Genomic DNA, 72089 nt, shown 5'->3' with positions numbered 1-72089 from the left:
TCAGGTGACATTATCTGCTTCCATGGCTTCTGTTTGATGATCACTTCTGATACATGTCGTTCTTTTTTTTTTTTTTTTTATCTTTCTTGTTCTGGAGGCCTCGTATTTTCCCACCGTGTCTCCCTCATTCTCACCGTGAAAAAAACCCCAAAAAACCCTGAAACGATTGAATCTTTTTCTGCTGCTTTCCCTTCCATAAACTATTTTTTATTATTATTACAAACATGCTTATTCTCATTTTGTTTTCGTTTTTAATAATAATAATAAAAAACACTATAGAGTGTGTGTTTCAGTTCTGTGATGCTGGTCAATATCTTTTAGCTTTATGTTACCTAAAGAAGGGGGAGGTTGCCTTAAATGTACGAAAACACATATTTTGAAATAGAACAATAGATAAAGATATTTATTTTCACATTTCTCTGCCTTTAGGTCACATTTCTGATCATCGGGAGGTAGACACTGATTTTTCCAGTTGTTGCTTTGTTGTGGTCTTCGGTTAAAGGAATCAGTCAGTAAATAACACACACACACACACTTTATGTGAGAAGAATTCCCTTTTCCATATATTCTGCCTTTAATGTTGAATGAAATATTACTTTCTCATCAAAATACATGATCAGATTTGAATGTCCAAGAACTCCAAGACACTCTCTCCCGAAAAAATGTAAAATGCCATTCTTTACATGACACGGTGATATTATATATTGATGATATTGATGGACATGCCGTGTTACTATATTCAAACGCTTATCCCATCCAAAGAGCACCTCGAATCTTTCCATTACGGTGACAAGGAGTCCTCCCCCCCACACACACATGCAACATATGAGTTGGATGACACGTTTTCAGATGTTTCTTAGGAACTTGAGTTTGAACAAATGATCAAAGGTGGGGGGTTTTTTTCTGTTCGTGTCCCATTTTAAACTTTGCATTTTGCCGTTTTTTAAGAAGCGGCTTGAAATCAAACGTTTTTGAAAACCTTTTGCTTGTTACATGTTTACCCTAGAACGATTTAGCTCTCTAGTGATGAAATCTGTTGAAATGTAGCCTACCGCATATAAGGACATTAACTTACTGAGTATTCCATTGAAAATAATAAAATCACGTCTAATTCAAAAGAACGTGTTAATCGTTTCATAACGTTGTTTTCTTTCCTTTTTATCCCACATTAAAGTACTCTAGTCCATCTTTAATACTTTTTATCCTCTGACTAAATATATTCTTAACTCCTGGATCGTCTCTGGTTAAATATAAAGTATCTCCACGCATTTAGCATAATATTAAGGGACCAGGATGTAGTTTAAATGTCCGAGAGCTTAATTCAACCCGATTTTTATTTCAAGCAAATTAGCTCCTAAGGTTATAGTTGTTCGACGTCGCTTTTTTTCCCCCTCCAAGGCGGAAAATTGACATATTGCGATATTAAAGTGGATAAAAAGTCGTTCAGCTTCCAGCTACTTAAAAAAAAAAAAAAAAAAAAAACAGCCCAAATAACTGCGCTTTGACGACATGCAAGGAAATACACACATCAGCCAATATTCATTAGTCTCCCTGCAAATAAAGTTAGAATGAAGTAGAAATCTGTGCGTTATTAACCAACAAGCACTGCGAGACATTTTTCCTTCATTTGAAATGTCCAACAATCAGTTAGTCGTGCAAAGCTAGAATTAATCATCGGACCTCTGCTCCAGGGAGTTTAAATCTCCTGCAGCTCACTTGACTTTGTTTTCGGCTGCAGATTTGACACACCGAACAGCCCTTATGATATCCTACTCTTTCCACGAACAGAGCCAAGTCCCATTTTCCTTCTAAAACGGTGGTAAATTCTCCTCCCCGCCTTCTTGGCCCTCTCATTTTTTTTAACCAAACGGTCTGTTTTTGATTGAGGCATAAAGGTCAGCTTTGGAGTTCTTCTTTAAAAGCATCTCTGACTCCAGAATTGTAGCCAAAAGCTAACAATAAAGCCTTCGACTCCTCTTGAAATAACGGAGATTTTTTTTTTCTAAATCAAGCCTCTGAGCACACTTTTTTACTTCAGAGGGCTCAAGTGCTTTCACGTCTGTAATAACTTTGTATACAGGGCATGTATACACACTAAGCTACAACAAGGTGATAATAAAGCAGCCGCTAAGCGCGCATGGTGTGGCCAAAGCTGTGCAGAATTATCACGGCTCCGCCGCACATTTCATAAGAAAAGACATTTGACAGCATGTCAATAGGTTTTGATTTAATGTCACTGCGGTCATTTTAGCCAACAAAACCACACAATTTTAATCAAATTCCTGCACATGCTGGAGTAAAGCGGAGCAGCAGCCTCACCAAAGTGGCACAGTATGGGGTTTCACTGTCATCAGGGGGAAAAAAGGATCTGATTGATGAAGAGAAGTTGGTTTTTTTTTGCATTATGTCTTACTCTGCTGCAGTATAACCTCAACTGGGTTTATTTTTTTCCCCTTCAGTTTTCACTTGTGCTGCTTTTGATAAGCTGAGTGCCCTCAAAAGACGCACAATGCTCTTTAAACACAGCATCCTTTCACAGCAAAATGTTCAGTCTACATTTATTGATCATCAATTATCGGTTATTTGGCCAGTCAAACTCATCAGCTGAGTGTGTGCATGTGTGTGTGTCCCTCCTCTGAGTCCAGAACTGACAGGGCTGCTGGGATCCATCTCCAGCCCTCGACAGCTCGTGCAAGTGCTTTTCATCAGCCTTTTCATATTGAGCATCACAGATAACGTGAAACTCACACGTGAAGTCCACAGACTATGAACATCATCTTCTTCTTCATGATTTTGTGATATTTTAGTTCGCTGTGATGGTCCTCATGCTGTCTCTGAACCCCTTCTGTTCTGTCCAAGTTTTAAATCAGCTAAGCACAACAATGAAACTCTATCAGTAAATTGCACGACAGACATTGTACTGATAAATCTCCTGATGATAATAACACAAAGACGAAGACTTTTTGGCTCCAATAGATACTGCATTCTTTTTACAGAATTATTTTCATAACATGTCTGGAAGATGTTATTCTCTGCTGTCCAACATTTCCCTTCTGTTTCCTCTCAGAGGTTAAAAGCAGGCAGCCCGTTGAGAAAAAAAAAGGAACATTCGGACAAAATTGTAGATTTGAATGAGATCATTTTTCTTTACTTGTCTGTCTTTTGTCCTGTTGCAAGTAAATGACAAATAATCCCAGGTCTGCACGTGTGATCTGTTCAATGCGAAACAGATATTTAACATTTTGTCACATGTGAATCATGGAGAACTAACCTACAGTGGTAGGTTTGGGCACCACTGGTCAACATTTCACACCAAAAGACAAAAAGGGTATTACTTTTGGCTTGCAATATCTTTAATAACTGGACACTTTAAGACATTTGAGCTCTTGGATAGCTTTTACAAAGGTCTCGTTCTTCCATTAGCTTTTTCAAAAGGTGCAGGTGACAGATGATGTACAACTCCTCAGACATTGTTCAAACAATCAGCAAGCACAAAGCTCCTATAAACATCTGCCTAGCACTTCCAATTAAAGCACTTAAAGCAAATGATGGGCACAAAGCAAGAAAAAGCCATTTGGAGATAACAAAGCATGGTGAGGCAACCTGTCTGAAATGTCAGTTTGAATCGATTATTTAGGACTTTTAAAATATCATCATAAAGCATCCCGACTTGAATGTTATCATCATATCTACAGTATATCAAGCATTATGAAAAATGATATCATCTCTTTTAAAAACAATATTAAATCAATGGCAGTTAACAGTTGAGGTCTGAAAGGTGTTGTGGTCTGTAAGAATAAAACTTTCCCAAATAACACCGGCTATATAAGGCAGCTCACAACCCCTGTTTTACTGAAAAAAAAAAACCCATCAGGGATTGAGAAGGAACACTGGGAGGAATATGAACTTTAGAGGACTCATCAGAAGAAAACATGTCCGGCATCTTCAAGACAGAATTTAGAACAAGAATGTCAATAAACAGCTGAGCAAGTTATATGGATCGGTAAAGTCAAACTAAAGTTTCAGAACAAAGTTCGTGGAAATATGTTTGTATTAAGAGAAGGGGCCTATCCTATTTAATAAGAACAGGGGTAGGTCGATCATGTTGTGTGTTTGTGCTGCAGTCACAAGATATATTTCTCTGGTAGAGCAAAAAAATAAATAAAAAGACTGAAGTAAATACCAGCTACATCTATAAGCAAACAAGATGAAGACATGAAAGATGCCCCCGTAACAGGATAATGATCCTAAACTAAATTCATGATGATCAACATGAATTATGCATTTTTTCGCGCCATCCAGCATGACTTTAAAAGTGATTTATTATAGTTGGACGTCTGGTTTGTGTTTCCGGCATTTTTTGTGTTTACCAGAGGTGACGGGACTCAGCAGCAAACTTTGATGTGACATCTCTGTTTTTTAACTGAACTGTGCTCTTTTCCTAAGCTTAACCTAGTAGTTTGGAATGCGTAAAACTGTGTTTCAACTGCAATTGAATCCCAAGAAAATACCTGTCCATCCAAGTGACGTTAGTTTGAAACATCAGTGGTTTGAATAGGAGTCAAACTCTGTTCTTTGGACTGACAGTCATGTATACAGCTCAGTCATCCCACACCTCCACCGGTGACACAAGGGTCGATTTTGTGACTATTTCACAGAATACGGTGACAATGTGTTCCTCTAGGGAGTTTTTTTAGTGATCAGTAGCGCAAGAAAAAAACAAAACAACAACACATAAAAATGAGTATCTTTAAAAACAAGATTTTTCCCTCCTCGGTTCCCAAAAAAAGAGGGAAAAAAAGTACAGGATTTTTTACAGGACTGACTGCTGATCTGCTCTTAAATGTAAGGGGAAGGCAGCTCAGTCAAATGCAACAGCAATGTCCTAGACATACGAAAAAAATTCTCTCTATTCTCCAGCATAAACTTAAAGCTATGTCCTACCAGCTCAAGGTCTGGTCCAAAATTGGCAACGTAGGTGTTTGGCTTTGTACCTTTGGAGTGTTGCTTTATGCAGCAAATCCTCCTTAACACCTTCTGATGCCTTCATTCCTCAGTATAGTGGTTTAACTGGACATTTAAGTGCAAACAAATAAAAAGTACTGTTAGCAAGATTAGCACTAGCTCTGTCTTGGCCAGATCCACCATTGAGAACCAAGGGGGAAATTGGTGCATATTCTGACGTTTCACAGAGGAGATAGCATTGCATGATCTAAAACCTAAAAATACCTGGTTTTACAGTCCAAATGAACGAAAAAATCATCACACTTTTCCTAAAAGTTTGGTTTCAGTGCCCAGCAAGTTGATGATAGAGGCGCTAACTAAGAAAAATACCAGTGACCGTATGCACCAGACCATAGTTTTTTATTTTGCTTTGACACTATTAAAAATTCACATTTAATACATTAAGAGGGGCAAGCTCAAGATTCCGCCTTGACCCTCAGTCCCATGACCTAAACATTATTTTAAAACAGACATCAAAGAGAAATGCATGCAAGACGGCCCAAGAATATAACAGGACTACAGACCTTTTGCAGGAAGACTAGGAGAAAATCTCCCAAACAAACACTGAAGACTCTTAGCTGCATTGAAAAAGTGTGACAGTTTCCAAAGGGATGCTACTACTGACCGTTCTGATCACCCCCAAAACTTTGCTTCATACCTTTTTGATGTTTTATGATTTTGAAACTTTGAAAGTTCACTCTTTGTCTTGGATTTTCACCTTGATTTGAAACTTGACATTTTTTATGTTTTCTGAATGTGTGGAAATCTTCTTGAACAAAACCATGAAAGGCAAAAACAAGGAGATAATCTTGCGTAACTTTTCACAGAAATGTGACATTTTTTGGTTTATCCCAAATGTTTGACCAGGGGGCCCAAGCTTTTGGATGAGACGCTGCATATACGTCCACTGATGTTTAGATAGTTCACATGTAACGGTCAGTTGTAAAAACACAAATCTTACAATAGAGATTTGTGTGCGATTCATAACTGTTAGTTGATGATTTAAAGGTACAGCAATGGGTATTCATTTGTGTGGATTGAAATCGAATAGATAAACAAAGCATTAACTCTTCCAAATATACAAAGTAAAAGCTAATATGTATGTAATTTTAGAGCAAAAAATGATAGGTTGGCTCTTCAAGTTATGTCTTTAACCTCCCTGTCTTAAATACGCTTGAATCTGTAGGTATGTGTAGACGAGTACTTTTCTCTGCGTCTGTCTGCTGTTAGTCATGCAGAGGCCTCCTGTCCTGCCTCCAGCTCCAGCAGACACAGAGGCACTTTCTCAGGGCTGCGGCTCAACTCTGCTGTTCCGTGATAATGATAAGGCCTTAAATCCCTCAGTAGATTTGACCTCTGTCCCCCCCATCCCTTCTCTATTTTTAAACTGTCTTCTACATTTGAGAGTTGCGATCTGGCTGGTGCTTCGAGGATTAGGTGTATGTTTGAGCAGAGGTGACTTCAGGAGCCCCCCTCTGTTTAGTTTGGCAACCCACAGCTTGCCCAAGCACCACACAGCTGCTGGCAAAACTCTGCTTGATCTACCACATATCCAAAATCATTATATGGTGTTTGTTATGGAGGGAGAAAAGTGAGGAGAACAGAAAAGAGACAGAAAAAAAGGGAGATTTACTTTTGTTTGAGGAGGACTTTGAGGGTTTGGTCACTCAGACATCTTACAGACGTCCATTCCAACTTGACAGAAATACTCAACTATCATCAACAGCCTATTGATCTATATCAGGTTACACTGCATCCCATTTTTAACTCATATGTGTTTAGAAAATAATCACAAACACGCAGCTTGCAAATTAATATGGAAATACCTTCATGAGATCTTTCTATAGGATATTTGGGTAACTGCCAGTATGGAAATACTGTTAAAAACAAGTTGGAACATTGTTCAGACAAGTTTATTCAGTGGAAATATCCTCATGTGCAAGATACGAAAAAATCATTTGGGTAGAATTAGACACCAGTGAAGGTATTCAAATGTTTAGGTAAAAATGGCGAGTACAGATACTTCTTTACGAGCATCTGTAAAGAGCAAAAGTATTTTAAAAAAAGAAAAAGAAATCATGCTCAACAAATTTTGCTTTTGGAAACTTCAGTTCAATTTTAAAGTTATTCTCATTTTAACAGGATGTGCTCTTTCCAAATACTATATCAATTAGATTATACATTACCAAGGATTGTGTAAGGACAATTTTTTTCTTGTTGTTGGTAAGAACTCATTCTGACCAATTTATGATAACCAATAATGGAATTCAAATAAATGCACTGAAGAAAGAAAAAGGAATTAATCTTTTCAAATTTAGCATAAAAGGAAGAAAGTATACCCTACAATCCCTCAAAATGATGATAAATTCATATTTTAGTTTAAACATGACATGGAGGTGGTGTTCAGTTTCAAATTTGTTTGTTCTAAATAATAAAAAAAACACTGACATGAAAGGTTCTTTGAATAAACGACAATCTCAAACAAACAGAATCACTTTTCCTCAAACTATCTGAAGCCATCACATGTATTTCAACACTCCAGCAGTCCATCATTCTTCCACAGACAAACTCGTCCTCCACCTGACAGTTAATGGGTTTGGCCCACTGATTAATTGTGATGAATGGGACCTCATTCATAACCCATTGTGCAGTTGGCCCTGTGTGCTGTCAGTGCTGTCTGATGCAAAGGAAGCAGCAGAGAGCGAAGAATCTGTTTGTACAGGAGAAGGAGGAAAACTACTGCCCCCTGTTGTCTTCAGGAGCTCATTGAAAACTTCATATTCTTCGCAGTAAGGACTATTTGGCCCCAGGATGACAAAAGGTAAAATTTACCTTGTGATTGTGATAAGTTCAGAACTGACACACAAAAGAATAGACACACACGAGCCACGATTAGATAGAGGATATTTATCTCCTGTGTCAATTTTTGTGGTGGTATGAAAAACACATGAAAAATGTAGCTGCAAGCAGCGATCAGGGGGTTTAAGCCCATATGGGAATGTTAATAATTTAAGGCTGTCAGGGGTCAAGAGCTACATGGGAATGTTGGGAATGTTGAGAGCACAGTTTCTGGCAATCACGGTCATAATGACATGAAAATATATCCCTGAAGGAAAAAAAAAAATGCTTTTATCATTATCATTTATCCAACACTTAATCTGTGTTGTTGTTGTTGTGAATGATTTGTTACGACCTTCATGTTTTAGGAGTAAACTCTGTATGTGATGTATGCTTCAGCAGCAAGACTTTGCATGCATGACATGTTTGTCCAGGAGTGTATAAATCCACTGTGAGTTATTAAAAGACACACCCAAAGTCACAGAGCTGCACCAGGATACTTGAGCTTCTAGATTTAGACACTTTGTAATCATTAAGGTCAAATTTTTCAAATCATGTAAAAGCAGAAAGTTAGTGTCCTCGATGAGCTTCATTCCAAAAAGTGACGTAATTTCTTCCAATCATTTCTACTAAATGCTTCTCGTGACCTTTTCTTAGAAAATACAGATCTTCTTTTGTGACACACTTCTCCTTCTCGTGGGATTTGATGTGCAATATATCAGGTAGAAGCTTGTTTTTCTTTAATTCTTTAACTTTACATGAGCTGCTGCCTCTCATTCATCCTACAGAACCTCAACCTGTCACTGTGGACTGTTTCATTTCAAAGTGGATATAAGAGTTACAGAGAATGTAGACTCAGTGATGTCTGTATTATTCCTTTGAAGCAGCTATAATGAGATTGTTTTACGTTAGCAGTTAATTATTGTCTGGCTAAATGTAAAAGATGTCACTTGTATAAGGTAATGTACCTTAGAGTATGCCCTGCAATGTTCCATTCAGCGTCTTTCAGCTTGTTTTTTTTAAATGTTTTTCTGTAGGTTCCACTGTTTTACTGTTCTATTCTGTCTCACTGCTGGAATCAGTGTTCTGTTCTTTGCTGTCTAGTACTCAAAACTATATTAATACATGAAAAGCAACACATTTTAAGTCCCAACTCATCACAGACTGAAGCTTTGTTGGTGTGATTGTCTCAAAGGCCAGTCACCAGAGAAAAGGGCCAGGGACATGTACTGTACCAGTCAAAAGGTTGGCCACAAATACTACACTTATTCAAAATGAATGGGTGGGGTGTGTCCAAAGTTTTGACTTACTCAGTGTATTCATTCAGTACTAAGACTTTGTGAGGACTTCCTGGTAGGCAGGCATTATCATCCATTCTGTTCACTGATATCCAAAAAGTAAGCCAGGTCACACAGTCGTAATCATGGATTTAAGATGTTTTTACAGGTAAAATGTAATCAGTTATAAATGTTTGGATGGTCCAACTTTGACCCAAAATGTGATGTTACCCAATTTCTAACAGTTTGGAATCAGCCTTCTGATTGAAAGCCATACCTAAAAGAGTTGCCTGAACCTAACCCACATGAAAACATGAAGTGTAAATTGAAAGTAAAACAACAGCTTGTCAAGGGTTGCTCATGAAAAAAAAAAAAGTCTGATACAGGTCTTAAACTTGGGTTTTCTTTAGGGGAAAAGGGCTGTGGCTGCCATCAGCTTCTTTACCTTCAAATGTGAATGTTGTCTGTATACCTATAAGTGATAAGGACCAACTGAGCCTCCCAAACGTTTTCTCCCTGTATATGTGGGCTTTCTCCAGGTAAAGCAGCTTCCTCCCACTGTCCAAAAATGCGTATGTTAGGTTAAATGGTGAATTGACCCTGGGAGTGAATGCGAGTGAGTATGATTGCTCATCTTGTTTGTCTCTCCAGACAACCAGTCCATGGTGTACCCTGCCTCTCGCTCAATGGCAGCTTGGATAAGATCATGCCCCCCCTCTGACCCTGAATTGGATTAAGCTTGTATGGAAAATAGATGGATGGGCCTCCCAGTAGGCTGAGAAGCATATGTCCTCGTCATATCTATCAAAGAGATAAAAGTTATAATTTTGATTTAAAATCTTTTAATTTAAAATCTTTTAATCAAATGTACATTGTCTGCAATTGGTGCCTATACATATACTAATCTGTCAGACTCATTAGTGAGAACTAACCTATTCTTCCACAATGACACATACAGTCCGACTAGAATCTTTGATAATTCAGTTTCACACAAACACAAATACACTAAAACCCAGCAACCCAGTGGAGGGTTTTTACACCAACATGTGTTTTCAGAAGTCAGCACACCCTACGACCCTGCTATATATTAATGTTGAGTGTTTTAAAAGGCAATATCTATTTACACAAAGGACAAAGTTAGGTGACACTGTAATTAAGCGACACAGTCAGTCTAGGTAGGAGAAGATGGGGTTCAGTGGAGAGATCAATATGTTTACCTTTAAAGGGAGACTTTTACCATTCTTCTACCATATCAAACTGATTGTCAACATATATTTTTATGATCATTAACCAATCTAAAACAATAACCCAGCCAAAGTTCCTCTATCCTTAAGTACTTATTTAATTGGAACCGTAATCTCTCCCATCACAGTACCAAGATTTGTTTGTGTGTGTGTGTGTGTGTGTGTGTCAGCTCTTCTCCATGGTATTGTCACATAATCACAACTATATTTACCTATTTCTTTAAGAGTGATTTCTAACAGTTTGTTGATCAAATACAGTATCTCCTGCTGCTGGTATGACCTGCTGCTTGTTGTTTTTCAGACTGAAGGACTTATTGGTTCAATCATAGCAGTTACAAGACAAAGAGCAGAAAAAAACAGCTGCCAATCTTTCTGAACAGATTTTGACTCTCCTTTCTTTCTTCTTGTGCTTCTCACTCTCTCAGGTGCACCATACTCTCTGGCTCTCTCTTGCACACACACAAACACACACTCACCATGCAGCTAGACGAGATCTGAGGCCGCGTATGTGATTTACACTGGCGGGGTCAAAGAGAATGCATTAGGACCTTTTGCAGGAGAGGCGCAGGGAACAGCCAGAGTTCTAAAGTGGTCAGATGGATACTGACACATGGCCCTTCATAACAATCAGTAGAAGAGTTAGATGCACTGGCCCTGACCTCCTCCTCACCACACTGTGATCTATACACAGCAGCCCCCAGCTCCTACTTCACCCTGCCAAACACACCAACTCCCAGCTCCTGCCTGCAGCAACCTGCCTTAAATGTTAGGTTCTTTCTCTCTGCTTTTTCTTCATGCAGAGTTTTTAATGCTCTTGTGAGCTCAAAATATTTCATCTGTATAATTTGTAATGAATATATGTCACCTCATGATATACTACAACCAGCCACATCTACACATATCTTATGTGTGCTTTGCCCTGGCCAGGAAGCAGAGGCCAAGTAACTCCCTTTTTAATGTGTCATCTAAAGGTTTTTATGCCTGTCGTAACAACTCTTTATCTTTATTTGAGCAGATTAAACAGTGAAAGTATTCCCTGGTGTGTTTAACACACACTCTTTCTGTAGTAGAATAAAGTAGACCAAATAGTCCTTGGCATAAGCATTAAAAAGTCCTTTAAACATCAAATATTCAGTCAGATGTAAAAGTTTTGTTAGTCTGATGTGATGTGATTTGTGAACAAAAATTCTGTGAACATGTGTGTGCTTGTGGATTGATTTAACTATTTGGTTTAGTTCTACCAGTTAATTGCCTGCTCATTATCTTCAACCAAGGTACAAACATTCAAACATTCACACTTACTTTTGATCAATGTAGGAAATCTGAGAAATCACTTAATTCATATTCATCCCTGTCGTTGTGCCCACATAAGGTTTGTGTAAAAGTAGCATTGGAGAAATACTTGAGAGATAACTGTAAACATAAGCTGGTTTAAATCTAATTCAGGCCACCAATGGCACCATACACTTACCATACGAAAGAAAGAAAATGCCTTTATTTCCATTATGTTGAGCTTTTTTTTGTTTCCAGTTTGTGCCCTAAATTTTGATGGAAACTTGGGTACAGAGGAACAGGAAATATAAAAGTTTAAAAACGGATACATAAGAAGCTTCTCTTATATAAAAGATAGCTCTCTTTCTCCAGGCCTCTCTTTCAATGTTTACATCCCTTTTTATAACTCTAGGATGACAGACACAGACCTACTACAGTCCAGATACTCCACATACTACACACACTTAAATACACACACTGTTACACACTTATGTCTGGACAGTGTCAGGCAACACTTTAAAGTGCAGGATCCCCCTTTTTACAAGCCATATTAGGCTCACATCAAAGAGTTCCCTGCCCTTTAGACCAGAGTTTTCTGGTCAAATGAACATCTCTGCTTCACAATGTGGTGACAAAGCACCAAAATACAGTACATCATCTCTGACCTGAGTTCAGAATACCTGCATGCAGATGTCACAACATGGACTCAAACAAAGCTTTTGAGGACTTAGAGTGATTGACATGTATGCAAAAAAAAAAAGAAAAAAAAAAGAAAACACTTTTCGGATGGATAGCTTGGTAGGTTTTTGAAGCCAACTTTAATGGCCTGAGAGAAGACACACAAGACATCAGATTAGCAAACTCAACTAAACCAACCAAAGCTGCAAAATCTATTCAATCTAATTTCACATAGGATTCTTTAATATATATGTTTTTTAAGTGGGTCACATGAGGCCCCTTCTGAGTCTTATGTATAGTAGACAGTGGTCAGGGTACTCTGCTTGAATAATCAGTGGGTCTCCTGATGGCTGAGCTAAAGGATGCTACTTCTCCCCATATCGCCACATGGACTTTGTTGCGATGACCCACTCTGTGCTACCATGTGATGCAGAACTGTTGTAGTGTAAATGCCCACAACAAGGCATTTGCTCAAACCCCTCTTTTCAGAGGGATTTTATCTTTGACTCGCCCGTAAGGAAAGCCTCCAGTTCTCAAGCACTGAAAGGATCGAATTATGGGCTAAATTACAATAAGACTGAGTTATTATGTTCATGTAGACACCTTACTCTGACAAGAAATTGGGTCTAATCAAGTTACTCGCAATCGGATTAAGACCCCGAGATAACTCGGTTGAAAGTCACTCTAAACCTGCTTGTAGATGGCGAAGCACGTGGTGAATTAGACATTGCGTTCTGCGCATGCTCGAGATTTTTTCCCGGGGTCGAGAATCTGAAGACGGAAGAGATGATATTACTGTTGTTGCCGTCAGAAAGAAACACAACGCGATGGAGAAAGCTCCGTTGTGCTTCGCGTTTGTGCAACAAGCAGCTCATCACAGACCAAATGTAGAAGGAAGTAGCTTCATCTTGCTCTTTGTTCGCCATTTTCTCGCATGCCTGAGTTTGTTGTTGAAGGGGTCAACAGGAAGTGGCTCTATTAGCAATAGTTGAAATGGGTACAGCGCCACCTATCGCGCCACCTATCGTATCGAGTATGACATGCTTTGTGCCTCTGATCCGATTCATTCACCGCCATATGTCCAAGCATAATAACCCTTGCTCAACTCATTCTTATTGTAATTTAGGCAATTATCTGATCCTTTCAGTGCCATGTAACCGCACTGACTACTGATCACTTATAAGGAGTTCACACGACGCTACTTAAAAATAAATATAAAAGTCCCTTTAAATCATCAATGGTGGTGTCCAGTCTGTTTAGAAGTACATAATGGACTCTTTTATTCATATTAAAGCTGAAACAAAGTTTCACTGTTCGCTTTAATATCGTACTCTATCTTTATCAAATCAAATCAAATTTATTTATATAGCACATTTCATGTACAAACAATTCAAAGTACTTTACATAAAATAAAAGCATTGCAGCAGGGAGTGGAAGAAGCATTAAAAATACATAAAAGAATATAAAGAGAAACAAATAAAATAATTTAAATGAATTTAAAAACAAGCAACAGTCTAGATAAGTTAAAAGATATCGTGCAGATTTCATGCATAGACACATGAGAAAAGAAATGTTTTTAACCTGGATTTAAAATTTGGATTTATCTTTATGTTACTGTGCTCTTTTTTTCTACGCATTCATCATGTCAAAAATCAGTTCAAGCTTTTCTCTTCTCCTTCTGTTGATAATCTTCCACTGAAAAGCACTTCAAAGCATCGAGTAGCACCCTGCTCAGACGATGTTGCCGTAGCGCTTTTAACGCCTGGATTCTCATGACCTGCACGGTCCTGGTGAAACACTGGATGTGTCATTGGAGAGAATGACACTGTCAGAGCACTGAGAAGTTCTGTACATCAGGGCCGTCCAACCGTAGTCATGGTAGCAACCAAATAAATAAGGAAGGTCAACAAGCAGAAGCACTTTGACAAAGAGAAACTATCAGTCTTTTTGACAATAGCTGAGTCCTTTGATAAACAGTGCAGCACCCACGGCTTCTCGCAAATACTGTTCGCTTTGTTCATAAAACATTTCTACACTCTTCAGTATTGTGTCATTGTGTCATTACAGAGAAGTGTACACAAGATAGTTTTCATGATTTTTAACTGTTGGAAATGGGAACTGTGGCCCCTGTGCCAGAATTGATAGTTTTTCTCCCTGCATTTGTGCAGCTGCTGCTGTTATCTACCCAGCGCAGTTCCATTAGAACTCTGAACTTTTTGCAATTTTGTTTTCCTTTAGCTTTGGAATTCAGTTACTTTGTATTCAGTTACTTGTGTTATTATTTTATGTTAGAATCTTGAATCTTGAAATAGCTTCAGTCATGACTGAAAGGTCAAAACATTGGACCATATTGAGCCTGTTGTGAACTGCAGTGCGACTACTTCTGAGTAGTCCATCACTACGACATGGCCTGAAATGACGGTAAACTTTACCCACGGTAGAAAAAGTCAGACTGCATACTTCCCTTCACTTTTCACTCGCCACTCCTTCGCCCTGCCAAACAGACATGTAGGTCGTCTATTCATCCACATTTGTTTACTCTTTGTTTCAGACCCAGCGTGTTTTTCCAATGAACTGCATTTTGAAGGGAAACTCCCTTCCTACAAGTTGACTTTGTGCAACCGTACCACCCGTCTTGATGCAAAAGTCCCATAATTCATCAGTTGCTCACTGTCAAAGGGCTGCTGTCTTCTGAGGGGCTTCACCCACCAACTCCTCCCCTCCTCCACCTTTTGATTTATGCAATTGCTCCTCCTAGTTCCAACAGAGGACAAACCTACATTAATCTGAGCTATAATTCTTGTGGATTTGAATTTCAGAGAAAAAGCATGTTATCAAGCTGAAGATTTTTGCTGTTAGATATAGATTTAAAGCTGCAGTCTGCAGGATTTGTTGTTGTCATACGTAAAGTCCTACTTTTTGGCATTTTAAGAGTTTACATGATCTATCAGAACGCTTGAAGTTGAAAACGGTGACCTCCGTAGTCGCAAAATGCAAGAAATGCTTATTTTTTAACCGAAAAATAAAAAGTTATTCAACTTCCTGTCCCGCCCCATCAAAACACATGAGAACTCGTGCACGTAGACAGATAATCTGTTCAATTGATTCAAAGTTAATGGCTCACAATTGTGGCCTGAACTGTATCGTTGCTGTCGAGCAGCAGTCAGTCCAACAGAAACCACTTGTATGTAGAGATGTACAGTCAGCTATGACAGTTATGACCAACGAAGGGCACGGACATTTTCTGAGAAAGAAGTTAACATCAGCATCAGCACAAGCCCTTGAATTTCAACACCTTGACCTTCAAAGAGTGGCGTGCACTAAACCCAGCAAAAATGTTTTATATGTTTCTGGCAGGCATCAAGAAACCCTCCCCATTTCTTCATCGAGATGGTTGGTCCTGACTTGGATTTTCTGCTTTCTTTCTTTCTTTCTTTCTTTTTTTTTCTTCTGCTTGTATGCAGAATTAGTCACTCAAGGCGTTTTCACTGCAGAGTAAACCGGGCAGAAACTTCCATTCATCAAGCAGGTATGTGTGTGTTGTGTTTGCTCACAGGAGGGATGCAGAAGAAAAAAAGTCTGGTGAGTTATTTTAACAGCATTTGGGCTTCCCTCCAAGCACTCATGCAATCCTCAGGCTGTCCTATCTCCCACATTGAGGCCTGGGGCAGCCAGAGGATGGCAGAGTCACTGCAGGATTAACACAAAGTCCTCTAATGGAGCCCGGGGTAGACAGGCCGCTTCACACAGCAACAAAATTTAAAGATCGCCACTTAAGCTTTAGGTACTTAGGTTAGATACTCAGATAGTCTGGCTACTGGTGTTCAGCAGTGTGGTCACCGTTTGTATTCTGATGGCTAAATTGGGATTTTCAATGAAATTTGGCAACAGGAGTTGGCAAGTGGCTGCCATAACTTCCTAAAGTGAAGATAGAAATACTGTAGTTGTCTGTAATTATCTCATAAATGTGAATGATTTTCTAACCTGATTAGCTGCATAACTCAGAAGCTTGTTTCCTACTAATTACTAATTCACAATTTACCCGAACTCCCAGTTTAATATTGAATTTGCATCGGGTTGGTTTGCCAGCTGTTCAAGGAGCTGCTGCTATGTTTTTTTTTTCAACTGAAACATTCATCTCTCACATGTATGCAATAAATTTGAAAGTGCCCCTCAGCCAACTTCCTAAAACTGCTCGTAACCTATGAGGAAACCATCCTCCACTCTTGTTTGAATGGTGATCCATATCTTCTTTGCAGAACAAAGACGTAAAAAGAGATAGGCCACGTAGACTAGATCCTCCTAGATTCATTCACCCAAACTATCTCCAAGTCATTGGGCATTAACAAGGATCTAATGGGCTAATTGCCATTAGTAATGGTTGTTATCAGTGGGACTAAAGCAGCCTATCGCCCAGTGCGAAGCTTGTGTATGTGTGTGTGTGTGTGTTCCTCGCCCCGAGGACAAGCTCTTGGGTAATCCTGTGTTGACCAGAGGGCTTCGTGGTCCATTACAGGTCATGGCTTGAGACGAAGGGTAAACAAATTCCTAACTAACGAGGGATGAGGAGGGAGGAGGCCAGCCTTCACTCCTCCCCACACACCCTTTCCAGACATAACAAATTACTAATGCTCCAGTGTCAAACTTTGGGTCACCTTGTTTCTTTTGTCTTCCTCTTTCATTTTCTATATCGCATTGTTGGTTTAGTGACCACCTCACATACATTAAGGCAAGGCAAGGCAAGTTTATTTGTACAGCACAATTCAACTACAAGGCGATTCAAAGTGCTTTACAGAGACATTAAAACAGTATAAATAAAAAGCATGATTTAAATTTTAAACAAAAAAGAAAGAAATAAGAAGAATAGATAAAATCAGATAAAATCAGTAGTTAAAATGTGAATAAGTTCTGAGCTTTATTCAAATGCAGCTGAAAATAGGTGTGTCTTCAGCCTGTACTTAAACACACTGAGTGTTTCAGCTGATCTGAGGCTTTCTGGGAGTTTGTTCCAGACATGTGGAGCATAGAAGCTGAATGCAGCTTCTCCATGTCTGGTTCTGACTCTGGGAACTGATAAAAGACCGGATCCAGATGACCTGAGGGGTCTGGAAGGTTCATACTGGGTCAGGAGGTCACTGATGTATTCTGGTCCTGGACCATTCAGAGCTTTATAGACCAGCATCAGAACTTTAAAGTCTATCCTCTGATGGACAGGCAGCCAGTGTAAAGACCTCAGAGCTGGACTGATGTGGTCCAATTTTTTTTTCTTTTTTTTTTTAAGCACTGGACCCCAAACCTTTGAGGAACCAATTTACAGTTAAATAATGCTGAAATGTGTAGAAATGAATGTGTTTAAATAAAAACTAGGGCTGGGACTTTAGTGCGTTAATTTCGATTAATTAACTACACACATATTAGCGCGTTAAAAAAAATAACGCATTTTAATCGCACACTATAATTTTTATTTTATTTTATTTATTTTTTAAATACAGACGGATGGAAGTGTCGACAAGAGCGTGGTTGTGTGCAGATTATGCAACAAGGAATTTGCGTATCACCGCAGCGTATCAAGCCTCAAATATCACCTCAATGCTAAACATGTAACAGCTAGCGTGGAAGCTAACGGGGGCCCAACGCAGCTTAACATCCAAGATTCTATATACTGTGTTTTCATGCATGCTACATTCAGATTTCAAATAGGGATATGTTCTGTGTTTGTTGAAATATTGTTGAAAATGTTAATTTTCTAAAGGATAAAGTATATGCGATTAAAATGCGATTAATTTCGATTAATTAATTTCAAAGCCTGTAGTTAACTCGATTAAAAATTTTAATCGAGTCACAGCCCTAATAAAAACACATAAATGGTACAGTGGGTATGTTTTTTCATAGCTTTGACAATCATCCAGAAGTTATTAATTAAACATCTTCCTGCTTGTGTTTGGATTTTTTTCATCCCGACAAAAATCCACAAGTAGTTTTACAACTGTAACATAACTGTTCTATTCATATTTCCTCAACCAAAATGAGTAGCAAGCACAAAGTGTTGACATGTTGCTTTTCAACAAGATTCTGAGATTTTAATTCGTAGCTCCCAGCATTCTTAAGAATACTAAATGACAGCACAAATGTTTGAATATTTGACAAAACATGTCACATCTCACTGGCTGCATTTCCAGTCTTCTCCCAGGTGACGTGTAATGGGTAGCAAGCACTCAGTAGTAGCACAAAAAAAGGACTTTCTCACACAGTTCCAGACTCATGCACGGACCTGCAGGTGCTTACTGTGCTGTTTCAGACCGCATTTACACAGGATCACAGAGTAAATTTAACTATTTGAGGAGCAAATGCCACCTGAAAGATCTCTAAACTGGGATAAAGTCATATCAGAGCGGTTTCTGTCTGTGACGTTTTGATCCGTGCCACTAAAGAGTTAAACTCTGATCTCTTGTTTCCTTCAAACTAAGCATCATTTAACTTGTTTAAACATTCAATTAAGTTAAAGACACACATTTAAACTAAACTGTAATTTCAGGTGTTTCCAGAAACACTGAGATTACCCTGTGATGAAATCACCACTTGAAATTAAATGAAACAAAGAATATAGAGGGGTTTGAAAGATACACACAACAAGAGGTTTTCATTACCCATAATTCTCTTCTCAGGCTCAAACATGTCTTTAACTGCCAGGTGGCCATGAAACAAATTCTCTGAATTTTCAGTCCAGGGCCAAATCTAATGATTGTTTTTCATGTCATTTAAAATTGTCATCAACTAAAACAAATATTAATTAACCTGAAGCTCTCACATACTGTCTGTCTTGTTTATGTTTATATGAATGTCATGGGAGACTAAGAATTTGGAAGCTGGTACTAAAAATAAGTTCAAATTTACAATTATTCAGTCTGCCAAAGGCTTGTTGATTAATAAACTGACAAACTAACTTTTCCAGTCATATCAGAAAAGGGATGTAGACTATCGTCATCTTCCCCTCCAGTGGACTCTTCATCCTCTCTTTATCACATCATGAAATTCATGGAAAAACGAGTTCCTGTTCCATATCCTAATGCATTAAATGGAAGTGGAGGTGTCGCAAATCAGGAAATATTCTGCACTCTCAAATGCAAACTGGAGCATCAGCAGGTGAACTCTGCAAAAACCTTTTAGAGTAAATTCCAAACACTTTTAAGCGTGTTCTCCGCACGAGTTGACACTTCCTCTCATTCTGAGCTCTGAGTCAGGTTTACACAAGCAGCTGCTGACAGTGGATTGCTCCCTCCATGTTAACATGCAGATCAGATAAGAACAACATATCCGCCCTCGCTAATTCTCTGGAAAACACTCATTCAAAATCCATCCTTTCAGACACTGACAGCAGTGGGAAACTGTGGCGTTCACATCTTCCTGCTCATCTTCACCTCACCGATGTGTCATCACAACACAGCAGATGCTTCTGTTGTAATAATGATTGATGATGCAGTTTTTGAGAGCTGAGTTTCCAGATATTCAGCAAATAATCTGTCAATTCCAACTGACTGACACATTCTTTCTGTTTTTGCTGATTCTTCATCTAACTGACTAAATTATCTTTCATAAAGGTAGAAGGAAATCAAAATATAGATCAAACCTACTCTTTAAGAGGTAGTGAGAATTTTCCTCCCTTTAGAGTCACTAAGTGGCTTGTTAGCAATCGTACATGTGACAGTTTTTAAAGTTGCGACCTGTGGCTGTTATTTGTTTTGAACAAAGTCTTGTTAAAAACTGTTACAAATCAGGGTTAACCAGATCACCTGTGATATCAAATTATTTTTAAGCCCCTTAATGTTTCAGTGTAGCTTACAAAATTAGGAGCCACACAGCAACTTTATCCACTCGACTGTGAAAAAAGAAATATCTCACAGACCATTAAACACAGATCCGATCTTCATGTTTGACATACTAGCCTCGGGGCCATAAATACTCATTTCAACATAACTTTGTTTTTTTTCATTACTGCACAATATGGACCCTCAAACGGTTTCTCACACACATTTCGACATCTTGTCTGTCACTCTTAAACAACGACACATAACTCGAGCTTTGGTCATTAAGTTTTCAGACAGTGCAGCCACCGGACGCCCTGGAGCGTCTCCTCCTGACGCCACTCCTGTCACACCAACATGTCACCTGTGTCAGTTTCTTTTTAACACCTCAGGGAAGATATGGGCGTAAAAGCAGCAGTCCAGCTGACAGATAGTCTCCTCTGACCTGACATTCACTGTTAACCTTCCTGTAGATGCTGTGAGACATGAGCAAGATATTGAGACAACGTGAATACTTGTGAAATTTGTTAACATGTTGATTTTACAATAGCTGTGGGCAGTGATGTGGTGATGTGAAAGCCGTCACTCTTCAAAATAAACTTTGCTGAAACCTGATTGTTCAGTCAGCCAAGATGATTGGATATAAAGTATGTAACATATTGTGTTGTGCTGGTTGGATTTTAAAGACTGATTTAACATGACAAACATTTGATGAACATTTGCTGGTTTCAGATGACCAAAATGATTATTTTGTAGTCTCATTTCTGAATTGCTGTAAACTGGAAAGTCAGTTTCACTCTACAACGTGTTGTAGTTACTTTGGTCCACTGTGTAAAAGATATTCATTTCACAGGAAAGGCCCCCAAATTTTAAAAATGATTAGAATTTTAAGTCTCCAAAATCATTGTATAACTTAGTTTGCCTGAAAACAACAAAATCTTGTGGCATGCCTAAGTTTACATTGTGTGGCAAAGTTGCAAACTTGTTGATATTTCTAACATCAATCAAAGCACCTCTAAGGAGGGCATGGCAGCTGATATCAGATCAATCTGGACATAGATGTGTGTCCCAACATTTGCGGTTGAGTTTAGGTTTCAAGAAAGAAAAAAAAAAAAAAAAAAACACGATAAAGGTTAGGTATTAAAAAATATACTGTGAGGTTGATTTGGTTGGAGATTGCTATTACATCATGTAAACGCTGACCTATACAAAACAGTTGCTTTTGAGGAAAATAAGCCCTCTGTGACACTTTATTGCTTTAACTTGAATGTGTTTCATTATAGAACTGCTGACTTTTTACGCTCCTCAGACTGTAACTTTGCATTGTGCCTATCTTGCCTCTGGCCCAAGCTCGTCTTGTTTTTTTATGCACATCTGAAACAATGAAAATCAATGCCATAATTGAGGACAGGTATACATAATGGTGTCTTTCATTTCTTTAGTTTTTTTTTATTATCAGGCTTCACTGGCGTTGAAAGCACTCCCTAAAAAGGTCTGCCCTGAATGAAAAATAGTTGAATTTCCAATGTCACTTTATTAACTCCCCTTTTAAAATGTTCAGTTTTGATGACAGTTGCTATCTCATCTCTTTTTCGACCATTGTTCCAGCAATGTTATTGTACTGTGGACAAATGTTGACACTTTTCACACTTTCTGGAGTGAAACTGGGCTGGAATTGAGTATTTTGGAATTTGAACCGTGGGAAACAAGGGCAGATATCATGTCCTGAGGTAGAGCTTTACCAATATATGACAAATGAAAATCAAACGACTTAATGTACAAATCATAAAATCCTGTATTAGACAATTATGATCATATTATCATGATTTTATGTATTTACAAATCAAAATGTTTTATTATCATTGTTTTCTCTCATCTGTTGTGGTCAAATTAGTTGGATCTCAGTCACCAAAAAATGTTCACACCCATGTTTTTGCTCTTTCTTTCTCACAGCATAACAGTTTGTGTGGTCATAGATGTTTAAAGCTGTTTGTTGAAGTCAAACTGACCAGCGGTTGCAAGCATTTGCATGAGTATGCTACTTCATAAGTAAACATATCTGTAACTGAAGATCAACATAGCTGATTGGCATGTTTTTTAGATATTAGGAGAGTTTTATGGAAGTCATGCACAATGTGCTTTGAAGGATTACGCTGAGGGTGCCCTGAAGCAAATCTGGGAGTGAGAATGGGCTGGACTTTGATAAAAGAGATTGAAGTTGTCATCCTGAACTGTGGCTGAGAAACACTATGGCTTTGATTAAATGTTAATAAAGTAAAAACCTCCTCTCTCATTCCAGAAGTCACTTCAGTCTTGTGTTTGTTGTTTAAAATCCTACGAAGGTAGCTTTGTGTTCCCATGGGAACATTTCTGCTCTTGAAGATTAGTGATCTATGACATTTAATTTTTTGTAAAATACAAACTATTAAACTGGTAAAAATACACGTTAATCTAAGTAAATATCTAGTTACAGATTGATATTTCAATTCAAATCTTGTTTTCTATGAAGAACGCTTCTTGTATAAGTGATAAAAGTGGACATTTTCTTTTTTGGTAGGTTATGAAGGTGCAGGCGAGTTGAGCTTAGCCTTAGTGTGGGATTGTTGGTTTAGAACATGCAGGGTTTGTTGTATCTTTAATGACAAGCAAACACGGAACATCATCGCTGTTCAAACATGAGAGCAGGTTTCTCACTGTGCCGTGAAGAGAGAAAACATCATCTGCCAACACATACACATGCACACACACCAGATATCAACAAAGACCTTTGTGAAATTACTCTAAAAAGAAAGGCATTTTTTATCACGAGTCATTAATGATTAAAAGCCTCCTTCCTTGACATGCAGGTCATTAAATTGATCAATAACCTGCACATATAACCTCTCAGTAAGTGAACAAGTGGTCACTAATGATCACCACAGATTCTTCTCTGAATCGACACCAGAGGCGTTTGTCATGATGGCCTTCGGTCTGATAAGTGCACAGCTTTGGGACCAGGCCGCTGCGGTTCCTGTCGCAACACAACGGCAAGAGGTAACCATTCACCAAGAGTCAACAAGTCCCCCCCCCCCAACAAACAGAACACACGAAAACACACATATAAAACTACGAGCTGGAATGTCTCCAGCTGTCATCACATTAAGCCAACCTCTGATAGAAGAACATTGTACCGCGTGTTTACTTTTACACTGAATACATGTACCAAAACTAACTGAAAAACGCATATGTGACTCATAGATGAGTCAACATTTTAGATAGAATTGTTTTTTGTTTTTTTGGATGTGGGGACTTATCTCGACTTTTTCGTCGTAGCATTACAGTAAGAATTTGGGGCTGCATGGTGGTCCGCACAGTCGCCTCACAGCAAGAGGGTTCCAGGTTTGATTGCCAGCTGGAGCCATTTCTGTGTGGAGTTTGCATGTTCTCCCAGTGTATAAGTGGGTTCTCTCCGGGTACTCCGGCTTCCTCCCACCCCCCAAAAATATGCATGTTAGTTTAATTGGTGATGCGAAATTGTCCCTCGGTGTGAGTGTGAGCGTGGATGTTGAGTTACAAATATGTTTTCTTATGAAGTAGCATACTCATGCAAATGTGTGGATTGATTGTCTGGTTTGTCTCTGTGTGGCCCTGTGACGGACTGGCAACCTGTCCAGGGTGTACCCCGCCTCTCGATGACTATGATTAAATTAATTAAATGATTGATTAAAGCAATACAATGTAACTTCTCAAAAAGCCCATTATGGAGCTCCCCCTACAGGCTTGGAGGTAATGTATGGTTACACTGTCGTAAATACAACACCCTTTCACTTTCACGTTTCACGTTTGTTGACGAACCGGCGAGGAGTCAGAAGGTGCAAGCTATGTCGACCGAGAAGGTAAGAGTAATCAAATGTACCTGGGAGCGTGAGAGGGGTCTATTTGTTTTTGCGGTAGGTGTGCCAGAAAGCAAGTCGAAGTACTTCCGCTCAGCTCCCGGGCCGCTCCTCACATTTTCTTTTTGGTAGGTTATTAAGGTGCAGGTGAGTTGAGCTTAGCCTTAGCGTGGGATTGTTGGTTTAGAAAATGCAGGGTTTGTTGTATCTTTAATGATGAGCAAACACGGATCCCTTCCTTGATGTATCAGTTATTGAAAACTTGTCTATGGCTCAATGATCTGGAAGAAATCTTTACACTGTTTCAATGTTCTTCAATTTTTTTTAAATAAAACATGCACAGCAAATGAAAATAAAACACACATTTGTGTATTTTTGTTGGCACACAACAGTAAAGAGCATCAGATGTTTGTCCTGTGAGTCACCAGTGAAATGCCAAAGGGAGACATCCTCAGCCCTTTTGTAAAATGAATACCTGCACACAATGTTTCTCACAGACACACGGCATCACTGCATGTCAACATCTCTTTGGTAAAATCAGCTCTCAGACGTCCGTTACGTTCCCTAAAGAACCTGTGTTGTTATTGAGAGCTTAATGCACATTCAGATGAATACATGCACAGATAAAGTCATTGCATTTTGCCCTCCTGTGGTGTGTGTGTGTGTGTGTGTGTGCAAACAGAGTGTCATGGAAATCAAATGGTAAAGATACCACACATGTCTGTAAAGTTCCCCAGTTCTCTTTCTGCAGGTCCATCAGGGCCTGAAAAGGTTTAAACAAATCTGATAAATACCATCATTGAGGAAGGGAATGCTCCTTAACATGGTAACTTTAGAGTCTGCCTCTGCTCTGCCAATGTGGACCAGCTGTGCAGACTAATCTGTTACCTTACAGAGGATTTGGGGCGATCAAGTTTAATACAGCATTAATTGCAAACAGGGCAATTTCCCACAAGATTGGTCTGGTATATGATCAGGGGGACCCTAATTTGGAATAAAATTTTCTCTGTGTTAGTTATTCAGTGATCGCTGTTTTCTTTTGGTATGTTGAGTATTTAGAATTAAGCATACGGCTAAAGCTTTTTAAAATCTTGTCGTGTTTTTTATTAGAATATATCAGCAAGAAACAATAAGAGATACCATTGGAGACATTTGAGTTTTTATGATGGAAAACTGGCATGTTATCATCGTTTACTTAAATCTTTTGTACGTTTTAACTAAAATAATTGTCATATGAACGATTGATCAGCCGATCAAAAAATTAACTGTACGTTTAAAAACTGCAGGGTTATTTAATCATAAGTAAGCTACTGAACCGAGAGGATAAGTACAAAGTCATTTGCTGTCTTAAAATGGTGACCTAGAGCAATGTCTCCACCACCATTTTCACATACTCGTCTTTTTCTACTCAATCAACTCAAGTGGATTCATTTATTTAATCTTTTATTTTTAAATTTTTTTTTTTTTACCCCAAAGTACACATGATTTACTTAAGATGAGTGTTTTTAGTGGTTAAAATCAAGTTGTATATAAATCATGAAAGATGTACTATAATATGAAATATGTACTGATGAAATAGTTACATTGTATAATAAAACTAATAGTTCTGTAAATGATTTATTTTGTTTATCTATTTATTTGTGTTTAAAAATATCGTTCATCCTAAAATCAGGCTTTGAGAAAGGTTGGTGACTGCTTAGGGACACATTACATTCAACTCTCCATTCAACATTTTGAAACAAACTTTGCACACACGTACACAAACACTTAAATGTATTCTGACAGAGCTTCATTCAGTTCTTATCTGCCTGTTCTTCTCAGTTGAAGTGTTTGATTCAAATACACACTTGACCTGGACCCCTGAACATTGTGTGAGTGGGTCTTCTCCCACAAGCTTCGGCATCAGTGTGTGTATTGTGCGCGTTGCATATGGTGTGGAGTGACTCTTTGCATACCATAAATTGTTCCTACTGATTGCATATGCTGAATGCATATAATTGTGTTTGTGAACCATTTGAACTTCAGAAGATCATGGATCATGTGTGCATTTGTGTGAAATAGCAATAGCTTCAAGAAGTAAAAATCTACCTTTTTACCTTTTGGAACATGTTCATATGGTGTTTTTTATGTATTAAATCAGAGATCCTGAATGTTCTGCGGAGACTATTTGCTGGAATCATCATCAACCAATCCTGACTACTAGCTGGTTGATGCTCTGGCAAGTTATAGGAGAAGCTAACACTAGCAAGATGGAGAAACAGTTCAGTTTGTTCTCCTCTGCTCTGGTTGGCTAAAATGCCAGACATGAGATGTTCTATTTATGACTATGACAAGCATGAAATCAGATTCTGTGAGCCTTCATGTCTTATCCACAGACATTAAACTATAGCAGAAGTGAGGACACAGGTCTGACTTCATTCTGCCTTCATTTACCAGACAGCTGTTTTACAAATTTGACCCATATACAGCTTGATTTTGTGACTAAATTAATTATAAAATGTGAAACTGTTCCAACCATTTATCTGAGAGACACAGCTAGGTGACAGGGCAGACAGTCCTGAAGGATTGGCTGAGGTTCCCTCCTGCGGCCGATGGGTTTGGCTGACCAGGTCGAAATGTTTACACTGTAGGTCTAAATGCTTAATTCAGATTTTTTGCTGAGAGTCTGTTTTCTGTTTGCATGGTTCTTCACATTATCATTTAAATGCGACTGCCATCAGACTCTAATGTGAACGGCCCTGAAGTGACCCGGCTGCGCAGAAGAAGACATGACATTGCAAACGCAGCACGCTGCGTTTATGGAAGTAAATATGGATGCTGCACATGTCAGTGTGTGTGTATCAATTCTGAAGTTGTTGTGCAATTGGAGCTGATACAATTATGAGGATTTTAATTAAGCCCAAAACCTCAATGTTTTTCCACTGACTAGCTCCACCGAGGGTGTCTGCCATTCTTGTTTCGTACATTGTTACTATTGATCTTGCTGCGTCACAACTCCTCTGGTGCAGAATTGTGACGTCTGTCTCACTTGAGTGATGTAAAAGTTGGATGAAAAAACATCACATCTGATTTAGGATCACAAATGAAAGTAGCCTGGGTCTGATTTGGAAAACTCGGATTTGTGCCGCTCAGACTTTCATAAGAACATCAGATGTGGGCCACGCATGGGCAAAAAAGTCAGATTTGGACCACTTTTGCCTGCAATGTGAACAAAGTGGTGTTTTTTTTGTTGGAGCGATGGATCTCCCAAAGGCTGTGACTGCTCTTTCCACCTCTCAAATCTGACCATAAAATAGCTGGGTTTGCCACTAAATCCATTATGAAGACAATGGAAGTATGTGAAGGTATGTCGGTTCATTTATTTTTCTAATATATTTTCTCTCACGTTCCACTCATGCCATCACAGTGCCTCTGGCTCACCGGCTACAACCTAACTGCACCATGTGTTCTTCATGGCAAAAGTTAGAATTAACTATTATCAGGAAAACAAATGAGTTGCTGTTGCATCCTCTTCTGTTTCCAGCAGATAACGCAGAACACCCTTAAACATGCAAAGATCAATAATTCGACTGTATGTACATGGAAATGTTCCATATATTTGAATACAGCAAGATACTTTTAATCTTAAATTAATGGTGATGCGTCTGTACTGTCCACACAATAAAAGCTACCTTTTGATGCTGGAGTTTTTAGACTGTTGCTCTTTCACTTTCACTAAGTATTGAAAGTGTTTTCAAGACTGAAAGAGTTCAAATTTGGATAGAAACAATTTGTTTGCATTGTAGCAAATGTTTTAAAAAATGTTGGACCATCTGTTAATAAAACAATAGATGAGAGGAAAAGTGAAACAAGTTTAAAAATCCATGCCCTCTTCTTTTGCTTGTTTTTATTTATTGTTGTATTTTGATACTAAAATCTAAGCAGACTGAACTGAGCTGAATTGAAATAGCAAGGAGTTGGGCACATGAGGATTTGAGGAAATGAGAACTGGATGAATAAATGGAGGAAGGAGGGTAGAATGGAGGTAAAGACAGTGTTGGTTTATCTTGACCAGCGCTGAGTGGTTGCTCCCCAAGTCAAATATACACATCTAACCCCAACGCTTTCATCTCCCCTCACAGAGACAGATGGAGCCATGCTGCTGAAGGAGGATATAGAGTGAAAAACAAGCTGTCCTCAGCTAAAACAGGCAGGAATGGCAGGCTGACACGAGAGGGGGAAATGGGAGGGTGTCATAGTGTAAACACATCTCAATACTGAAGCCAGGATCTGGATCGGTCTGAGAGCGGAAGTCAATACTAGAGGTAGCATGTTGCTGTTACATCTGCTCTGAGGTGTGTTGGGTCCTCATTTTTCAGAGCATGACATACCACCACTTTGTCAGGATCAGACTTTGATGCACTAGGTACCTCGTTATTTTTCAAAGTGCAGAGTTAACTTTCTGATAGGATTCAAACAGAGGTTTCCAGGACAAAAGAAAGTTCAGTTACAAAAGACAAAAGATTCAAACCGGATGTCCTGTTATTTAATCCACCTATATTCCTTCTGCCTCTGTATGCAGTTGGTTGTAAGATATTTGCCACGTGCTTTCAGTATTTCATTGAGTGTTCTTTTCGGATGCCAAGAGGCGTTGGTGATTATGACAAAACGGCAGGATTTGACTTCTGAATACTAACTAATGCCTCACCTGAGACTCTACTCTGAGTAATTCCTCCATACGAACTGCTGTCATTCGTACTTGTCACCTACGGACGCTTGTTCAGGATTTCTCGATGACACAAGCCCCTTGCATATAGACGGTTTTCTTCATTGTGGCAGGAAACCAAGAAGAGGAGCTCGTTGCAGATGGAAGAATTGCACCCCTTAGCAATTGTTAACTTTGTCAAAAGATATTTTTTAACCAGTGCCATGAACGTTGCCAAAGCCTTAACAAGACGCTAAATGTAACCAAACAGCAACTGGAAGTGTAAGCACATCTGTTATCATACAATCCCCAGTCTCATGGAAAAAAGTCAAATTACAACAAATGTCATCTCAAGGCACTTAAATAATAAAGTCCAATTCAAGCCAATTGGAGTTCAATTCATTGTAATCATAATTATTTAAAAAAATAATCTGATTCATTCATATAGAGCCAATTCAAAAACAATTTCCTAGCTAAGGAAACCAACAGATTGCACCGAAACTTGTCTTCAGTCCAATCTCCCGTCCTGAGCGTGCCTGAGGCGACTGTGGAGAGGAACGACTCCCTTTGAACAGGAAGAAACCTCTGGCAGAACCAGACTCAGGAAGGGTGGCCATCCGCCTCGAACAGCTGGGGTTTGAGAAGACAAAAAAGAGGGGACAACAAACACTGTAACACCATTCAAAGAATACCTGTTGGAACAAGGAAACACGAGTTAATGACCACAATAATGTCAGATGTACATAATATCATTTGAGAAATTAAACGGGGGAAAAAGAGAGTAAAGTGAGGAAAGGTGTGACAGATGAGGCCCCCCAGCAGTCTATGGCAGCTTAACTATGGGATGTTTCAGGATAAATGTCCTCACTCATCAAAATGCTGATGTAGATTACAACAATTTACCCTGAAATTTATCAGAAAATGATGCCAGTGTGTTGCAAATGCAATGTGAAATACCGTATGTGATAAGTTGGGGGTAGGAATGTGATGCTTGATCAACCACTGCAAAGAACCACGGATCAAATCCCAGTTCATACAGCGATCACCGCTGAGTGCTGTGTCAACTTTCTCTTCCCACATGGCAAATGTAGTTTTCAAAAACAAACATAACTTTTTAGCTGTTTTGAAACAAAGGGTCTTTTAGAGAAAGATTATCCTTCTCACAGTTTTTCACGAAAACATTTATTCTTTTGGCCCCAAAGTCAAAGAATTTAGCTTTTTAATGGGGGTGGATTTACCACTCAAAGTTCTAGACTTCAATAGGGAAAATACAACTGGAACAGCTATTTCACCGATACACCAAAATAACATTACACCAAGTGCTATTTAGTGGCAAATAAATTTACAGCTGAAGCCCATGTAGCAAAGGAGGAACTGTGGCTATAAAGTCCCTTACTTAAAAAGAAATGGTATTGTAACCCAGACCTCAAAGTTTTCCTAACAATGTCTCTTTGAAATTTCTAAATGGCAACAAGACGAAAGAGCAAGACAAGTTTTGGAGGGCACACACAGAGGATGTTATACATGTACTCTGGCAACACTAATGGTGGTCTTTTCACTACACAATTTGGCACAGACATTAAGGGGTTCCAAGCACTGAAATCCTCATGATTGAGATCCCTTAACTTTTCCTCTCGCACCACTAACTTGTTAAAATGGCAAGCTAAAAAAAATGAGCATGGTGACGTTAGTGTTCTGCTCAAAGTGGTGGATTTCAAAGGAAACAATAGATAAACAGCCTCACAGCGCTGCTAAAGTGCTGCAAAATGAGAGTAAGTCAAGAATCAAATAAAAAATGACTAAACCTCTAAATAAAGACAAAGTGTTGGTGTTTACAGTGAAAAATGAGCAGTGAAAACTGACTGACCACTTCTGAGTCCGAAGTTAACATTTGTCTACTTTTAAGATGTCTAAAAACATCCATTTCTTCCCAATTCCTTCCTATTTCTTTTCTCAGTTGGAGCCACTTCAGAGTTAGAATTTAGGGTTTCTGAGTTTCAGAGTTTTCTCTCCTCTGTTCGTGGTTTCCTTTTAATTTGCCCGATGATTCAGCCTCCAGGCAGTTTTGTTTTGTCACAATGCAAAACCTTTTACAAACAGTCATAAATTAATGTGAGTGTTTTGTGAGTGATTTTATAGTGGATGTATCAGGAAGGAAGCCAAGAAGGCTCTCTTTTCATCCTGATGAATCTGCAGTCCTATTGGTGCAGGGTCAATTTTGTTGTTAGTACATGATATAACAGAAGACAATAACTAGAAGAAAAAACCTATGGAATTTTGCTGCAGAAGATGACTTTTCTATCTTTTCTTTTTAAATGTGAACTTTTTGGGGGGATTTGTTTATATCTCGTAGAGGTTAGCATTATAGCAGCATTACATATTAGTATGTATTCACATCACAAAGTTCACTCTTGGCCATGGGATTTATGACCAGAGCAGAGCTGGAGATAGTGTTGTTTTGCTTTCTGTGTTCACTCGAGTCACCATTTTCCAATCTTAACCCTACAATACCTCTTATGCTTCCAATCTCGTTGTTCTAACAAACCTTACCCAAGACAGCATTGTTGTTCTAAAGGAGCTTCTCTTCCTCTTTCTTTTTCACTCACACACTTCCTAGTTCATTGACCTACAAAGTCAAAAAGGAGGAGGTGGAGATGTTGGTTGAAAACAAAGGATGCTTTTTATTAAGCTAATGTGTCTCAATGTGAGAGAGAGGTTTGAGGAAAAAAACAACAGTCACCTTGATCTTGTGAGATTATTGTAAATCTCTGCCTGCATGATGTAAGAGCAAGTTGGGATCAAGAATAAAAAATAAGAAAGCTTTTTCATCATCTCATCCTCACTTTTTCTTCTTCTTTTTTTACATGTTAGAGCCATATGAACCAACTCGGGCTCTGAGAACCTCAGGGAGGGGTCTCCTGCTGGTGCCCAGAGTCAGGACTAAACAAGGTGAGGCTGCGTTTCAGTTTTATGCTCCTAAAATCTGGAACAGTCTTCCAGAAGATGTGAGACAGGCCTCAACTCTGACAATGTTTAAATCCAGGCTGAAAACAGTTCTATTTAGCTGTGCATATGACAACTGGAAGTATTTTATCTGCACTCTTCACTTTTAAATGAATGAATTAATGATTATTTTTATGTTTTTTTATTTTTTATTTCTTTTTAATGATTTTATTGCCTTCTTGTGATTTTATGTAGCTGTAAAGCACTTTGAATTACCTTGTGTACGAATTGTGCTCTATAAATAAAATTGCCTTGCCTTCTTTTACTGTAAAATAAATCCTTCTTGTCACACAGTTGTCATATCTTGTGTCCCGCAGCATGTGGATGAGAGGTTTCGGTTGCAAATTAATGATTGAAGTCTGTAACAGATTCATCTTTACAGAGAAATCCAACAACAAAGCCTGTGGGAGAGAAAAAAAAGACAGAAGACAAAGGACGTGTTTCATGGCTGTGAGCAAGAATCATTTCACCATGCCTGACTGTCATACCATCCGCTCCATTCGTGCCCTTCTCTCCTCCATCATCCCTCAGTGTCATGTTGTAGATGGAAACAGAGCGCGGGCGTTAAGATGATCCGAGGTCTGTGAGGCTTGTGGAAGGGTCGAGACATGGCACACATTCTCTCTGGTCACATGTGGCCTCCTCACCATTTGTTTCTGTTCATCAATATTTTCCCTCTCCACGGATTCAGAGGACAGGGAAACACGTTCTACTGCAACACGTTCTACTGCAACTTTTCTCTTGCTTTATTGGATACTAAGTGGTTGCATCTTTGTGGTGTAGCAGCAATTGTCATATGTTGCTTAGATGGTACTATCTCCCTGACATGGCACAATTATACCTCATAAACTAGAAAATATTGATCTAATTACAATACTCAGCTGCAGCTTTTGATTTAGACGCACTAAAGTTACAAGATCACACTATATCGCACAAGTCACTTTTTTGTAAGTGACAAACTCTACTAAATCTCAATTATCCCAGCAATTGTTTGTGAATTTGAGCTGACTAATTAATTTACTTAGGGAATGTATAAGTAAGAAGTAACTCACTGCTTCCTGTGCTGCAACCACTAAAACCAGCGACACATCAGCTTGTCTTGACGCAGCAGTCTGAGCTCCTGCCTGTTGGTAAACATCTGTTATTCGCATGTTTGTCCGAATAATTAGTGTTTGTGCTGCTTATAAGGGCGATGGTGGCTCTCTAGTTTCAGATTGATTCTGCCGCATGTTTCTGAGGATTAGAGCCAGTAGCCAGCCAGTCTAGACTGGTCTCCAGTTACAGTGGTCACACACAATGACTGGGATGGAGACAAAGGGGACACCATGGACAATATGTTTAATGGGTGGAGGGGGAAGGGAGGTGTGTGTGTGTGTGTGTGTGTAAATGTATGTGGTATGCAATATCTCTTACGCTGCATGTCATATGTGTCATCATAAAAAATGAAGAAGGAAAAGTGATAAATTTATTACTAGAACAATTAAGCAGTTATTTGATTTGTTGATCAAGAGAAATTTAATTAATCATTTGAATGCAAATATGTTGTCATGGTTTGGAGGTAGAGGCGAAGCAGAACCCAGTGCAGACACCAGACAGGAGCCAGGAGGAAACTTAAAGTCTGTTTATTTATGAACAAATATCACAGCAACCCCGGAGTAGCAAATAGCTAAACCTGAAAAAAACAAAAACACCTAAGAAGAAACAAAATTATACTGAACATCACGAGGCACAGGAACAAGACAGACAGGGAAAATCATGGGTGTATTAATAGAGGATCTGACAAAGAATGAAGAGAACTGGGAGACTAAATACTGTGGGGAGAGGGATTAGTCAGTGGGTACAGCTGAGGATAATTAACACAGGTGAAGGTAGTGGAGCTGACGACTGGCAGGAGGGAACTGAGGAAAGGTGAGGAAATGGCAAGGCTAAACTAACTGGAAACTAGAGACTAAACAAAAAAACAACACAGATCGTGACATATAGGTCATTTCCTGCTTTTAAATGAGAGAACTTGTTGTATTTCTCCTTTAAACTGACTGTAAATTGAATATTTTGTGAGGGGGTTAAGGTGTTATCATCTAGCAAATAAGTAATAAAATTGCCATCTCACATTTTCTGGACTAATCAATTGGTTAACAAAAAAAAAAAAATGGGTGTGTGGGTCACGAATCAATCACTAATAAGATGACGCTACCGCTGACCTTTACATTGTAAATAAATGATTGACACAGCCGTTGTGAGTTCAGTATTCGGTCTTCACCATCTTAGCCTCGCAGGATGCAGAAGTGATCGTGTTTGGACAAGTTGTCTGACTACGATAGATACATTAATTTTTTCTCCCACAAGACATTCATGATATAGCTTCACTTTTCTTGCCTAAAAAATGAACCACATGTCAAATGTGGTTAAAACCTTTCAATCTTTTTTTTTTTTTTTTCAATTTGACGTCCTGTTTGCTGAAATATTAAGATTAGTCATATCGGTGGTTTCTAGAAATGTAAAAGTGCATGTTTTTTTACCCTGACCCCTGGGTGCCCGAGGGTCTTTTGGATGTGGCAATCTAGGGAGTTTGGCAGCATCAACACTTTGTCACGTTCCTTATACTGTTCTTGAGCAGCTCTTGAGATGTTGTGTTGATATGATTGGCACAATTCAAAATAACAACCACATTAAGGCCAAGACCCTGAACATCAAATATTTCTAATTATATTACATATTTATACAATGTTATATTAAATTATATTTTAATGTTGGTCATCAGTGATTATTAGTGTCCCGTAAACCAAAAGTTTGAAATCTATGGTATCTAAGATCTAAAAGATAAAGTTAAGTCAGCACTTTTAATAGTTTTCTCATCATCTCATGAGGTCTTTGCTTTTAACACATCCATCCATAATTACTCTCTCAATAACCAAATCAACCCATTTCCTTCCGGATCACCAGGTTTACCTAAAAGTAATTATGTTAATGGGATTTCATGAGGACTCGTGATCCTTACCACTCCACAGAATGAAAACTCTGAGGAAGTCTCCTCTAAGGTAATTATTTCCTTTTTAAAACTTTGTTCCTTTGGCAAAGAACAGGGAGAAGACAAAAAGGCCAACATTAACAGAAAGCCTGTCCTCCTCCAGCTTTATTCATCACCCTGGCAGCGAAAGGCCCAGATCCCCTCTGTAAGCTCCTAATTGTCTCTCATTGTTCTGCTGGACTTTGAACTCTGAGGGGTTATAGATGACAGCCAGGGCTGCTGTTTCAAGGCATGTGTGTGTGTGTGTGTGTGTGTGTGTGTGTGTGTGTGTGTGCGTGTGTGTGTGTGTGTGTGTGTGTGTCCAGGATTGGGGTAAAGCCTCAGGTCCTGAAAGTACCAAAGGAAGAAGCTTAAGGTGTCAAGACCTGACACCCAAAACACACAGACAAAAGCATACATGTGTGGCCCGAGTGAACATAAAAACACAACAGAGACATACAGGCTCAAGGCTCTTCTATGAAAATGTGCACACAAACACACAACTACATGCATCAAGAATCACGAGTCAAGAGTCTTCCCCAATTTTTTTTTTCACCTCCATCTCAGCTGAAGAAACCCACGTTTTCTCTACCTGTCTTTCTTCCTGGGAAGATTTTCTGAGTCTTAATCTGTCTTTAAAGGTGTTCCTACCAAACTGTTGTGCTATAGTCTGTTGCCCTTAACAGAAAATATATGTGTCATAAATGTCTTTTCTTTCTTTTTTACAGAGCTGCAACTTAGGAGCTCGTCAGAAAAAGTTGGTGTTTTTAAGAGAAAATCAGTCAAATGCATGAACCTTGCAAACTAAGATTTTTTCCTGAGTTATATTTATTACAAATTGGACAAAGAGTCATTAAGAGGCGAAGATGAAGACTCCCATCTTACCATTAACATGAATCCTTCTATTATTCTCTTTCTCTGTGTGTTTGAATGAGCCACTTTAGGTTCCTCTTAGGGCTGCACGGTGGTGTGGTGGTTAGCACAGTCGCCTCACAGCAAGAAGGTTCCAGGGTCAACACCCAGCTGGGGCCTTTCTGTGTGGAGTTTGCATGTTCTCCCCGTGTATGCGTGGGTTCTCTCCGGGCACTCCGGCTTCCTCCCACTGTCCAAAAAATCATGCATGTTAGGTTGATTGGCATCTCTAAATTGTCCTTAGGAGTGAGTGTGAGCATGTATGGTTGTTTGTCTCGTATGTCTCTATGTGGCCCTGCGATGGACTGGCGGCCTGTCCAGGGTGTACCCCACCTCTCGCCCATTGACTGCTGGGATAGGCTCCAGCCCGCCCGCGACCCGATCGACGGATTCAGCGGTATAGATAATGGATGGATGGAGGTTCCTCTTACAGATTTACATAGAATGCATGTGTTGTTGCATCCGACCACATTGCCTTATATTTGACAACTTATATTAAAAAGAAAATAGCTCATTTAGTTTATTTGGCACTGAAATGCCATATTTAATGGCATATGAATACAGCATTCAAGTTCAGCATGTTATTCCTGTCTTAACTGCCAAAATGTGTCATGGAGGCAGTTTGTGTGAGGTCTGAGGTCAGTTAAATGGCAGGTCATGACTTAAGTGGCATCAGGGCAAAGCCAGGAAGAGATTTTCCGCGTTGTAGAAGTCATCTTTACTCATAGGGTTGGATTTATTTTCACACATTGACTGTGTAGATTCAGAAGAGGTGTTATCTGTGGAGAGAATCCTCATCCTTGCATTCATTTCTGTTTTTAGTTTTATGCAGCACAATCTAATTGATATAAGTGCCTCATGGTGCCCTTTGTTGAGGAAGCATGGCTTTTTAAAAATACAGCATGTGTTTGTTTAATTGATCTGTAAGGCTTGTACTTCCATCGCTGCCTTTTGATCAAGTCAGCTCTGTCCAATAAAAAAACTTCAGATTTAATATTGTTAATTAGGACAAACTAAAAAAGGGTGAAATCAAAACCTCGTAACTCCCCTTTGGAACCAAAATTCTGAGTAGAGCAAATTTAGAGTTTTGCAGGGAAGTATGATAAATGTGTAAGACAGTGGTCGTACATTACATGGCTGAAAATGATGTTGTACTGAATTGTCCAGTTGGACCATTAATCCATTTTATCATGAATTTTCTGCGATAATCTGTCAGTTTTTCTGAGAAAGCAAAGCTGAAATGCACCACCACAGTAGATCTGACGACACAAATCAGTTCAGAATCAGATTCATGTTTGGTGGATTGAAAGGTCACGTAAATGTTCTCATACCCTGGTTGTTTGAGGCTTTATGAGCATGTACTTTATGGAGTTAAAAGCGATGGATTACTTTTGTGAAGAATCAGCACCGCACTGTGTAGGTTTGAGGACTGTGTACCTACTCAGAGAACCAGTTCCATGAGTGACTACAGTCAGCGGATGCTCGCTGGATTGATTTTGTGAAGTTCCACTTTGACAGAGAGTTGAGGATCATCTCCCACACAAACAAATTAACAAATTGTCAAGGGCATCAATACACTGCACCAGCAGCTACACTGAGTCTGCTGGCGTGCTCACGCTGAAGCAATACCTCACCTTCAGCAGGACATACTCGCCATAACAATGTGAGTGGCGCAATTTAACAATGTTGGTAACTTCATACACCACTGGGAGGTGACAGAAACTTAATATCTGTAGTATGTGTTTGCGATTTCACATCCAAGCAGTTGGGTTGGGTTAAGACAAACAACGCTTGTTTGACCATTTAATGTGGTTCATTTGAGCTGATCAGAGATCTGTTAGTCAGGGTCTTCAAGGGATACCCTCACAGGGTTTTAGAATAGATTTTCATCCATTTGAAATCTGTTTTTGTTTAATCGATGATTGCTTAAATGATCTGTGTTTGGCTGCGAAGTTAAAAACACATTTTCCTTTAACCAATTTAGACAAATTCCTTTCTGCTTTGCATGGACTTTAATGTAACAGTTTCCAATCAGAGCATGTGCTGCTGTCTATTACTGCCAAAGACTCAGGATATTAATGTGTTGGTGCCAGGTTTAACAGCTCTGAATCATGATCAAAGTTGTTATAGATATGGTTGATGCCCTTATGTGATCCATGTGAGGATAAATCTTACACTGCTTTGGTGCCAGTTGTGTTTTTTTCCATTAAAGTTTCTGTCATTTTGTGCTTGTGGCGATGGTGTAAGACTATAAACATGAAGCACACATTTCACGTTGCAGCTCAGAGCTTTGAAACAGGTGTTATTTAGTCACAAAGATAGTGGATCGATGAGGTGATATAACAATGTAAAATCATTAAACAATCTATGAATCAAACAAACCTCATCTGCCAGTTTTATTACATTACTCACCGCACAAGTCACAAAATGTCTGATTCCTAGGAAGGAAAAAGTGAGACACATTAATAAAAATGGAACCACAGCTCCCATGTTTTCCCCTGAGGAATAATGATGTTTTCATGTGTTAACACAGCTCTATAATCTCACAACAAAGGATACAGTGCCACTCTTTCTTTATCTTAAATGATTAATACTTAGCTACAAGACAGAACAAGAGAAAAAATTTGTTTTCAGACAAAGCAAAACTGTTGCGTAAGTGGAAAGATTCAATTTAGAAAAATGTGTTATTGTCTGTCAAAGTCTTTATTTCATTTACTGATAAAGTTATAAGGTTAGCATGAGGCGTCTGCAGACATTATTTTATGAAGACATTGTCAGTTTTTACTAAATTTTTATTGACAAAATGACAAAAAAAGTGAAATTATTTCAAATGTGACGAAATAAAGAAGAAATTATTGTGTCCAACCACTCCTGAGTGAAGCAACACCCATTTATTTCACTTTACCGCCCAACTGTTTCACACGAGTAAGTCACTGGCTTGTGATAGTGTCAGATGGCAGTGGATGCGTTATATGAACAGGAGGATTTTGAAAGTGTGTCTGAGGTGCAAGTGGGACATTTTAGGTGGCCCGCGGGTGATGAAACTGCACATCCATGTTTATCTTCCACGCTTCCATCTGTCACCAGCCTTCCCATGGCCTCAGGAGACTCAGGAAATCAGCTGACAAGAGATGGTGGCGTGGCTCAGAGCGGCCTGAGTGGATTTAAGGTCACACCCGGTGTTTGAAATTAACACCAACCAAATGCTGCTAAATGTGATCCACAAATAGTCTCTAGCTTTCTGACAAAACTCTACTTGGAAGAGTTCCACATTTGATATTGTCCGTCTTCTGTCATTAGAAATATTTCGAGGCACGGAAACATGACTGAAGAAATGTTTTAAATCCCTCTCTTATGGAAATTATATTGAATATGAGAACATTGCTTATGTAAGACATTTTACTGATGCTGTCTTGAACACATTCAGATCAGTGACATTTTTGGCTTTTAAGACATTGCTAACCTAAAATCTTTACCCTGTATTAAAGTGTCCTTAAAATCAATTTGGTATCAATTTATGTTTCACAGGTCTGTTCACATTAGATTATCCTTTAAAAAGAAAAAAAAATACATATCTGATATGACTGGAGACACTGTATTCTTTTTTTTATGCCTATAGTGTTTCGTGACTGAATCAAATAACGTTCGTAGGAAACAACAACGAGCTCTTGGAATCCTTCAATATTTGTTGTTCTCTGTGTTCACACCCTGTTACACACCCTGCTGGTTACCAGGAATTAGTAACACAATTAGACACACACCACATACACTCACCTCCTCGTGTTGAAAGTGTACATGCTTCCACATGTATATGCGTGAATACGGAGACAGGTATAACTATATATACACACACTTCAAGACTCACACGAACACAGATGAACCTGAGTCACATTGCCTCATCCTCCCTTCCTCTCTCTTCTCTTCTTGGGTGGGGGGCACCCTGGCGTCACCTGTCTGTCTCTGAAGGTGTCAGAGCTCTGACGTTGGGAGCCCTCTCTGTTCTCTGAAGAAGGTTGGGATCCCAATCAGCCGGAGGCCAACCTCTTCCTGCCACACACACGTATCACTGTGATGAAATGTTCCACCGGTGCATCGAGGGGCTTCAACAGCCAGTCCTCTTAAATAAATAAAGATAATAGAAACTTTACATTTTTGTGTCCAGTTGTTGAAAGGCCGTTGAACTGTCGGTGCTGCCAAGATGTGTTTGTTTCTTCTGATTCATTCTTGTAAATTGCCCCTTTTTCTCTCCAATGCTCCTTCTCCGGGCCCTTTCTTGTCTTCATTCTGGCCCACCCTTCATGCCAAACCTCCACGCTTTGATACACTTCATTTAGCATGTCAGCAGCAATGACACATGCATCCATTCAGCCACCCCTGTCTACTTTGTTAGAAGCGTATTCCAAGTCAAGCAGGAACAAGCACAGTCCTTTGCTTCCCATTCAACATTTTCTGCCCAATAAAGCCTCTAGACATTCAACCGGCTGAATATTTGGCCTTTTCAAAAGGATTCCTTCTTGGAGATCCCTCATACAAAGCCAAAAGAGAATATAATTTGCATGGTGTGTTTTCAGAGAGATCTCATCCTGTCAGGGGTGAAGGGTCTTTTATCTCCGGGGGTGTCCTGAGTGGCTCTCTTGTCTGGTTTTAAGCACGCAGAGGCACAAAGATGAGTGACAGAGTAACGTCCCCCTGAGTGTCGGTGGGGTTGACAGCAACGGCTCGGACAAATCCTTCTCTATCTGGCCCAGAATCCTCTGGGGCTACTCAGTGAGCTGCAGTGAATCACCTTGAGCTTAATGATTTGCAGATATACGTAGCGAAGAGGGCTGGAACCTCCAGGGCCGAAGTTTATCTGCTGGACCTGACCCTTTGATGTGGCCCAAAGATTAACCCCGCAGACAAAGACAGGGAGCCTGTGTGTGCGTGTGTGTGTAGAAGAAACGACAAAGATCTTGTGAGCTTATACCTTGTGTGTGAATATGTGTGTTGAGATGTTGGACTGTTGAATAACCTCTGTATAACCTTAAGACCCTGGCGAGACCAATAAAAAGCAGTTTACAACTGAGCAGTGATACATTACCTGATCCTGTTGTCCTGTTCCCAGGAATAAAATCACTGCCATGTTTGTCTGTTGCCCATCATGTAAACATCTTATCTCTATGTCGACATTCATTGCAGCAGAGTTTCGGGACGACAGTCCCAGGTACCCACTGATTAATGCCCAGAAAAATGTTGTACTGCATCCTAAAAAAACACAACGTATCTCAACAAGATCAAGAAAACATTGCCATCTTCTCTGGACCTGAGATTATCTAGAATAAATTACTAACTCGAATTCAGAATTGTGACTTGTGATCTGATTAATCAATATCGAATTTATTTTGTTGTGGTCCTGTTTCTATCGCTCTGATGCTGTTTCTCTAGTTTGTATTCAGACCATTTCTTTCTTGCTTCTGCAGGGTCCTTTATGCTGACTTTACAGACTTTATTGCTTCTATTCCTTTTTTTTTCATTCAGCAGTTTCTGTCATGGTTGTGATTTCTCAAGTTATACCATCAAATAAAAAAAAGGGATCACTACTTTTTCACTACTTTACTGCTGAGTGTTTCATTATTACCTTTAATATAAGTGTATCCTCTTCACTGTTGCTTTTAATTCCATGTCTATCTGTTTGTGGTGGGAATTTCTTTTGATATGAAAATAACTAATAAGAAGGCTAAAGATGAGAGCGGAAGTCAGGTTCATATGTGTGTGAAGTTTCACAGGGATCGTGAAGTCCATGTGTACACACTGCTTTTAAGATCTGCTGAAAACAGTCTATATGTATCACTCTGACTTTTGCCTTACACACAGTTTCAGAATGAAACTGCACAATGTTCGTATGCATGTGGTCCAGGTGCTGGGCTGGCCTGAGTGCAGTTCAGACCTGTCACCTACTGGAAACATTTGGAAAATCATTCAATAAAAATGCAGCAAATAGGAACCGAGCTTTTGATCAGCTGGAACTCTCAATTTAAGCATGAATGGTAAATGATTTCACATTTAAAAGTACAGCAATCAGACTGTAATTATTTTCTGACAAGAAGAGGTGACGCAGCAGTGAAATCGGTGCGAGCTTTGATATGTCCCGTCTTGCATCAAATTTAAAGTGAACATATATTTTTCAAACAACAATGAAATGTATAAGTTTAATTACCCTATTTGTTGTCTTTGTCATTTTTTATTCAAGGTTTTTCATTGTAGTTTAAAATGACAGTGCTTCTGATAAATGCAAATTAGTGATTATTTCCAAAAACTAGCCTGTTGTGACTGTTAGCAGATGAGTGTATTCAGTGGTACTACGACTGTCTTACATGAATGATCACGAATGTTACATGTAATTCATGATATATGCCGAAGTTGGCTTCTGTTACTCAGTTCCTTTCTGTTTTTCATAAAACATCTGCTTTTCCATCTTTTTTTGATTTTTATTTCTGATGTGTTTATTCTGTTTTTCATGTTGGAAACATGAATGAAAGCAGGTGGATAGAAACATGCTGTCAAGTCCAGATTTTGAATTTAAGTGAAATTTTCCTATGTGCTCGGAAACTTGGATTGATGTTAAACTTGTTGCTGTTGTCAACGTTTTCCAAATAATCTAATGAAAGTCCAGACCAGTGCTCTTTCATGAGCCTCCACATCCCCTTTGAAATGGATACATCATCAGGATAAAGTGTGACTGTGAAGAAGATAGATTCTTGCTGCCCACAGGATGCACTCTTTTCACTTTTTAAACACAGCATATCTGATAATCATTATTTTTTTATTTACCTTAAATGCTTTCCAATAGTGCAACCTTTGAACTAATGTTAACTGTAGTTCCAACACTAATGAAGCTCTTCAAGTTGAGTCACATACACGTGTTTGTTTCAGTCACCATAATTCTTTTTCAGGGTGTAACAGAACATTGGTCACACTGCTGGTTTTGTTAAAAACTCAAGTTACTCAAGTATTTGGTGTGTCTAAAAAAAGGTCTGCAGTCTGAGTTCATCGACGTGCTGCCTTGATGAGTTGCCCACTAGATTTCTAAAGTCTGTGCTGAGCAGTTTGTTACCACAACTCACTCATCTAGTTAACATCTCACTTCAGACTGGAACATTTCCAAAGGCCTTAAAAACCGCTGTCATTAAGCCTCTTCTAAAGAAGAGCAGTCTTAATGCTACAGTACTGAACAACTACAGGCCCATATCAAACCTGCCATTCTTAGGCGAAGTCCTAGAAAAAGTTGTATAACAACAGCTTAGTGACTTTCTCCTGTGTAACAATGCTTTTGATACTTTCCAATCAGGCTTTAGGCCCCACCACATTACTGAGACAGCTCTGATCAAGGTGACAAATGACATCCGCCTAAACATAGATGCAAGTAAAGTCTTAGTCTTAGTTCTGCTGGACCTGAGTGCTGCCTTTGACACAGTTGACCATGCGATCTTATTACAGAGGTTAGAAGACTGGGTGGGAATCTCTGGTCGTGCTTTAAACTGGTTCAAGTCCTATCTGGAGGACAGGAAATATTTTGTTGAAATTGGTAACTGTGTCTCAAACCAAATGGCTATGACCTGTGGGGAGAAACAAAGAGAAAGTGTTATCAGTCACCTTGAGACTCTCTCTCTAAAACCTAATAATGAAGTTAGATATCTCGGGGTAATATTGGACTCAAACCTGAACTTTAACAGCCACATTAAATCAGTAACATTAGCAGCTTTTTACCATCTAAAAAACATTGCCAGACTCAAAGGAATAGTGTCTAAACCAGACTTAGAAAGACTAATCCATGTGTTTGTCTCCAGCAGGTTAGACTACTGTAACGGCCTGCTCACTGGGCTCTCTAAACAGGCTATAAGACAGCTGCAGTACATCCAGAACGCTGCTGCTCGAGTCCTGACTAGAACCAGGAAATACGACTGTATTAGTCCAGTGCTCAGGTCTCTGCACTGGCTTCCTGTTGCTCAGAGAATAGACTTTAAAACAGCTCTGCTTGTGTACAAGTCTCTTCATGGTCAAGCACCAAAGTACATCTCTGACATGTTAAAGCCATATGAACGAACTTGGGCACTGAGAACCTCAGGGAGGGGTCTCCTGCTGGTGCCCAGAGTCAGGGCTAAACAAGGTGAAGCTGCGTTTCAGTTTTATGCTCCTAAAATCTGGAACAGTCTTCCAGAAGATGTGAGACAGGCCTCAACTCTGACAATGTTTAAATCCAGGCTGAAAACAGTTCTATTTAGCTGTGCATAAGACACCTGAAAGTATTTGATCTGCACTCTTCGCTTTTAATTTGATTAATTAATGATTATTTTTTTATGTTTTCTGGAATTATTTTATTTGCCTTCTTGTGATTTTATGTGGCTGTAAAGCACTTTGAATTGCCTTGTGTACGAATTGTGCTCTACAAAAAAAATGATTTCAGCTGTGTATCAGTGTTTAAACTAGAGTTGAAGTTTATGATCTTTAGGCTGTCATTAAACGTAAAAGTCCAACTTATTTTGAAACATCTGATTTCAACTGTAGATGAGCAAGCCCTGTGTTGTTTTCCTTCAGTAGGATCGACAATAACCTGTGTCTTCATGAACTCCACATATACAGAACGTGTTCCTCTTGTTAATCAATATTTGTTCCCTTTGAGATAAGTTAGTATCATTTAAAAAGAGTTTCGCCTAGTTTAAAGTTATAGTACTTGACATTCAAACAACAGAAAGTGTGTAATGTAGACATACAGGCACAACATTCTTTGCACTAAAACCCAAAGTCTCCGTGTGCCCAGAGGGCAACTTTATTCCACTATAATGAATTTTTATTCCGGTTTGACTGCTCACCAAAGTGGGGATGAATGCATCATAGAGGCCACCCACTCCTGCTCTTGTATCACACAGGAACAGCTCACCCTCCATGTTTGTCTTCTGCTCACAGATGGAGTGAAGCAAGGAGAAAATGAGAAAGACCCATGTCTTCCCCCGCATATAATATAATATAATATAATATAATATAATATAATATAATATAATATAATATAATATAATATAACATAACATAACATAACATAACATCGTATCGTATCGTATCGTATCGTGTCATATCATATCATATCATATCATATCATATCATATCATATCATATCATATCATATCAAATAATATAATATATTTAAGGGTTTAAAGAGATTACTGTTACTGTAAGACTGTTAGGTGATACTGTTGTTTCTGTGGATGTGATAATGATGCTGTTTCCTGGTCTTTCGTGGATCTTTGTTTATTACAAGTGAGACTAAAAACTATTTGTGTTAATTTTCTTTCTCCTTTAAGTCATTTTCTGTTTTTTGGTTTGCATTTCTTTTTGGTATTTTCTTATCCATCTGTTTTTTGTAATCACTGTGAGCTATTTAAAGTCTCTTTGTGGTAGTTTATCATCATTATGAGTCTTCCTTTAGTTGTTTTTAGTCTTCTTGAAGTTGCTTTGGGTCATTTTGAAAAGGTTTTAGTTGTTGTTTATCATTGTGTGCTATCTTTTAGTTGCTGTTGCCCATGTTCAAGCAGTTGCGAGGCATTTTGACTTCCTTTATTGTTTAGTCTTTTTTAGGCTTACTGTGGTCGTTAGCCGTTTTAGGTCTTTTATAAGTTGTTGTTAATTATCTTGAAGTTGTTTTGGGTCTTTTTGAATAGATTTCAAGTTGTTTGTCATTAGTCTTTCTTTCATTATTTTTGGTCATCTTGAAGTTTTTTGGAGCATCTTCGCAGTTTGAGGTAATTTTACAACCCTAAACAGTTGATTTCTATCATTGTGGGTTTACTGTCACTTATGAATTTGTTTTGGGAAATTTTGAGTAATTTTCACAGGAGTTTAATTAACTTTGTGATTGTTATCATTTGGAGTGTTTCTTGGTAGTTGTTGTAAGTAATCTTGAGTTGTTTGTGACATTTTGTTTCCCTGACTCATTGTAGTCAGTTTGTGGTGATTTGATTGAAAGAAATGTGAACACTGAGGCAAGGACCGTTCATGCCACTGGGCTTGGGTCCGGTAGGCTCCTATAGCAGCACGGAAAACACATTTCTAGTTCACAGTTCTTGATCTCATTGTAAGCCCTGAGATTTCTTTTGTTAAAAAATGTTTGAGTGTCAGTTTAACAGTTACTAATCTGACTTTAATACACTGTATAATTTAGAAAAGTAATATATTAACTTGTCAGTGATTCTAAAATGATTAGAACTCATGTTTTTACCCATTTGTCTATAGTCAGTTTATTATAATACAACCTTATGCAGTTGTAAAGCCAACTTGAGGTACAAAAAAGAGCTTTAATTTCATTATCCATTAAAACTGAGATACAATACTTCCAGTCAAAAACACAGATTGAATTGACTCACAGATCAGTAGTCTAAACACATATTCTATGCTTGTCATCCCTCCTTGGCTTTAAGACTGGTAGCTCTACTAAAGCCCCCCACACAGCAACGGGACATTTGGGATCAAGAGAGAATATTTTGAACCTCAGACCCTTGAGCCACCTGGTGACACATTTCCATTTCTACCCTTCTTGCATCCACCAGCACTTATAGCCCTTTTCGCCTAACCTGACTCCATGCAGTGACTGACAGCTGCACTGAGCTTTCATTATTGCCTCACAGAAGCCATATTTTAAACCATATTTACCATTTTTCACAGTGAAGCAGAGTTTGATGGGGGAGGGTTGTGGACAGGGAGAGCAGGAAGGGAGGGAAAAGCTCCCCAGATGAAAATCCTAAATCAGTATGCCCTGCTGCTGCGGCTGAGGCCTAGGCAGGGATTGCATTTAATTTATTCTCTTAAGCCTGGGAATCAGGCCATCAAAAGGAACCAAACTATCAGGTTTCCTGCACTAAATGACCCAACAGTGTGATGTGGCCAGCTTGGGATCCGACTTAACCCTTTCGAGGTGGCAGACGATCGTCAGAGTTTGCAGCCCTTCTTGTCAAGACTAATTTATCCCCTGACAGCGAGAGTGCACCCACAGAGGTGCTTTAACCCAGTAAGGACTCATGTCCTGGTGGTGATACAGTGGGAACGGGTTGTGCTCCCTCCTGTGTTTGGTAGATGTTGGTTATCCCTTCTTTAGCTCTGTTTAACGGTAGTGGATCATGGGATTAAGTGACACAGGTTCACAGCAAGCCATATGAGTGGTAACCTATAGGTTATGCTTTTAGCAATAGCATTCTATCAAGGAATTCACTCTGGATGATTTAGAATGACATGCTATGCAGAGTGCCAAGACTCAGTGCCCATTCTGGATGTAATCTGAACTGGGGGGGCAAAAAAGTAAGAATATAGAAGTGGTGAGGGTTGTGGATGGGTATAAAAACGTCCCTTAAAACTTCATTCACATTGGACATGGTCTAGTAGTGCCAGTGTTCAGCGGCATTTTAGTGCAAACCAACGGTGAGAATCCTCTTAGAAATGCACCCTGTCAATGAACCACAATTTCTTTTCTCTTTTTGTATCAACAGTAACTATTATAAGCTTTCCCCAAACTAATCCAAGTGTTTTAGAATTCTAATTCAGACCATAGTTTTCTCTATAGAAATGAATCGGTCAAACTTGTGTTAACTGTTCTTCTTGGCTGGGAGAGGTGGAGATCGAATGCAGCCACTCATTGTGGCAGAAGCTAAATAGCTAGTGATTTGTAGTAGGAATTACCTGTTAAGCGTAAGCTTGAGCTTTGGTAAATCACCCAATATGGTTGACTGACATTTTGTGTATCTCTTCTATGATGGAGACTGTCTAATTTTCCTGACGGACTCACAGTTTATGCTGGCTTTTTATCTAAACCACAGTAAGCTTCCCTACCATAACAACCATATGTTTTATTTGCCAAAACTTCACAATCCTTTTTAAGAATCCTCACTGTCACAAACATGCTGTAGTTTCAATGTACAAATACTATGGAAGTGACTCCTTCTCCTGGCTGTAAGCACAGATAAGAAAATGCATTCTTGCTTACTCACTGACTGCAGTTCTCCTCTTTTTGATGCATCCTGTTTCACATCTTCATTTCTGATCTTGGATGACTGTGACAGATTTGGTAAATAATTAATGAATACATTTGTGAATATTGGCAAAATGTGTGGCCTGTTAAAAAATTGGTGACATTTTTTCTGACACTGAACAAACATTAGATAGAGGGCCTGTGGTGCTTTGAAATCAACTAAAGAATTAAAAGAGGACGTCATTTGGAAGGTAGCAAAAATGGTTCAAAAGTTCCATGAATACATGCTTTTATTGAGGGTTGTGGATGGCTATGAATGAGTGAAGGTTTGTTAGAAGGTTTTTGACTGCCATATGCTGTTGCAGAGGGAAAAAAACATGAATGTGCACAATAAAAAGAAGCTCAAAAAAGGTCAGTTTTATGAGACCTTTTAAATGTTGAAAGATTGTGAGTGCGTTTGATAGCATTTGGTCAGTTTGATAGGCACTGAACAGCTTCATCAGAAGTATGTGGATGTGATTTGATCAGATTTGATTGACAGTGGCATTTTCCGGGCAGCATGAGCAGCAGCTACTACCATCAGCTTAGTCACATCTGCCTTTTTCTAACAACGCCCTGCCGGTTCAGCCACTAAATAAACTTGGTGAAAAGAAAAAAGAAAATCATTTTTTTATCTGAAATGGCTGCAATTGTTCTAACTTTGGCAAAGATTTGTTAGCTCATGTGGATAATAAAAGTTGAGTTAAAAGCTGAACCTCTTTAAGAGGCTGGCAATAGATGTTAGAAAATAAGTCTGACTGTGATCCTTGTTTTGCAGAATGGGCCAATATCAATATTCTGGACTGCAAAATAACAAAGATAAAAAAATAAAAACAAACAAAAAAAAGCAACCTTTATGCTCCAAAAACTGTAACTTTATTCATATTTCTGTGGGTTAGCCAGCAAACGATCTGAGCTTGGCAACTAGTGGAAACCCAGTGAAAAAGTGCTGTAGATTTACACCAGTTTAGCTAAGGATTTAACCATCGTGTCAGGCAGCAGTGGAGGAGAGGAGGTGAAAAGAAAACCTTTAGGACAACTAGGTTTGCAGTTTTTTGACACAAGTGATTTACTCTAGATGAGTCAGGTCTACTTTAAGCCCAGATTCCACAGTTTGTCAAAGTATCTGCGCCACATGAGGTCACATCCAATACTCTTTTTTTCTAATGTGTAAATCCATCTTGAGTTCTTGGAAATTATCGAATTTCATATTGCGCCTTTGTCCTCAACCACATGAAACCAGGCTCTGACCAAAAAAACAACTAACTGATTCACAGAGGCTTTATTTCGTGCACAACCTTAAATCCATTTCCACAGCGGACAGTTTGGAGGATTTTTATCATTTATTTTAACACGAGAGGTGGTTTGGTGAACGGGTTGCCTAAGGTTTAGGATTCATGGTGCACACGTAAGGTGTGTCCCGGTTACACAAAACATCCAAGCATGCGGAGTGTTTATACTGTTAATGTGACCAAATTTGATATAAAGCAACTGCGTTTAATGTATCCTGCTGTTCTGCAAAGAAAAAAGAGCAGCAACTCCCAGCTGGAAATTATTAAAGCTGTACACAGTGGTGACAGCATCAGGAAGAAAACGAATGAAAAAACCTAAAAGGATCAGAAATGATTGCTCTTGATGAGGCTGTTTTTTTTTTTTTAAACAGGCTCCCTTTGTTGGATTGTTTTTCAAGTATTTCTGTTTTTTATGCTCTGTATTTTATTTTTATTTTGAATTTTTTTATCATTACACTGGTCCTATGATGCTTATTTTGGGAAATAAATTTAGTTCCTAAGCATGTCCCCTTCTGATTTGTTATATCTTTTTACTAAAGAAATAAAAGTAATACATTTTGAGGATAACACAAGGCTAGTTTAGCCTTTCTTCGTTCTACGAGCTCATTGTTAACGCTTTCACTTGACTTGTCTGAAACCAGTAGCAGTTGGAAGCAGACTGTTGTTGTTATCAGGCCCCAGTCAGGACTCATGGTCATAAAGAACATAATATTGCCTTCTTCTTATGAACACAATGAAAAGCGGGGCAGATCTCTGATGACCAGCTCCTTACCCCTCATCTCTTCTCCTCCTTGATCTTTCCACATTGTTTGCTTTACTTTATTTTCTGTTTTTTCTCCCCCTCCCCCTGTAATTTTTTCGTGCAAAGAATAAAATTTCATCTGCGCGGGCTCTGGGAAAGGCGGCCCTTGGATTGGCCCTTGCCCGTACAGATGCTTTGAATTTACAAGGCTTTTCTGCCTGCTGGTAGAATCATGGAAGGATGGAGGGATGGACAATGAGATGGAGGAAAAGAGATGGGAAGGGTCGTAGAAGGGGGTGAAACCTGCCTGTATTTCCTGGGGATTAGGCGTCAGATGGGCGCCCTCAGAGGAGGTCTCAGGTCCCGGCCTCCCTGGATGGCTGGGAAACTGACCCCCATCTGACTCTGTGGTCTTCCCTGTTCCCTGCCAGCATATCGCCCCAGGACAGGACCAGGGTCTGGACTCTGTCCGATAGCCACACAGGCTCACAGCTGCCCGCATGGTAGAACAAACCTGAAAAAGTTGTCTCCTTGCTATTCTTTGTTCATTAAAGATTAGTTCAACTGCTTCTTTGGCTCCTCATTCTTTTAATCAGGATCTGACTCTACAAGCATGATTGTCTGTGAAAAGCAACGTACGGATCGTAGTGTTTTCAGCCATTTGTGCCACATGGAGCCACATACAACCTCAGTGTTCCGGTCATCCAAAGGTAGTCTATTTTCTTTTCTCTTCAAGAAGAGTTTAGTGTGTTGTGTATTTGTGGCCATAATTTGGAAATCCACAAACACAAACTACGGTTTTGTTTTTTGTTCATCTTTCGTCTTTAATAATGAACTTCTTCGCTCCACTGTCACTCTGCTTTTCTTGTCTTCCTGTACAACTCTGGTATATTTTAGACACGTCTATTTGTGGGAGTCTCAGCCATACTGTTGATACTGTTGTAAGTCTCTTGTAATAAAAATCTGAGCCAAACACACACTGAAACGCAGTCATTGCTCATGTTGCACAGTGTTGGCTGGATGAGTGAGAGGGAAACATTTGAACAATTCATTGTAAATCATTTATATGGATCAAGATTGAGAATTAAGTATAAGAGAAGCCCACAAAATGAGACAAGCATGAATCACATCTCCAGCGTTGGTCACTTAATGAACACAAGTAAAAATACCATTAAAACTATCTTTGAGGAAATATGTAAGCAGCAAAATGCATTAAAAGTAATTTCTCTGAAATAAACTGTGCCTTTAGAATTTTATGTTGTGTTATAATGTATAACATTTCTGGACTGTGAAGGTATGGCACCATTTTTACTGTTATTGCTCATGTGGAAATAATTATAAACAGTTGGCTAGTTTTATCCGGTAGTTCCCAAATTAGGGATCAAGAAGCTGCAAGGGGTCCACAGAAAACTAAGTTCTTATATACACATACATTTGTTTCCACTACGTTATGAGACATCAGAGAACACTACTTTGAATTAAACAGTAAAGAGAAGCAAAAATCTCAAATCTTAAAAAACTACAAGTGGTGGTAGCTAATAACTGCACCTGACTAAATAGGTATTTATGTAGTGCTTCTCTGGTCTTATCACCCACTAAAAGTGCTTTTACATCACAAGCCACATTCACACACACTGATGAGACACCACGGCCAGTTTGGGACTCCATCTCGCTTGAGTACAATATGAAGGATCTGGGGATTGCTCTATGGTGGCCCAATATGGTGAAAAATGATGAGAAACGGAAATATCTAAGTGAAGCTTAAGCACAAAATTGTATTTAAGTACAGGATTTTATTTGCATGACCACAAGTGCCAGCAATGGGAAACGGAAATAAACATGGTTTGTTTTAAACATGAAGGCAATTACTCTTCTTCTTTTTCTCCAGTTCTCACACGCATACTAAACAACCATCTTTTCCCTTTCAGAAAAGGGAAACGGGAGTCTTACACCTAGGTAAGCAACCAAGGCATCGGGTAGCTGGAGGCCGGCGCCACGGTAAAAAATTCAGCCGTGAGATTTGTGCTACATCAAAGCATTAAATTAGACCAGATATGTTTATCTTGCTCTCTGCTGGATTGCCTCGTAAGTTCATCTAATCACGAGAAGCTGAGATGGATGACCTTTGCCTTCATGAGTTGAAATTGCATCAGGTGTGAGAAACCTCTGCAAAAATGATATAATCAGTGGGAAAATAAAAGTAAAGCAACAATAGTGTAAAACACACACTATATATATATATATATATATATATATATATATATCTCTTTAAGCTTTGGTCACACACGCTCTTATTTAACCAATCATACAGCAGAGATTCACGTGCAACAGAAATGAGAGCCCCACCAAAATGTCCTCACGATAAAAATCCTTTTGGTCCACATCAGGTGAAGAGACGCACATGCTTGTTAAGCTTTGGATACCAGAGGTTTTAAAAGTGGCTCTCATATTAAATAAAATGTAGAACATTCATTCACTTCTGCCATTTGTGCTGCAACAATTTCTTTATGCTCACTTTAACACAGCAGATTTTTTTTGTGTAAAACACTCAACACACACACACACTTGTTTCATGGGGGACTATGAAGGCATCTCCTATAATTTGACTTCACACACACACACGTCTTTAATTATGAGCTCCAGCTCATGACTGCACCACTCAGCTCTGCGTGAAACACATAATGATCTCATTATTTTAAAATGATGTTTTTAAAGGTATTTTATTACCGGAGTGTACAGACCTTTTGTAGAATCATCAATTGTAGCAGTTCTTTAGAAAGCTTTTTTTTTGTTTGTTTGTTTTCCTGTTATAAGAAAGTCAGGCTGTTGAAAAGTCCAAATGCAGCAGAGCAGCCAGGTCCCTCCATATAGATGTCCATCATTCCCAATTCAAAGCCAACTCAAATCGATCAGCGTCTGTGCAAAGAGGTCTGCTGCCGCACCAAAAAACAATGGTTGAGATGATACGTCGATGCTTTATCAGAGGGAGCCATCTGGTGGCGGCTGAATGAAAGAGCGAATCAAAAGCAAGAGCAGAGAGCCTCCATTTCCAGCAATAACGAATACATTTGTTTTATGGCTTAACAAAAGACAAATCACACACAAAAAACAATACCTTTCTTTTTTTTTTCTTCCTTCAAATCCCGTGCCATTTAGAATCAGTGTGAAGATTAAAACGTTTCACAAATACTTTCTATATATATATATATATATATATATATGTATATATATATAAACACTTAGAGGGATACACGATAGAAACTGTCGGTGCCCTGCAAAAACCTCCAATCTCCACTTGTAATCCAAGAACTGATTTATTAATGCTGTAAATAACAACCAACGGGTGCTGGCCTTCGCATCACAATTAACTTCTTTATCTTCCTTTGTTCACTTGGAAATTAAAGGTTTCTGCAGCACACTGTGAAAACTCTGCCTGTGTAAACCAGGGCAAAAAGAGGACTTTGCAACACGTAACACAAAGAATCATTCTGCTATTCAAGTCTCCTGAAGAACAAAGCAGATCAAACCGAACTTCTCATTACACTTTACCTTTTCATTATACAGTACAACAACAAATGTTTCTAAACTGCAGAGATGATACCAAAAAATACAACACAGTTCAATGCTTTGTGATATTGAGATCAACAGAAAGGGAACAGCTGTTTTTAATATCTTTACATGCATTAACCCGTATTTCTCCGGAAGTCTCCGTAATTGAGGTGCAGCTATGTCTCATAACTTCTTTTATATTCTGAAAATTAAATCTCAATTGAAGAATCTTTACTCTGCAGCACTGTTCGTATTAAAAGGCCGCAGAATGAACAGTGCACATCTACTCTTAAACACCAGAGGTGACAAGTAGATAAGAAAATAAAAACAATATAGGAAACACACAAACATAATGCAAAAACAACTTCTCCATCTTTAGAACTCTTCTTTTTCTTCTGCTCTTCGTGTCTAACAAATCACCAGTAATCAGCTTCCTCTCTCCTTTCAGGGAAAAAAACAAAAAAAGACGGAGCAGTTGAGAGGGACAATGACAGGGAAAATTTCGTACTTTAACTCGTCTCCAGCTTGGCCATTTCCTGCACGTAAATCCCGATGCTCTCGCTGTCAAACAGCACAAAGTAGACGGTCTTGATGGTGGAAGACATGGTGGCCACAAAGTAGCTGGAAATGGCCTTCAGGATCAGCTGAGCTGCCGTCTGCTTCGGGAAGCCATTCCTGCCAAGATAGGTCACACACAATTTGATTACGGTCTGTTGGGGAACTATGGGTCCAGGACCAAGCACACAACACCATAGTTTTGGTAACCTTGAACAGCAGCAGCAGCAGGTGTGAGGTGTGGAAAAGCATGTCCCCGCCACTCAGTCGGTCTCCAAACATATCCAATTAACAGAGACCCCACCCTTCAAGCCACAGTACCCAAAGGATCTGCTGCCAGTGGGCACCACAGGACAGAGTTCTGATGAGGACTAGCAGCAGAGATCATAGTTCTACAGTTTTAGAACTGTTAATATTCAGAATAGAATTTAAAATTCTTCGCCTCACATATAAAGCTCTTAATGGCCAAACTCAATCATATCTTAAAGACGTCATAATCGGATATTTTCCAAACACAGCACTTCGCTCTCAGACTGCAGGATGTTTGTGGTTCCCAGAGTGTCTACACTGCTGGGGGACCTCCCATGATGCCCTTTTTGTCACTCTGCTCTATTTAATCTCCATGCACACATGGCATTATTAATGCATCCTGTTTAGGATCAAAGAGAAAGCGACAATGCCTTTAACTGGTAATTATACTGCACACTGGTGAGCTTCAGGATTTGTACCATCTTTGCAATTAAAGGAAAAATGCTGCATATTGTCAGTAAGGTGGCGACAACGTCACATTTTCAGCGTCTTGCTGATATGGATGCGTTTCCTCTGAATGCACTTTCCTACCTTCCACTACCAATGGAGGGAAAAGCCACAGACTTGAGTTTCTTCTCATCTGCCATAGCCAGGCAGTTCTTCACTGTCTTCTCCAGCATCTCCTCACACTTGTCTGAGCCCCAGCCTGGACTGTTACAGTGGATGACGTACTTCGCAGGCAGGCCAAAGCCACCAGTCAGAACAGCTGGGGAAGGAGAGGAGATGAAGAAAGGTTAGTTTGGTATAAAGAGGAGAGGAAATTATACAGAATTCAGGTAAAGCATCCTGCACTGCAGCAACTCTGGAAAAATGTCTAAATTAACTTATTCTTGTTCATACAACCCAAAATACAAAAAGATGGGACACTGTGTAAAAGGTAGAGAAAACAGAGTGCAAGGATTTACAAATCTCATAAACCAACATTTCAATGTAAAATGAACCAATATTTTAATCACAATAAAACATAGAAAACACTCGAAACTGAAAGAGACATGTTCACTATTTCATGGAACATATCCACTTCTCTTGAATTTGAATAACGATTCTTCCTGCCTTGGGGCAGAAAGGTCAATCAATAAATTTGTACATGTACAGCCATAAAAATTGATCAAAGCACAGCAGTCAAAATACCCCCTTCAGTAATCTGCAACACTGTAAAAAATAGCATTACATTATCATCATTAAATAATTTAAGTATTTTGCAGTTTCTGTGATGTTATTAAGTCAAACGGTGAATCTGGTCACTACAGACACGCAGCTGGAATTTGTCACATGTCGAGTTCATCAGTCAAAAATCAGCCTCGTTAAACAGTTTTATCAGAAGTCCAAACCCAAACATTGACTTTGGAGGCCAGAGGTGAAGGAGCACTCGTCTTCGTGGAAACTATAAAAGCTTTAACTGCTGAGACCAGGGCAAAATCCCTTCTCCAGACAGCTGCAGACAAAAAGAGGAAGAACGGGGAAGAGGAGCCTGTTCTCTGGAGTTTAACTTTTAGTTAAGTGTTCCATCAACCCAGCAGCTGTGGAAGGTGTAATTCAGCCAAAACCCCCGACTCTGTGATGTGAGAAAGCCTCCGGTCAGAGTTTACGAGCCCACGGCGATGTGTGACTGGACAGCAGTCAAAGCTGAGGACAAGCTGATTTCCAGATGGGGAACAAAGAAGATGGAGAGACTTCACACAGTCTCACTGCATGGGCGGGCTGGTGCTGAGGAAAAGCCTGATGATGATGATGGTATTCATGATTGCCTGGCAAGCTCAGATTTTTTTTTGTTTAAATGGTTTTGGTTGAGTCAAACACACTTTGCAGATTTTATGTATTGCACATCTGGAGATTAACTGTCAATCAACCTAACGTGGACAAAACGGCAGTATTGCAACATGCATGTGGATTTTCTGTTGATGCACTTGGAAGTTTGTGCTGCTGTTTTATGTCAGTCGCATCAAAAGTGTTGCTGCTGAGATGGGACCAGCATTACCAAATACCCACCCCCAGACCAAGAAGTGGACCATACCCAAGCCCATTCGCTTCACCTGAAGATAGATATGTGGTTTAATCATGGTTATTATATAGTTTAATATTATATAGTTGTTTTTTAATTATCAAGACAGGCACAAGGATTTCCTAAAACAGCTGTTTAGCAACATTGCGCGATGTCAGAAAAATGTCTCCTGCAGTATTTTACATGTCAAGAGCTGTCGAGTGGGACTAAAACAAGAAGCCTCTATAGACCTAAAACACTGGACTAGAAGAAGTAGTCCAAGTACTTTGCTGCAGTTGAATAATCACGTGTGTTTTGAGACTTTCTATAGTTTGCTTCAGACTGAATTAAATAAATAATTGTTTCACCAATCAATCTATACTGCAGAAGTGTTTTGTTCAGTTCTTAGAAAAACTGAAATAAGCCATTCGGACCCTCTAATATAACTGAGCTCTGGTGTGTTCTGTGTCACCGGAGTCCTTCTGTGCCCGAATGAGCTCTTTGGACAGAATTAGAAGTAAACAGGAAAAACACACCTGACAACACATATTCTCCCATTTGATGGTGTATAAAAGTGTGAAAATCCAGTCGTGAGGATGAGAGAACTGTCTTAGCACATTTAGCTTGCAGCTTTTTAGACAAAGAATACAAGAATATTTTTGGAGAACTGTAAGTGCCCAAAAGCACAGAAACCATTAACACACTTTATACATCTGGCGCCAAACTGAGAAAAAAAAAGATGAAAGACTTTGGGTCAGACGGATAACCAGCAAGCCACTGGTCTGTATGAATGAGATCCAGATTCCCTTTGTGGAGATGGAAGAACTTGACAGATGAAAAGCCATCAGATAAGTACTCCAACAATCAGGCCTTTATGATGGATTAGCCAGAGAGAAGCCACATCTCACTAAAAAGGTTTAAGACGGCAAACTTGGAGTTTGCCAGTGACTCACCTGCGTTTGCACCTGAATGGCTCAGTCCAAGAGAAGCTCTTGAAGTCCCCTGATCAAATTTGCGTAAACTACGTTCAATATATTTAGCCACAATATCCAGCTGTATGCGTGGATGAAACCAGGCTCTGAGCATCACCTCATTAACACCATCTCTACAATCAAACAATGTAATGGAAGCATTCTCTGGGGATGCGTTACTGCGGCAGGAAGAGGGAAAAAAATTAAAAATAAAAAAGCTCTAAATTAAAGCTTTTTTCCATTAGTCTGGATCTCGAGCTAGTTGATTTTGAGCAAAGAACAACCTGAAGCAGAAAGTCCCAGAGTGACCCAGTCAGACTGTGTATCTGAACTGTGGAGAGCATCTCTGAAGAAACCTTCAAACAGCAGCTCTGTATCCAATCTGCTCGAATCTGAACTTCCAAAGGTGTGCCAAGCATTTACGACTGCTCCTTGCTGCCAAAAGGTGCTTAAAACGAGTTCTAAATGAGGGCTCTGTATACTTTCAGAGAAATGAACAGCTGATGATCATCTTAAACCTCCTGCAGAACTCCTATGATCATTGTTCTGAACAACATCTGGTTGATCCAGATCCACACAATCCCTGCCAGGCTCAGCGGGCTTGGTGTTCTGTCACCTGGTGATCTACTTATGAGCCCAACATGGAGAACAGGATGAGGGTGCTGAGCTAACTTTGCCAAAGGTGGCGAACAAATTAAAAAATTATGGAAAATGACACAGAAACGCAGATAAAACATAAAAGTGTTTCTTTCAGGCTTTTCGTCCCAATTGCAGGTTTTTGCCAGTCTAACATCTAGTTTTAGACTACACTTTCACAGGGGTGCCAGGACTAAATGACCACAAGTATTCACCGTTTCTACAAGAGGTTCAACCTTTAGCCTTTAAGAGAAGAGTGAATAAGTCCAAGTGTGTGAGATCTTTGTATTCGTGTCCAAAAGGGCTAATCCCTGAAACGGGGCCCTGGCATCATCCACTTCCTCTTTAGCTGGGTGGATACGAGCAGAGATTTACAGCGTGACAAATGTGACACTCAAATATAGTAAATGCTGTCCAGTGCATGAGACTGAGTGTAAAAACAGAAAATAACATCAAAATAAATCTTTTTGCCTAAATTCAATTTAGACGATAGAATACAGCGAATTTAATTTCACAACTCAATTCACAACTTTGTTCGTGCACGTTTCTTCTTAGCTTGGTTATGTTTTAATTTGTTCATCTGTTCACCGACAATGGTTTTCACGACTGTTATTAAGACCTGCGGTGATTCTTACAACAGAATCACGGAGGTCAGCTCAGGCAGTGCTGAAGGCCAGACCAACCCGGCGATTCAGATTTCAGGATCTCAGCATCTCTTTCCTAAAAAGATTTCTCTGGATTCTGTGGATCTTCATGATAATTAAATTGCTAATGTCAATGATAAAACTTGAGGTTTTACAGAGACATAATCAGTTAAGAGGCGTTCCACCATGTGCGTCATTATTACCATTCTCATGTGTCTATGCATGAAATCTGCACGGTATCTTTTAACTTATCTTGACTGTTGCTTGTTTTTAAATTCATTTAAATTATTTTATTTGTTTCTCTTTATATTCTTTTATGTATTTTCAATGCTTCTTCCACTCCCTGCTGCAATGCTTTTATTTTATGTAACGGACTTTGAATTGTTTGTACATGAAATGTGCTATCAAAATAAATTTGATTTGATTTGATTACCATCTTTTACATTACACAACTTTTCACAATAATTTGAAATATCTTCTTGGCATCAAAGTTCTCAATTCCAGCATTTATTCTATTGTGTTTGCACTTGTCATTAAGTAAAGGCCTTAAATCATTTATAACTCCCTGGAGTTGCTTTCTCTACATTTTATTTATTGGAATATACTTGGAAAAGCAGGTTCAAGGAAAAGAAAAAACACTAAATACGAGGTGTGAATCTGTTGCCCTGCCACCATTATCAATACTATTAACCCCATTTTTAGAAGATAGAACACAAAATACATTTAGAGAGTGAAAAAAAAAATAATAATAATCTCATTGACATCCACAAACCTTTGCTCTGTGCACTTACCACCAGCCACTTCCAGAGGGCCATTTTTCTTCTTCGCCTCCTGCAACGCTTCAGTGAACTCCTTCCCTCCCTTTTTTTCCAGAGCAGAACCTGTAAGTGGAGGAAGGACTGTGGTGAATACATCCTCATGCACAGCAGACGTACAGATAGACAGACAGCAGTAGAGGAGGTCATGCAGACAGACGGGCAAGCAGGAAGACATGGAGATGGATGAACATGGCCAACAGGAAGGCAGACACACAACAGTGCTGTCAATCATTTCGCATGGCCTCTCTCTGAATCTCTGAGCTCTCTCATTAAAAGCAGAGAGTCGACACTGCTCTCTTCCAAATGACTCATTCAGAGTCAGTATAACTAATTTATTAAAACCTTAGTACTTAATTACCTCCCTCTTGCAAATGACTGAGGGTATTTTCTTTCTAACTATTCTACCCTGTTTTGGGAAGACGAGAGAAATGCATCCAGGAGGTACATATCAGGCAGCAGGGAGAGCAAATTCAACCGTTTTCTTTCTTCTCAATTTGATTAGTAAAAGGAAGTCGTTTCACATTATTCACGTTTTTTCAGATTAATGTAGAGCTTTAGAGAGCTGCCATAGAGGAAGCCAGAAGAGAGGGAAGCCAATTAACATCTCCAGAAGCAGATAAATGAATGAGCTGGCTGCAACATCATTAAAAACAAGCGGAGGAGGAAAGCAACCAGGTTAGTGTCAGCATCATTAAAGAAAGGTCAGTGAAAACAGCTCTTCATAAAATGCAACAGTCAATCCAAGCAAGCAAATAAAGACATTGGGCTAGTGCAGTTTACTGGCCTGTTGCATAGCCATTAGCACTTTACTAGTTATACCTTTGTGCACTCAGTTACTGATCAACCCGTGAAGCTACAGGAAATAATGTCTTCATCAGATACTATATTTTTTGTCTTCCGAACCAGCTGAACTGTCAGCGTGGTCGAGAGGTTGGAAGTTGCAGAAAATGAGACGGGTGTCAGATTGTCTGCGTTTCAGACAAGTGGAAAAAAACCAACAACGAGCAGCAGCATAAAGATTTCATGATCACACGAGCAAAATATACACTGTAGCTGTGTGCATCTTACTCAACGTCAGCTCTGTGTGGATCAAGTTTCTGTTCGTTGCTACTTCAGCGCTGACAGGAATGAAGTGTCTTCACTGGAGATAGCTGCGCACGTGAAGCCTCGTATGGACAGTCCATGTTTAATCTGGCAGGCTGGCTGCAGCTCATGAAAATTAACTCGCAAAGACTTGAAAGTCAGAAAGTGAAAATTTACTTCACTCTGTTAAATAATTCAAATATTCAATGCAGAATCGGTGAGTCATTCGTGTAAGGATTGGTTTCAATAGAGGATGCATGAGTCTGACACCAACTATGGCGCCATCAATGCTAAACAACACGTCACGGAGAGCTATGGTGAAAAAAGAAAGAGTTCTGCTGCAAAGAAGACAACAGATAATACCTGCAGTTGTATTCATTTCACCCCTCAGTGGACTCTTAATGCATTAGAATAACATTTAGGTTTGACTATGTTCTTACATTAAAAGTATGTGGAAATCTTAAGATTTCCTTTAAGATTCTCTGTGATCAGTCCATGTTCCACAAGAAGTAGTTTAAAACAGACTTTTTTCTAGCAACGCTGAAAGAAGGCACGTAGGCTGCTGTGGGAATGCACTAAAATCAGCTGTAACTGCGCGGTTTAGCACTCAGATCACATGATCAGAAGAATTTCTAACAGGGTGACGCGTTCTGAAACTGACTTTAACCCTCCTCCCATTCTGTTGCCAGGTTAAAATGAATGACACTATGAGGTCAAGTTCAAAATGTGTCAAACTAAATAATCCTGCTTCATAGCATACCTCAAGTGTGAGCAGGAGCCTGTGAAATGTTCAAGAATAACAGAGAAAACAATCGGCTGCTGACCTGTTTACACGGTGTGAACACTCGGTTAGGTTTACAGAAAACTGGCTGGAAACGCACAACAGGTTGGCCGCGGATATATAAACATTTGCAAATCGAGTCATCCTCAAGCACCACATTGCATGAATCATAGAAGAGTTCCCGTTTTTACGTTTCAAGCCTCTACAAGTTCATTTTCACCTCTGTCAATATGTAACCAATTTATGTGGAGCATTCACAGTAAAAACATCAGCTTTAACAGCGTTAATTCCTGGATGTGAGTCTCAAACTGCTGCTGCCGTGGTGTTTGTCCACTGACTGCAGCGCGGACCATCTGGATATGCAGAGGGAGAGCAGACAGGCAGTCATGGTCTCTGCGGTGTCAGTGGTTCCTTTACCTACTTCACCACCTGAATAGAGGGAGGAGTTGGTCGGGTGAACGACAGCGTCGCTCTCCACGATGGATATGTCGGCTTGGACAACTTGCAACTACAAATGACAACAATGACAAATGACAGGCAACAACATGGTGGTAAAAACACAGTGAGTGGCCAGGAGCAATAAAATGAGACAAGGAATAAAAGAAAAAGGAAAAAAAAAATGGACAAAAGAGAAGAACAGGAAAACAAGAGACATAGAGGTGATCGTGCTCCTTGAGGACATCATAGGAAACAAGGAGGCAACTGAGGAAACAGGGCCTTGTTACAGTGTGGAAGCAGGAAGCAGGAAAGCACAGTTGGCTGGATCTTATTTTTAAAAATGTATAACACAGAAATTAAGTTATTAACCTTAAAAGTCTTTTCTACACTCAACATAACTGAATGCAAGAGTGAATTTCTTTTTGTGGTTTTCAAACTGCAGAAATTAAGAAACCAGTATTGAGTCCAACTGTGTCGTTCCGATTCAATGATCCCACTCCAGGTGAGCGACCTCTCAATCAGGCTGCACTCTGCAACTAATAGAGGTTAATCCCAATTTTTCCTCTGTAATGTAGTGCTCTTTTTCCTACAGTTAGCGATTTTTGAAGCACAACAAATTCTTGCAGACAACTGAAAGGATGACGACCTGGAATGAACCGGAACAAAGAGCAAGCAGACTGATTGCTCTGAGGAGCTTTGAGAAAAAATCCTTGAAAGTCACTGCGGGAATTCTTTTCTTCTTGAAACTGGATTTCATTCATGATTTTCTACTCATCTGCACCTTCCTGCTCTGTATCTTAACCCAAAAAAGGATCTCAGCATTTATTCACACTGCGAGTAGCTTTTTTTGTTTTGTTTTTATTTCTAAACCACGGCCATCCAGGAAGCAGCAACAAACACACCCAGTGCTGCATGATATGCATATAGAAATAAATATATATAAATACTGTATGTCTCAAAAAGCTTCTAAAAGTCAGTTTTTGAATGTTATAAGAGGACACTGATCCCCATGAATGAAATCATTTGACAGCAGCCTCATCACAGATCAAATACCTGCAGATTAAAAGCAGAATACAAATAAATAAGATTGAAAAATAAAACAACGCATCTCTGAACCACAGACCGACTATGGACTGAGCACAATAATCAAACTAACCTTCAGTTAGATTTCTTATCATTTCAACGAGCGGCCTTCAGATTTTCTTTTACACAGAAGCTGAAGATGAGAAGCAGTTAAGCCGTGCAGACACTGGACTTAACCGCCATCTCTTCCACAGTTCAACATGTGACCCAAGTGAGCAAGACTGAGCCGAGCTGCCCACAGTGTGAATAAACAGATCTGGTGAAGGCGCTCTTTCTGACCAGCAGTTTCAAAAAACGTTGCCAAACTGTTAAACATTCAAGGATTTCAGATCTCAAAGCCCAGGGCCACTAGAGAGCGCTGCGTGGGAGGGGATGGGGAGCTCACCTAGATCGTCTTTAAGTTCAAGTTCAGCATTGGTGGGGTTGATGACCCCCTCCACGTCAAAGCCAGCCAAGTTACTGACCTCGCTGTGGATAAGGTTGAGCTGTGAAGGGGGAGGAGGGGGAGAGCGAGGGGAGGCATGCCGAGGAGGAGGTGGAGCAAGAAGGAAGAGGTGAGGAAGCAAAGCCATTAAAACCAGATTAACTCTGCAGTTTAGAGGGATACCCTGAGCTTTTTGACCAATCACCAAACTGGGAACACCACAGATTTGCAACCACTTGTTACTGTGCACAGTGGAGTAAACTCTGTAAAATAAGTCATATAATCATGAGATGGAAGAAATAAAAAATAAATAAATTAAAAAAAAGACTCAAACACACCCTTGACAACACTGTTATACAGTGCAAAAGCTGACACCGTATCCTGTCCAAAGACTATCATCAGCTTCAAACAGACCTGTAGGTGGGATGAAGGATTCTTTTTAAGTCTTTAAATTTCCAACAATGAACAGAATCCAAAGGACGACATTCTGCAGGATGGACCTAACTGAAACTTATGATCAGTGCTGTAAATAGCATGTTCAGTATGTTGAAAGTTTTGTGTTGTTTTAAGAAAAATATACCTCAGTCACAGTTTCAAAGCAGCTAATTTGACATATATTTACCTGCAAAAAACACGTCAAATGTCAAGGTATCCCTCTAAAAACTTAAATCATTACACCCAGTTAGAACCTCGTAGTTTAATTTCAATAGTGTTATTCAAACATTCTATTTCACCACCAAGCTTTAAAAACACACAGCTTGATTATGAAGGAGCACATCATCCAAAAGAGAGGTAGTGACGACAGAAAACACAGCGCGAGACTGAGAGTGAAGACAAACAAAATGCTGAGAGAAAGGTGCAGTCACAATAACTATGTCTGTAAACCAAAGTCTGCACGCCAGGATGAATGCTCCAGGCCAGGGAGTATTCATTTAACTACTACCTCACCTTCCTGGGAGCGTTCATCCTAGTGTGCGAATTTAAGTAAGGTTAGGTTTTTTTTCCCCCAGCTTGTGCCATGTGATATAGAGTAGCGCTAGTTTATCTATTGGGAGGTCAGTGGGAGGTTAACTGCTGTCCTCCGATTTCTAGGTGAGCTGTTTACTGTGGTCAGCTACACGGAGCCACTTTCCTAAAGCAGACTACAGTGATGCTGCTACTTTTTTACAGCCAAATCAACTCTAAGTCACGGTGTGTTTCAAATCAACTGTCCAGTGAAATTTTGTTCAAACAAGCAGCCAAGAGTTATTACGCTTTAAAAATAACATATATAACAGAGGATGGCAGCTTAAGCATACAGGCTGAACAGATTTCTTATTTACTACATACTAAATGTCGAGTTCATTTGCATTCAGTTATAGTTTAGTGTCAACGTGTGAGCGCAGAGCGGAGCATGCACTGCCAGCAGCCATCAGCCTGCAACCGAGCTGAAACCTTGAACTGTGGGAGTAAATTTCTTCTAAACATACTGTTCGGGCTTGCGTCTGAACCATGTAATGAAGCACTTTGACACTTCACCAATTTGTAAATAGCTGATTACTGTGTGTTGAAGAGACCTGTGTGTCAGAGCAAAACACAAAAACGCTTCAGTGAGAGGCAACGAAGGATCTGACGGAATTATCCCCTGATCTCAGCTCCAACGCACTAAAGTCAAAATGGAAACAAATCAGCCTCAACCATCTTTAATTATCACTGATTAAAAGTCAGTAAAAGGGAACCGTTGGCACTTCTTGCATCACTCTTGAGTCATTCTTTTTTTAACAGTATCATTCCACACTCCTGTTATGTTTTTTGTTTTTTTTTAACTTTAAATCCATTTTAATGAGCCTATGATCTTGTGATTTTGAAACATTGACATAGAATAACCTTGGGGGGGGGGGGGGGGGGGGGGGGTTAGGGTAGCTTCAGCTGGGTCTCGCAGTCAAATTTACTTCCAAGTTTCAGCTCAGTAAAAAGGTTCAGCAGCTGTTTTTATGCTCAGCCAGACAGAAGCGAGAGGAGCTAATGGATCTGTGATACACAACACTGTGATCATGATCACTACAAGCCAGTCTTACAAATACTAAATCCCTGCGTTTGAAGATCTACTATATAACATCATAGAGGAGCTTCTTTGTATGAGGAAGTCTGGATGACTACAACAATATTGGATACATGTATTTGTTACTTCATCTTTTACTTATTTAAGAGTGACTAGAATATAGTTTCTGCATAGTGAGATTAGACCAGTGTGGGGTTAGTCTCTAAGGTGACTGACCTTTTGACCCAGGAAGAGGCTCTTGGTGGAGAGCACAGTGAAGCTGTCAGCTGGAGATCCCTCTGTGGTGCTGTCTGCCGACGCTGCCTTGCTCACCTCTCCCTGTTTCTGTTGAAGAGACAAAGCACTCGCTTGAACAGAGCATAAAACAGTCCAGTGAACACTTTTGGAGAACAGCCAATCAGCAACATGTGTGTGCCTAGCATGTCAGTAGCACAGGGTGAACACGGACACAGGCAGCTTTGGTCCCCAACAGAAACACACAACCTAGGGAAAATAGAAAACTGCATCCCAGCATCTACAGAAAGGTTTACCCAATCACCATCTTCTTTTAAACCACTGTTGAGAACTTATTTTTAATCGCATCTTCCAACCTTAATTTTCATTTGACGGTGTTTACTGTTACTAAGTGAAACTAAACATAATTGCTTGTGTCACACTGAGTCCTCTGAGTTCTTAACCTAAAGGTTTTATTTTTGATCACATTCTGAATATTTCATGGTTCTTTTAAACAGCTTTTTCTTCATCAATTGTTTCATCTCTTACTCACTGTTCCCTATGTCTGTACGGTAAGTTCTCAAGTTTCTTTCCTTTTCCTCGGCCCCGCTTGTTTTATAAATCAGAAACGTGTTTTCATTGTGTATTTGTGTAAAGAACTTCGTAACACAGGTTTTGACAAGTGCTATATAAATAAAGTTGTGTGCGTGTGTGTTTTGTTTTATTTTGGCTCATGATATGCTTGAATTAACAAACCTTATCACCAACTTTATATGGTTCTGGTAATCCTAAAGAAAAAAAACAACCTTCCTGAAAATACTAAATAAACATGTTTTTTCCATCAATAACTTTTTCCCCTCCTCGGGGCTTGGGCACATTCCAGGATAACAGTGCCACAATCGGGGAGCATGACTTCATTTTTACACTGGCATCACAGAGTTCAGACCTTAATACATTTAAGAATCTTTGGGATGTGCTGGAGCAGACTTTACACGGCAGTCTGACTCTCCTGTCGTCAGTAAGAGATCTAGCTGAAAAATCAATGAAACTCTGGATGGAAATAAGTGCTGCAACACTGAAAAAGCTTCTTAAAAGAATGCCACAGCGAATGCATGCAGTAACCAAAGCTTAAAGGGGAACTCCGGGGCATTTGAAGCGCATTTCCATTGCTAGAGGTTGTCAAATACTGATAGTAGGACACAGAGAGGTGCAAATCTGCACTCCCTGTGTGGAGATAGCGCTGTTCGCCCAGCCTGTCATGCGAGGCTAATACGTGGTGGCTAGGGGCAAGCGCTAACCCTTCCACGTAAAACAACAACTTGCACACTGCAGAAACGTCACACCACTTTATAAACCATCCGACAATAAAGTCACAAGCCTTACCATCAAAACCATATGCATGGTTCTCACATTACTGGCATGGGGACGTTACAAAACAACTTTATAAACAGCATGTAACTCACCGGCTGGTTGTACACTCGCGCATGTGAAAGCCCAAAAGAGTCGATGGACGATAATCCTATATACAAAACAATTATCTTCTCTAGAAAAACTGCATTCAAGTATTTAAAACATTACAACAATACATGCCCAATATTGTTTTAATGTTTTAAATACTTGAACACAGTTTTTCTAGAGAAGATAATTGTTTTGTATATAGGATTATCGTCCATCGACTCTTTTGGGCTTTCACATGCGCGAGCGTACAACCAACCGGTAAGTGACATGCTGTTTATAAAGTTGTTTTGTAATGTCCCCATGCCAGTAATGTGAGAACCATGCATATGGTTTTGATGGTAAGGCTTGTGACTTTATTGTCGGATGGTTTATAAAGTGGTGTGACGTTTCTGCAGTGTGCAAGTTGTTGTTTTACGTGGAAGGGTTAGCGCTTGCCCCTTAGCCACCACGTATTAGCCTCGCATGACAGGCTGAGCGAACAGCGCTATCTCCACACAGGGAGCGCAGATTTGCACCTGTCTGTGTCCTACTATCAGTATTTGACAACCTCTAGCAATGGAAATGCGCTTCAAATGCCCCGGAGTTCCCCTTTAAGGAAGTGTACAAGACCAACTTTAAACCTGCTCAAAACAAACTCGAGCAAATTCACAGGAATCGGGGTTGGAGCCTGTTGGCGTACCTTTGCCTTCCCTCCCGCCTTTTTCCCGCCCCGTTTCTTAGCTGCTGTTTTCTTGACGGGCTTGGGTTTCTTTTCGGGGGCAGGTGACACGGGCGTCTCCAGTTTTCCCTTGGCGCCTCTCTTCTTGGCGAGCAGCTCCGGGTGGATGTTGGGCAAGACTCCACCTGCTGCAATGGTCACACCTTTGAGCAACTGACAATGGGGGAGAAAACTCAAGATTTGAGTTCCAAAGGTAGCAAATCAATCTAAAAACGTTCTACATGCATCTGAAAAATAACTGAGAATGGTTCGAGCAGCGGCTGACCTGGTTCAGCTCCTCATCATTGGCAATGGCCAGCAGGATGTGTCTCGGTGTTACGCGACCCTTTTTATTGTCTCTTGCCGCATTACCTGCCAACTCCAGGATTTCCGCTAAGTGAATAATCAAACCAAAAGATATCAAGAGAATTAAACACTTTGTAACAAATTCAGAAAATCAGTCCATGTATCTACACATAAAACATCTTGGAAATATTCCGATGGCAAGTGTGCCTCCAAATGTAAGCCATCAACTTTGAAGCAAACATCAGGACATGAGGTGATCTCTGAACTGTGAAATCCCCGAATAAACAGCTTACAAGTTCTTTCTGTGCATCAGCATCCACAAAAGTGACATCATTCCCAATACCAGCAGTCTTTAAGAGCTTTGGTTTCGGTCTGCGTGTGTGCTTTGCTGAATGAGAAAATGATGTAAGTGGTCTGAAAAGGTGAGCACTTAGCTGAGTAAGATGCGCATAAGAAAGGCATTTAGTCACTGTAAATATTTTGAACTCAGTATCAAACTGAAAACAGCACAAAAGCAACACATCGGCTGCTTTTTTTAATGATAAATAAGCTCGTTTGATGAATAGGGATAACGAAAAAGTTGGGACGAGGCAACTCACTGCTGTGCTGCCTCAGTTCTTTATTAAATAACACTCAGTTAACAGTGTTTGTTAACTGAGAAAACCACCTGCTGTACTTTTCTATGATTTTTTTTTTTTTTTTTTTTTTTTAAACGTTGCCGGCAACTAATTCAAAATAAACTTTTTTTTTTTTTTTTTTTTTAAAGTAACCATTTTTTACTTCATACTATTTCAGACCAGTTTCATGTCATCTGCAAATCATTGTAATACACTTTTGGAACACGTCTACGCCAAACTAAATACATTAATAAAGAATCCTTCACGTAATTTGATGCCTACAAATAGCATTAAATAACTAATGCTCTTAGATTCATCAACATCCACTGTTACCCAGATCTCTGTATTCAAATATGCATTTTTATATTTTCCCCTGCTCTTGTATCAAAAGTATTCCTCACCAGTAAGGTACTCGAGGACAGCTGCTAAGTAGACAGGTGCCCCCACCCCGATACGATATTTGGGCAACCCCCTCTTGATGTAGCGCAGCATGCGCCCCACAGGGAAGATGACCCCAGCCTTGGTGGACCGGGACGTCTTGGTTGACTTCTTCTTTCCTCCTCGGCTGGACATGGTGCTGGGAACGCTACCGCCGTTGGGCTCTGCATGGAAACACATCAGCCACAGTCCATTGACACACGTGAGTGTTACTCGTTTAAGTCCTGGCAGTTTCACGGCCACTGGAAATTGATTGATATACATTAGATATGACGTGGATTTTAAAACAGAGGCAGATAGGGTATATTTATAAATATATTTTTGTCTTTTATCTGAAGAACTTCTTAAAAATAACACAGAGAAACAAAGATTGCATGAGGTCTCTGATGGCAGCCATAAAAATGAGATGAGAAAAACAAATCCAAGGTGACCTGGGACACACAATATACTGCTTCGTCTCATAACTCCCATCAGTATTTAGTGGGTAATTACTCAAAATCCACATTGGCTTTTCGTAAATATCATCCACCTGCTAAATGTCACACTGTCTGTGCAGGAGGAAGTGGATTATCACAAGATCACTTCAGCAAGCAAATGTTTTATTCATGACAGATGCCACCATCGTCCTGACATCCTCAGAGGGGTCAGTTATTAAATATGCATATTCATATACATTTAGATATAGTGTTGGTGGTTAATCTGTAATAAAAACCTTCATCTTCCAAATCAACCCTGTAAATAATCCCATGAAATGTCAGCATTAATGTAAGTGCACCAGATCCACACATCAATTAGCTGTCTGTCACTGGTACTCAATTAGCCCCACCACAGGCCACGCTTTGCCCTAATCCTGCTCAACACAAACAGTCCAAACGGTGCGTCAAACACAACGCTCACCGTGACAGTTACAGCGTTATTAACCGGCACACACTAAACCAATTCAATTCAATTCAATTCCGTTCGAACCATCTGCGGCATTGCTTTACTCCGGCCAGGTGTAGGTGGCTTTAATCGCCACAGAAGGCATTTCTCAGTACTGCCCACTGACAACGATTTCCGCATGTCAACAGCGAGCCGAACGACTCGCGCCGGGAAATTTATTTTCCCCACACTGTGAATGACAGAATTAATTTGCTAAAAATTCAACTATCAGGCGAGACAGGGACATTTACTCTTCAGGTCAGCGTGATTTCCATGAAATAAAGCCGGCAGAGCGGCGGCAGCTGCCCGCTCCTCCTTCCCTTCCCTTCCTGCCACTCAGCTCCAGCGACACGGTCTCCGCTGTCGGCCTCCATGCCAGAAAAGCACGAAATGGCAACGTTAACAGCTCACTTCGGTGTACGGGTGCCTGCTCAAGCAATAAGACGCGATAGTGGGAGACTCGAACCGAAGGCGTACGAACTTGGAGAATTACTTACAAAACAGCACAGCAGAAAAAAAATCTCTCCCGTTCTCCGATAACAAGCCTGGGCAGTGTCCCCGACTCCCACAATCCACAGCGGCTTGAAATATCGGAGGGCGCGAGCGCTGCTCGCGGAGCGCGACCGCTGAGAGCAGAGAGCAAAGCTGCTGAATCCCAATCCGCTGCTCAGAGGCTCGTTAACCCTTTACACCTTTGCTTTGTCTAAAACGCACAGTTTCAGTTTGAATGTTGAATCGTAATCTCTACCAATGTTATGAGACAAATAATTAGCCGTTAACCAGGGGCGTCACCTTGAGAAGCCCAGGGGCACGTTCATTTACACTGGATTACATTATTATTTTCAGTGGTAGAAAACATTTTACTGCCCTTTTTTTGTTTGTTTTTTTCACATTGGATCCATGTTTTTCTGAAAATTGCATATCAGAGCAAAAGAAATGTTGGCCACAATGTGAATAAATCTGACTACATGCTATCTTTATCAAAATCAAATCAAATCAAATTTATTTATATAGCACATTTCATGTACAAACTATTCAAAGTGCTTCACATAAAATAAAAGCATTGCAGCAGGTAACTTTACAGGTAACTTCACCTCTATTCATAAAAAGACACGTCAGTTGTCTCAAAGGCTTGTGAATTTGATTCATACGTGTACAGAGATGAGAGAAAAACTCCACGAATTAAGAGAAAGAACTGGAGCCTTTTAAAGAGTTTTTAAGATCTGGTGGCCAAGTTGGTGTGTTTCAATTTTCTTGTAAAGTTATTTCACACAAAGCTTTTGATGATATGGTTCGTGGAAACAGCATAACTTAAACATAAAAAACAAGTTATTATTTATGCTTGAAGATTTATTTCTTTATTATTAAAAAATATATATCAGAAGAGAATATATTAATACTTTGTCAATTAAATTGTTGCAGAGTATATAAACAGTATCATTGATAGTTAAAATGTAATGTTTGGGGACATTAATACACCTTTTGCCAATAACTTCTGGCATAGGTGACATTTAACTCACAAGATGGAGCACGTGAATAATTGTTCTAAAGGAGACAGTCCTCCCCAGATGGCTTAAAATGATTACAGTGTGTCCAAATGGGAAAATATCCCTAACAATAATTTAACTTAAGTATTTGATTTTTATTTTTGTGTCGTTTTTTGTCTACTCTTCCTTAATATCAATATCCAGTTGGTGACCTCTAGGCTATGTGTTTATCTCTATATGTTACAGCCACAGGTAATGCACTGCTATGACTGTGGACTTAGCTATTGTGACATAGGACATTGATTTGTGAGCTGCTGTTTTCAAACTTTGAGTTCAGTATTTGACTGTTATCTTTTTACTGGTATTCCTTCAATAATGGCAAGGTTAACAAGTACCTTCCCCTCTCTTTTTTGGGGAATATTTCAAAGATTTACTAAAAGTTCCTCTCAAATTCCCCAGTTCAAAGAAACCACATCTTCTAAAATAATACATCCAGTGCACAATAAGTTTCAGCCATTGGGAGGAAGATATGTAATCAATGTAAGATGTAACACTAAAGGCCTTTGCTCAAAAATTGTAAAGTGTATTTTTCAGATGTTTTTTTTTTCAACCCATCATTCGACAAAAAGTATTATGCACAGAAATATTGCACACTGAGTCTGATTGTTTTTTTGTAACCTATCCTTTGCTGAAATTTGAAATACAAAGCAAAAATGGCGCCATTAAGCAGTGCTGATGATTATGTTGTCCTCTCAACGTCTTCACATTTGAAAGATATAAATACCGGGCCCATTTGATCTGGTGTCAAGAGGAGAGAGATATATTTACCAGAGTTGCAGAAAAATCCCAACTTTTGATGTATTTTAGTGTATCAGTGGCATTATGATCCATGCAGGTCCTCTTGTGGTTGATTAGTTATATGCCTGCTGCGCTGCTGTTTGATTAGAGAGATATATAGAACATCTGTAAACCCAGTAAGTCCCG

At 39.5% G+C, this 72089-nt stretch overlaps 1 protein-coding gene across 3 annotated transcripts; it reads right to left on the bottom strand.

Annotated features, from left to right (window-relative positions):
* Window positions 1-52359: 52359 nt before the first annotated feature.
* Window positions 52360-70231, bottom strand: macroh2a1 (macroH2A.1 histone). 3 transcript variants are annotated; one of them, XM_075486624.1, is made up of 9 exons: window positions 70116-70230; window positions 68661-68861; window positions 67623-67729; window positions 67319-67510; window positions 65185-65292; window positions 62889-62988; window positions 59092-59181; window positions 54600-54774; window positions 52360-53879 (listed from the first exon to the last, which is right to left on the bottom strand). In XM_075486624.1, the coding sequence occupies exons 2-9, from the start codon at window positions 68830-68832 to the stop codon at window positions 53714-53716; spliced, it is 1110 nt and encodes a 369-aa protein (XP_075342739.1). In that variant the 5' UTR covers window positions 68833-68861; window positions 70116-70230; the 3' UTR covers window positions 52360-53713. The 3 variants fall into 3 exon arrangements, with proteins under 3 accessions (XP_075342739.1, XP_075342740.1, XP_075342741.1); XM_075486625.1 differs by lacking the exon at window positions 62889-62988 and adding an exon at window positions 61400-61490 and having other exon boundaries at window positions 70116-70228; XM_075486626.1 differs by lacking the exons at window positions 52360-53879; window positions 62889-62988 and adding an exon at window positions 61404-61490 and having other exon boundaries at window positions 54682-54774; window positions 70116-70231.
* Window positions 70232-72089: the final 1858 nt, after the last annotated feature.

Source organism: Odontesthes bonariensis, chromosome 16, assembly GCF_027942865.1.
Source record: "Odontesthes bonariensis isolate fOdoBon6 chromosome 16, fOdoBon6.hap1, whole genome shotgun sequence".
NCBI classification, from domain to species: Eukaryota; Metazoa; Chordata; class Actinopteri; order Atheriniformes; family Atherinopsidae; genus Odontesthes; species Odontesthes bonariensis.
This window is presented reverse-complemented; position numbering and strand designations above follow the sequence as displayed.

What these genes read in the sequence shown, in the direction of transcription:
- macroh2a1 (XM_075486624.1), bottom strand. Translation starts at nt 68,832, where the DNA reads ATGTCCAGCCGAGGAGGAAAGAAGAAGTCAACCAAGACGTCCCGGTCC. An exon ending in AGGCGGGAGGGAAGGCAAAG is followed by an intron (nt 65,293 to 67,318) that starts GTACGCCAACAG and finishes TCTCTTCAACAG; the next exon opens with AAACAGGGAGAGGTGAGCAA. An exon ending in TGAACTTAAAGACGATCTAG is followed by an intron (nt 59,182 to 62,888) that starts GTGAGCTCCCCA and finishes CTCCACTTACAG; the next exon opens with GTTCTGCTCTGGAAAAAAAG.